Source organism: Acipenser ruthenus, chromosome 10, assembly GCF_902713425.1.
Source record: "Acipenser ruthenus chromosome 10, fAciRut3.2 maternal haplotype, whole genome shotgun sequence".
In the NCBI taxonomy this organism is placed as follows: domain Eukaryota; kingdom Metazoa; phylum Chordata; class Actinopteri; order Acipenseriformes; family Acipenseridae; genus Acipenser; species Acipenser ruthenus.
The window spans coordinates 39,632,391-39,704,479 of NC_081198.1; the positions used below are offsets into that span (position 1 = coordinate 39,632,391).

Below are 72,089 nucleotides of genomic sequence, written 5' to 3' on the forward strand. Positions count from 1 at the left end.
TGTACACAGCAGAGCAGGACAAAAAGGTTGTGATTACTTTTTTCTTTCTTGCAGTCCTAGTCATTGGAACTGGGGGACAGACAAAAGTTAAATATAACCACAAGAGAGCAATTTTAAGAATAGAGGTAAGTAGAAGAAAAATAAAGCCACATTTGCATGTAAAAACAGAAAACAGTGACAATGATATTAAAACAGCAATGTAAATTATCCCGTGGAAGATAATAATGTCTGCAAATTTATAATAATAAAAAAATAAAAAAATAGAGTGAAAACAAATTTAAGAAAACAAAATTACTACAGCAGGTTTATGAGTTAAAGTTGAATCCAGAAAACAGTTGTAAACATTACCTCTACCGTAAAATAAAGAGGTTTCAAACAGATGAATGCAATTAGGCATCCTCAATAGTGATGCAACAAATAATTATTATGATGACTTATTTCTTAGCAGACGCCCTTATCCAGGGCGACTTACAATTGTTCTAAGATATCACTTTTTTTGTTTTACATACAATTACATTATTTTTTACATACAATTACCCATTTATACAGTTGGGTTTTTACTCGAGCAATCTAGGTAAAGTACCTTGCTCAAGGGTACAGCAGCAGTGTCCACTACCTGGGATTGAACCCACAACCCTCCAGTCATGAGTCCAGAGCCCTAACCACTACACCACACTGCTGCCAATGATAATTTCTGGAGACTTCAAGGTCATATTCATCCCTGTACTGATATTAATTTCTACTATTGGAGAAATGTAGTTCAGTAAAGAAGATCTGCAACATTTGTAAAGCAAAACATTGGATCACTTGAGAAGTGTATACTCATTATGACTGACAATTGCCAGTTAAACTTGTTATGATGCTTTGTCGTTTGACCTGGGCAGTGTCATGTCAATAATCATGAAAGACCAGATTGGATACATTCACTTCCACTTCCTCTGCAGAGTGCAACTATTAACAAATTGAAAGAGAAACTTTAGCACAAGTGCATTTGTGGTGTGAAGAAATCCAATAAGTATATGGTCAATGTTTCAATTAGTAATGAACCTCCAACCACAGCTCAGACTGAAAGACGACAAATTCTCTTATAGTGTTACTTCTGCATCTCAACAATAAACAGATTTAAAATGCAAACAGTGTTGACAGATTTTCTTTTTCTAGCATTAGGTAATGCTCGACATTTGCCATAAATGTGTATTAAATCTGTGGTACTGTGTGCACAGGGTAGACTGACAGCAATTACTCAAAATGCTATGTGTTGAGCATTTCTTTCTTTAGGATTTTTTTTAAGGGCATAACATGTATTAAGAAATCATCTTGTTAAAAGCATGAAGAAAAAAGTAATGCAATTCAGTTTGAAGATATAAAACGAACAATGTTAGCATAGGTGATAACGCAAAAGCAAGTAATTATATGTCACTTGAATTAAAGTTGACACTGTTTGCATATTAAATTGTCGAAATGAAATAGTTAAATGGATTGGACCTGCATATATTAAATGATTATATTAGTCAGATACATTGCATAGAAAATACAATTTCAAAGTAAATAAAATTGGAACTGTCAAATCATGTTAATAACATGGAGGGGCTTTCTGGTATGTATTCAATGGAAACCCTTTGCTGTTTATGGATTGCATTTAGGGTTTAATTGCTGTTTTTTTATAGAATTTCTACAGAGGAGAACAAAAGAAGATGAAGAATGAGGGAGAGAAAAAAATGCAGAGACGGAACGAGTTAGCAGAAACAATGAACCATTAAGAAGCTGTCACAAGGGAAATTTGCTTTGAGCAGTCTGCAGGTTAAAGCTGCACTCTACCCATTGTGGGAAACATTACTCCAGCTAAATCAGCCTCGAAACTGGGACATTTAAAGCGTGGAATTATAAAGAATAAATAAGTAAGAACTACTAAAGGCTTTCAAATACAGAACATGATTAGTGATAATAAATTGCTATACAATAAAAGCTCATTTATAGGTCCCTGAAGGTTATGTCGATGTTTAAATAACAAGGGGAATCATTAATAATACATTGTTGAAATTTTGGCAAACCAGCAACATAACCGGCTAAAGAAATTATATATATATATATATATATATATATATATATATATATATATATATATATATATATATATGTACCACCTGGCCAGCGTAGTGAGTTATGGCCAACCCCCCCCCCATGATGAAAGCCCCGACAAAAACATGACCCTCTTGTGGGGATTGCTGGACCTATAAATTAATACTTTGTTGTTTCCTCAGATCTGCCCCTTTAGACCTGAACAACGAGCTAGCGGTCACGCTGCTCAGCAAGACCGTGGACGGATGGGAGAAAAGTCCCAAAAGAAACTTAAAGAGAAGAAACTAAAGAAATAGAGCGAAAGCCGGGAATGCTTGGGCTAACCCCGAAAGTGTCTAAAGATAGCTGAGGAACAGCAAAGAGTAGGATGGAGACCCAAATTGTTTTCATTACTGTGTTTTATTTTCCCTTTTTCTTTTTGCCTTTTTGTTTTCATTATTCTTTGAGCACCTGCGAGTGCACCTGCACCCTGTGTACCCTGCCGTGGTACTCCGGAGGTCCTGGATACCATAGTTGGTAGCCAGGCCACGGACAACAGCGCCCTCTGCAGGCTAAAAGAAATCAGTGAAATAAAAAAGTAACAACAGAAATACAAAATAAATCTGAGCACCTGTGTCTCAAACTCAACTTCTATCTCCTGTGTCAGTGGTTACCCACACCCCGTCACACCATGATTCCTATAAACGGAGTGCATTATATATAGATGTGTCCACATCTCTCTAGATCCTTTTAATATGATGATCTGATACATACAATACATTTTTAATCAAGTCTGAATTTTCAAATGGTACATTTTGTATGACTATTAGCAGATGGTAATTTATTAAAAATTATATCTATATTAAAAATGCAATTTTCAAGTTCTAAATTAGGCTTTAAAAAGCTATTGAAATTGGAATACGTGATTCTATAATGAGAAATGAAATTACTGAAGCACCCTTGTATATTTGATTATACAATACCTTCATATTAAAAAATATCTATCTATCTATCTATCTATATATATACACTACCGGTCAAAAGTTTTAGAACACCCCCATTTTTCTAGTTTTTATTGAAATTTAAGCAGTTCGTCCAGTGAATAACCTGAAATGATACAAAGGTAAGCGGTAAACTGCCAGAGGTTAAAAAAAAAGTTTAGGTTACCAAAAACTAAAAAATAATGTACATTTCAGAGTTATACAAAAAGGCCTTTTTCAGGGAACAAGTAATGGGTTAACAACTTACAGCTGTTCTGCAGCAATGGTAGTAAATTAAGCCTTGAAAGTTGATGCTAACAATTCCTACAGGTGTCCCAACTTTTGTTGATCTCTTACAAACCCTCTGTCTGTATAAAAGCAGTGTTGGAACAGACTGTGTTACTACACCCTCTTAAGCATTATTTGGACAGTATTGTACTGCAGGAAGTAGTCTATTGCTCTCATAATGGCGAGAAAAAGGCAATTAACAAAGGAAGACAGACAGACCATTATAACCCTTAAAAGTGTAGGTCTTTCCTTTAGAGAAATTGCAAAGAAAGACAAGGTGTCAGTGAGTACAGTTTCCTACACCATCAAAAGGCACTTGGAAACTGGAGGAAACTCTGACAGGAAGAGGTCTGGCAGACCCAAAGCCACAACAGAATCAGAAGACAAGTTTCTGAGAGTCAACAGCTTGTGTGATAGGCGGCTCACAGGACAACAGCTTCAAGCACAGCTTAACACTGGTCGAAGTAAGCAAGTATCAGTTTCAACTGTGAAGAGAAGACTTCGAGCTGCAGGTTTGACAGGTCGAGTGGCAGTAAGAAAGCCATTGCTAAGATGGCAAAATAAGAAAAAGAGGCTTGCCTGGGCCATGAAGCACCGCCAGTGGACTACTGAAGACTGGAAGAAGGTCTTATGGACCGATGAATCAAAATTTGAAATCTTCGGTTCATCGCGCAGGGTTTTTGTACGCCGTCGAGTAGGCGAAAGGATGGTTCCTCGGTGTGTGACACCAACTGTCAAACATGGAGGAGGAAGCGTGATGGTCTGGGGCTCTTTTGCTGGATCCAGAGTCGGTGACTTGCACAGAGTGAGTGGCACCCTGAACCAAAACTGCTACCACAGCATTTTGCAGCGCCATGCAATACCCTCTGGTATATGCCTAGTTGGTCAGGGGTTCATCTTACAGCAAGATAATGACCCAAAACATACCTCCAGGCTATGTCAGAACTACCTAAGAAGAAGGCTTCAAATCATGGAATGGCCAGCACAGTCTCCAGACTTAAACCCCATCAAGCTGGTTTGGGATGAACTGGACAGAAGGGTGAAAGCAAAGCAACCTACAAGTGCAACACATTTGTGGGAACTTCTGCAACAGTGTTGAGAAGAACTTTCCGAACAATATTTGATTTCCATTGTAGAAAGAATGCCACAAGTGTGTTTGGCTGTTATATCTGCAAAAGGTGGCTACTTTGATGAGTCAAAAATTTAGATTAAATTTTGTTAAACAAAACGATTCCATGATTTCTTTTTTATCTCCAATTGTTTATTTGTTCTATGCTTTAATTTCAGAGTATATTGAGACATTAAACTGTGTAAATTTCAATAAAAACTGGAAAAATTGAGGTGTTCTAAAACTTTTGACCAGTAGTGTGTGTATATATATATATATATATATATATATATATATATATATATATATATATATATATATATATATATATATATATATAATAAGCTACCTTACAACAAGGCATCTCGTAATCATCAATTGCTAAATACTTGGACCAATTAAGCCAATCATTGAATCAATTAGGACTTGGGTAAAACAAAGACAATATATATATATGAATTATGTTTATGAAATAGAAGGAAAAAGCATTCTGTGTTCTAGAAATAATTTGTTTGTGTTTGTATGCCATTTTTTATTGAAAAGTATAAGCCAACAATTATTATGCTTAAATTAGTCTTAAGAAACCAATAGACATTTACAAGAACTATGCAGAGGTAGCAGTGTGCTGTGTTTTGGCTGCAGTCTCCCATAGAGGTGTTGGTTTTAGTTCACTTGCTACAGCATTGCTTTTTCTATTTTAGTTGTTTCAACGGATTGTAAACTGATCTTTATCAAAAACATATTGTGACAAAGATGGGAAATTAGAGATAATGATGATTGGCTGCCTAAGCCAATCTACTATACAAATCAGGGATGGTAATGTTGATGACATACACATTTTAGAAAAAAAATATTCTTTTCAGGGTGTCAAAAGTCGTTGTAAACATAACCATTGTTGACAAAATGCTTTTCTATCCAATTTGCAAAATCTCCTATTTGTTCATATTATTTGAGAGCATTTAAGGGCTGTTGATCACTGTAAATATATGCAAAGTTTCAGGTAGTAAACTAGAAATAAACCTGCAAATGTGACCACGTCATTGTCATTGTCATTGTCATTGTCTCTCAAGAAGATTGGACTAGGCAGTTCATGTCACACTTTTATCAATGGCAGCAACCAATTCTATTGTATACAGGTGAGGACAAGCACCATAATAGGTAGTAGGTCTCTAGTGGCTCACCTAGTAAAGGATGGGGGTGTGTGGAATGAGTAATGCCATTGTGAGTCGCTGGTTCAAATCATAGTTGCCTATCTTGACTGGGAACCTATGGAATTGCTGCAAAGGCCTTTGCACTCCCATGGGATAGTGAGTATAATTGGCTGGGGTTGGTTTACCACACCACAACAACTCCTACTGGTCAGACACCAGTCCGTCTGAACCCTCAAGACCAGGATTCAATATATGCCAGTACTGTACGTTAGTTCAATCAGTGAGGTGACTTTGGCATAAACTACATATTAGGGCACTCTATTTTTTTAGATAAAGGCTTGTTCACTGCCAATAACTTCTCTTCCTACATTTTTTTTATTAAATGTTCTCAAGATTTCTATACATAGGAAAACAACTGTTTGTAGAAGACGTTTTTTTTTTAATATCTTAACTCATATCTTAAGTCATTTTCTGGCTTGCCTTACTCACATGGATGAGCCCTTATATACTATTAGTAACGACCATCACTCCCAGGTTTAATTATGTTTGATTAACAACAACAACACTCAACAAAATGTTTCCTGAATTTTATCCTATACTAGCAAATCATAGGCACGACTGGTTTAGATAATCTTGGACATTATACAGTGTACATAACTGTTCTAGACTTTTCTAATGTCTGCTAACAGTTAATACATTTAGTTTATGTTATTAATATTACATAACATTTTTTTTTTTTTTATAAAGAACAACCTCTGATAGATACGGATAGACCCATTGGTAACGTTTGCTCTTTAACAGAGCAAAACATGTTATTCACATGTTATTCATCTAGTGTGAGACTCACTTATGAAGATGACAAGAAACCATAAATTATTTATGAATCATTCCTGCCTCCTTCTGTGTCATTAATTGAGTAGTGAGAATCCGAATGCACTGGAATGTGGAATATGAATTGCTCAAATTAAATCTAATCCCTATACTTTACTATGCATTGAATTTCAATGAAATACCATCATATCGACAAAATCGGTCTGTAATTAGGCAAGCAATTGCATTTTGCCTGAGAACTACAGCAATTTTCATATGGATTAATTTTTCAAGTCTTACTATGTGTGATTGCATCTCACATCTCATAACCAATGTAAACAGTGATTTATTATTATTATTATTATTATTATTATTATTATTATTATTATTATTAGTAGTAGTAGTAGTAGTAGTAGTAGTAGTAGTAGTAGTACCAGTATACATTTTTTTAGTATACGGTAACACAATTTGTAAGACATTTAAGTCTTGAGAAAAGAAAAATATTCATAGAATGAATACATTTAGTGTTGTGTACATTTATATACACTGTATTACATGGATTTTTGAACGTTTCTTTGAATAATCCTGTAAACCTGGACTGTTGCATCTATCAGACAGTGGCTGGCTCCTTACCTGATCTGCTGTCTTCTAGTGGTTGATAGGGATGCTGCTGCAACTTGCAGTAGGCTGCTGCATCCTGGTTGGCTCGTGAGTTGGGCTGACTCAGTAGATCTGGAGAGGCAGCGTGTGATAGATGTACTTCTCCTCTAGCCCTCACTATCAGACTAGTGGCTCTCTGCCATTGGTTCAGTGCAATGGACCGGCAATAGTGTACTCTATAATACTATGCCTGCCTGAGCCACAGAGAGCATCAGAATTCCTTTAGCAGGAGATGCTTGCAACGGAACTACAGGACTTGAATGAAGCAGCTCTAGCCTGAGCTGAATCAGGGAGACTGGGTGTTTGCTCTGTTGCTGATTATAGCCGTGGACTGAAAAAGAAAATCTACACAAGCTATGTATGGCTAAGCAACTGCTGCCTATTGATGGCCAGTGTTGGAGGAAGTAAGCAGAGTTTTATATCTAATAATGAAGAAATACTTGATTCATGACTGTATGAGTAAATATTCCACTGGAAGAAGGGGAAAGATGCACTTCTTTTTCTAACTGGTTGTATGCTCTACCTCGCTTGGGACATTAGCTTGTTTTTTTTCTCAGTTTTTTCTGGTTGAACTGTGTGCACTCTGTGCATGGAAGCTGCCGGTCCCATATGGCTTGTTACTATATTGTCATCAGCTCCACGCACCTCAGCAATGGTCACTTTCGAAACATCAAGGGAGTTTTCAGAGGCCCTCTCAGCAAGAATGAAAACAAAAACCTGGTATTTAAACATTTTCATTATATATATATATATATATATATATATATATATATATATATATATATATATATATATATATATATATATATATATATACACACACACTTCATAGAAGTTGATTGTATAAACACTTTTAAATATATATAAGTAGACTATAGAATGCTTCAAATGTAGGTACATATTTGTAATGTGGTAATATACAACAGATGCAATGCATGATAAATGTCCAGCCCCCGCAATGCTGGTTAAACACAAAACAGATAGAAAAGGAAGATTTTTTCTATACATAAAAAAATCTATTTAGTTTAGTCTGGCACTGATTTTTCTCAAGTCAGTTTAAATAGCTCCTTTAGGGGGTTGGCTCAGCGATTATACACATTTTTTTTTCTCTTGGGACTGATGAGTAAGATAAATGTTGGCTTGATGCATGCCAAAAATGTTACACTACCCCATGTATAATTTACAACTTCATCTTCCTGAAGGTGCCAGTAAAGCACAGTGAATGGAATAATTAGGATATGCCATTGTATTTGACTTTAAATATATAAAATGTTAACAAATGTACAGTATATATATATATATATATATATATATATATATATAGAAGAGAGACAAACATAATTTCATAAATGTTTTTCATCTCTTGTTTCGACTAATTCCCTTCAATATGTTCCATAAATGTGTGGTCAATCTACTTTCCTTCCCTAATTATAGCACTTACTGTACATTCATTCTGAGTAGAAGAATCTCTTGAGAGCTGACTCACTACATATTTTCAAAGAATAAGGTATCATGTATATAAAATATTAATGCTCTACAGGGTAGAGGAGACACAAATTGCAATTTATAAACATGCAATCTGTGGTTAAGGATTAACATGATATAAGCTTTAGATGGCAAAGAAGTAAAACAGCAACAGAGTATTACTGGTGCACAGGACTGAATTTACTTAAAACCCAACACAGCAAATGGGCAGTTATCCAAATCGATCTGGATTGTACAATATATAGAAATCGTAGTGTGCACCAAATGCCATTAATTCTAAAATTAGCAACAGCTTTATTGCTGTATGTAACACAAGGAGCAAAGAACATAATATTGTGTCCATGTTATCGGACAGTGAAAACTTTTTAGGAAGCTACTCAAAATGATTCTGAGGAAACTATTACAGTTTAGTGGTGTGTTCTAACAGGGGAAGCCCTTGTACTGTAAGTCTTATTGTAAGTCTTATTATTGGTAAATCTGATTCACTGTATGATTGACAAACTGATACAGATCATTCAACTTGCTGCTAGTTAGAGATGTAATTTCCATACAAAACTAAAGAACATATTTAAAGTTGTTATACTGCATTGCCCTTGAGGTGTTTCAAAAACACACAATAGTGTGGAACAGGAACTATTATTTTGCTTTCTGATCTTTTGTAAAGCTTAACATTGTCATATATAACCTCCAACTGCTGCATGTAGCTTCAGAATGATATCTACAGAGTATCTGGATCACTGAGTAAGCATCAAACAGGTTTCAAGGGAGGATGTGTCCCTACATCAAAAACTACCTGGACTTTCTATTAAAGTAGACAGCACAAGGCTAAACTATGGAACAATACTGTAAATATAAAGGAATTATGTTTTAATGTTAACTTGCACTGCTAAAATATTTTTAAACGATAAACAATAAGAATTCCTGATGTCCCAGAGTGGCTCACCTGGTATAGGTTGGGTTATACAGTCAGGGGTGCACAGGTTCCACCTGAAGCTTAACAAAAGAGCTTGAATACAAATAATCCTTAAAACAAAGAATATGGGTCAAACAGTATTGGTTTCTATTCTTTAACAGTATGCTAGTTTGTCTTGGTTAGTATTATCGATAATGCAGTATAGTTGTATTAAATTCTGCAGTTACTATTATCTACAGTATTTAGAGGTTTTTTTAGCACTGTGTTTTTTTATGTATCATATCAGAAAGACAAAAAGAAACTACAAACACATTAAAGGGGAACTAAGCATTCACAGCTTAACAACACAGCATCACACGAAAGGTCTCAAACTGTTATCACAAAATATTTAATTCCATGCAGTGCAGCTACTGAGCTTGCAAGACTCCAAGCAGACCCCAAACAACCAGGAAGCATTTGTATTAAAACAGCTGATGATGCTTCCATGGTTGGAGCAATCAAAATCAAAATCTATTAAAATGTAATTTATTTGAAAACAAAAGAATCCCCTAAACAAGTATTCCAGTCATTCCATTCAATTAAAGAATATAAAGGTTAGAATATGCTTTTAGAATATGAGCTATTGAAATTGTTTGCTTTCATAGTGTACCGGTTTATACTGTATTAAAAGAAATGTTCTTAATATATAATCTCTGTTTTATAAAATACGGTTAGTGATTTAAGTTGTATTCATTGTACCAAAAAATCAGGAGTTTGGGTTTTTTTTCTGTCAGACATTTTGAACTCTTCTGAATGATGGCACATGATATTTGTTATTTGATCTTGAATGAGCTTATAGCCAGATGCTGTTTTTTGTGCTATTATAAATTATATTGTGCAACGACTTCACATTTATTGACGTGTTCCACAGAACCCTTTCTCTGCAGTTTTCAAGCAATTCCATTACCAAACACACACATATATTAAATACTGAACCACACAGCACCACTCCATTATTCCATGTACACACTGTTGCATACAGAGAATGTGCTGTAGACATACCTGTTGTTTATTTTACTGTAGAAATGTTTTTTTCCACATATTCTTTGATTTACACCCCTCACAACTGTATACAGTACCTCAGTTTACACATACACAGGCACATTGAAGTGTAAACTCCCGACAGCTCTCTAAAGTTCCTATGCTTACAGTCAGACAGAGTCTTTTATCATGGCTAAAAAACCTTTGCATAATTTAGCACTTGCTCTGTTCTCCGTTGGTCTGCCTGTCAGGAGTAGTAAAATAACCCACATTTACATCACCAACTTTTTTTCTGTTTAAACGGCTGCTGCTTGTGCTAAATTTATTTTCAACTAATTGCTAGCTGTGTGACGGGGTGATAGTACAGAGCACCTTACAATGTGTTAAGAAAGACTAATCAGAGGGAAATGTGATCAAGCCAGCCTTTTGCTTGCTGTGTATAACATACCTAATTTCTATGCTTGGTAGTCAATGGGCTTTTTATATTGTAATTGATTACCCTGTGATAATACCACAGTCATATTAGCACAATTTAAATACGTGGACATATCCACTGCTGAAAGTTCTTGCACTGAACCATATTAATTGGGCAATGATCAAGCCTTGTATAGATACTTTATATCATCTATATTTTATAATAATACTGTATATATTACAATTCTTACATGTTTAAACTGTATTTACCATGCTGACTAACTAGAATAACTGGAATAGTTGGTAATCCTGTGTGGCAGAACAAGAGCCCTGCCTGTAAATAGTGTGGGCGTTTTGTATGTGTTGTGGGGGTGGTTGGCAGGGATGGGGTTAATTCCTGTCCCTGCCAAAAACATGTGAGAATGTGGCTGCTCCCAAATGGAGTAATTGGTGATAACTGGGAGCAGCCACATCCTATAATAGGAGAGCCCAGAGCTCCATTAGGGAGAGACTACCAGGGAGCTAGACAAAACCAGACAAAAGGTATAGAGTGTGAAACATACGTGAACAAATGTTGGGTTTTTGTGGCCGGTAAACAGCTTAGTTGTCTGGTATGATTTAGAACTGGAATGTTTAGTTAGCACTCCTGGAAAGAGAATCTACTTGCTCTTGTGGAGTACTATTCCTTTCACAGATAAAGACAAGTGAAGACGGCCCTGCATGTGGCCAGCACACTCTGGTTTGTCACATCCTGATAATATATATATATATATATATATATATAAATTGTTTTTTGAGGTTTCCAGCATTTCTTAGAGATTTGACCCAGGGTCCTTTCACCATGACCCGAGCTGGTCAGAATGGCCCAGCGCTCTCATCCTATCCACATAACTTCTCAATGCCTGAACGGGGCAGAGAGAATTTAATCTCCGATCTTCCTCCAAAGAAAATGGAGGGGGATGGAAAGCCTTGTTCCACTGACTGGTTTAAGTGGAAAGCTGTGAACACCGTAGGGAGGAAAGTGGGGTTCATGCATAATGATTCCCTGTAGGAATGTATAGGCTCTTAGTGAGAGCCTCCAATACCACATCCAGACTCCACTCAGAGAGGGCGTCCTTTCTAGTAGGACGTAGCCGCCGATCACCCTTTAGGAAACGGGTCGCCAGAATGTAAGCACCCGGGGAAACTGAGTCAATGGGGACATGGCATGCAGATGTAGCTGCTAGGTACACTTTCAGCATAGAGGAAAACTGTAAAACTGTAAAATAGTTTCTACAGGACAATAGATGGGATCATGACCTTTGGTCATACACCACTTTTGAAAATACCTCCACTTATAGCCATGCAGTGGCCTTGTGGAGGAGGCCCTAGCATTCAGCAGTGTACTGACGGCTGTGTCTGAGAACCCTAAGGCAGACAGACGGTCCCGTTCAGGGGCCGGACCCACAGTTGGAATCTGCCCAGTTCTGAGTGCCAGAGGGTGTCCCACGTCTGACTGAGGAGATCCAGGCGCAGCGGGATCTCCCAGGGTTGGCCTTGCAGCCGCTGGCAAAGATTCGGAAAAACCAGATTCTCCTGGGCCATCTGAGGGCCACCAGGAGAACTGTTGCCTCTTCTCTCCGGACTTTCTCTAGGAAAGCCGGGAGCAACGGTATTGGCGGGAATGCATACAAGAGCATCCTGGGCCACTCATGGTCTAGGGCATCGACGCCTAGTGGACCGCCGCAGCGGTGGAGGGAAAACCATAAGGGGCAATGAGTTGTCTCTGCCGTGGCAAAGGTTCCTCTTTGCCCAGGTCAATAGCTGAAAGGCTATGCGGTGCAACCCCGGGGACCGAAGTCCTCCCTAGTGGTTGACATACGGTACTACAGGATATATTGTCCGTGCGGACAAGGACATGTCTCCTCTGGAGCACTGGAAGGAAATGCTGGAAAGCCAGGCAGTACAAGAAAAAAATATACATACACACAACAAGGAGCTGTGGGGGTAGAAAAGTCACCATGCTAAGTAGCGGGGAAATCAGATTTTTTGACCGGCTCACGGGGCGGTTGGGCTGAGACAATCTGGTGAAATCGACTCAACAGCGGGTACAGCAGAGCCAGGGCCCGGTGGAGGAATAGTAGAGGAAAAAACACAAAACAGCAAGCGCTGTAAAGTTAGAAAAGCAGATTACAATCGCAAGCGATGTAGCTGTTGAAAAAATAAGAAATAAAATGTGGAGCAGTTGCGCAGTGTTTAGCTCAGTCTTCAGAAGCCGAGTTTCTGATTCCGGCTAAGTGGCAATCTGACTTTCAGCAATAATTGTAGGCAATAAATTGCAGGGGAACTCCAGAAAAAACTTGAGTGAGAGCTTTTTTAACAGACTCAATCACAGCAACTGGACAGGTTAGTTATACCTACCTTCACTTACCTGATGTGAGAAGCAAAAAAGGAAGTGAGCTCCGCGGAGTGATTACTTATTCCCTCGGTAGGCGCGACTGAGGACGTCACTCCCCGGAGGGACCTATCAGCAGCTCTGACATAAAATGCACAGTAAATACCTGACCCGTGGCAGGCATATCCCAAAAGTATTGGTTGGTGGTTGTCTTCGAATTGAAAGGGAATAATGTGGTTCTTTTTCAGCAGACCACACTGTGGCACCATTAAATAATAGTGAGTAGCTAGTCCTGTTTTTCAGATATGCAGGCTGTGCATTTACTTTCCTAATTATTATTTTTTTTGCATGCAGTGCTAATGCATATTGAATTCTATCTCAATACAGCAGAACACACTCTCAAAGTTGCTTGGAGCGATTACTGTCTAAAGCTTAAGCGTGCTTCACTGATCTATAGATGGGATTGAGTAAAACCAGCTTTGCAGAGGAAATCAAAAGGTTTCCTGATGGATGTGGCAGCATATACAAGGCCCTGCATAAAATCCCTCTAAATGTAGATTGCATATGCTTTATTAATTCTTTAAATCTACTGCCCGTTACTAAACTAGCTGGAGACTTTTGCAATTAATAGTGTATTGTAATTAATAGTAATAAAAACATTTATAAACAATTTGTTTTTGTTCTGTAAAAAGTGTGTGATTAATCGTGTTATGGCAAGACAGGAATGTTGTTGTCAATTTAACTTAAACATTTTTTTAAAGGTATAGCAGCTTTGGACAGGTCTAACTGGCACCACTCATAAGCATCATTGACAAAGCTAAAAAAAAAAAAAATCTATTTCAACATGTCAATCACTCATCTATTAGCTCATATAAAGAGAACACAGTTCCTGGTAAAATCTTTAATTCCATTGTGTCTGACTTTAACTACAGAGGATGGAGCAGACAGGCTTCTTGACATTTTAAAAAGAAAAAGAAAAATCCAGCTGACTTTCTTCCCATGTCTAATTTGAATTTCTTTCATTTAGTCTCATGCATTTATTTCAACCTAATTTTCACAACTTTTAAATTATGTGAATGTTCTTGTACCCAATGACCAATCCCCCCATCTATCAGAATGTATAATTGTCATCCATGTAGACATCTTCTAGATTTGGCTGTGGGGTTCAGCCCAGACATCTTACCGACCAGCAGGTCTGGACCTTTATCTATAAGATATGTCATGTTGACAAAATGTCACAACTGGGTTCAGTTTCTTCTGTTTTAAATGAATGCATTCTGCTGCCTTTACTGATTTCATATTTTGCTGCTGCATTTTTCTACAATGATGTTCATGGATTTTCATTTTAACACAATTCACTGCAATACTATTTTATTCAAGTTATTCTGGACAGTTTCACAAATGTTTGCAAAACTTTATTTTTGGTAGAGTAAGAATTAAAAAATATATATTTATTTTGTTGTGTTAAAGTAATTTCACTGAATCATAATTATTATTTGCAATATTGTTTTAAGTCTGATTTGAGACTCCTGAGGGTCTGGAATGTTCTTTGAGTTACTGCAACTGAAGCTGTGGAATCAGTGTCCTGTTACATGATGTTATTATTATTATTATTTATTTCTTTGCTGACGCCCTTATCCAGGGCGACTTACAATTGTTACAAGATACCACATTATTTTTTACATACAATTACTCATTTATACTGTTGGGTTTTTTTTACTGGAGCAATCTAGGTAAAGTACCTTGCTCAAGGGTACAGCAGCAGTGTACCCACCGGGGATTGAACCCACGACCCTCCGGTCAAGAGTCCAGAGCCCTAACCACTACTCCACACTGCTGCCCTATGTTTAAAACTCTAATTAGATTCGGATTACTTCCTTTTTCACAAATGCTCTGCCAAACGTAAATGCTGGCATATTAGTATGCTTAACTACTTAATCAAAATAATTAGCGACTACTTCTAAGTGCTGAAAAATGAATTACATCTTTTAAAGTGCTTCTCAAATTAAGTGTGTTCAAGCCTTTACTGATAAGGTCAGGCATTGCCTTGTATGTCAATGCGCTCTTGTCCAAATGAATGCAAACCAACTGGACAAAGAGAATTGCAAAATCTCTCTGGGGCTACCGCAATATTAATAGCCTTTGAAGATAAATCATTTTCAGACACGGTTATTTAAACTAACCTGAAGTTTATGCTTTGGGGGAATGGGGGGAAAATGACTCAAGTTGATTTGTATTTTAATTTATGATTCAGTGTTGTCTTGGGGTTAATAATGTATGTGTTGTCCCTGTACCTGATGCATTTGAAGGAGTGAAGCATGATTTGATTTTCATTTTTGGAATGACCACAATCAGTATTAGAATGGCCAGGCAATCATAAAGTAACTCAGACAGATGGAAACTACCAAATGTCAAATGTTTCACTGTAAAACCTGGAATGCTGCCAGATATGTTTGCTATTGAATTAAATGAACACAGTATAGTGTATTGTAAGACTTGAAATAATAAAATTTATCTTTGCAGTACAGGCACAATGAGGAGCAACAGTGAGGTTATGAACTTGTATCTGACTTTAACAAACAGATAAAGAGAGGCATGATAATAAATAAGTAATTTAAAAAGAGCTAGTAGCATTTTATACAGCGCAGTGCTGAATACCAATAATCACCCTAGGATTAGATACACATTAGATTAATAAGATAGTATGATATGAAAGTAATTCTGATACAGCCATTGTCTAGGCAGCCTGCTCTCACCAATTCTAGAATGGTTTTATGGTGTGACGCAAGAATCTGTAAGGGCTGCTAGGGTTATAAATCATATTTAAGTGGCAGTGACTAGGATTGAACTAGGGGCCTTGCTGTCACCCAAAAGAGGCAAGAAGTGCTGACAGTTGCACTCAACTATATAGTATTGCATACAGCTTCTGTACTACCAGTAGATAGCACTTCTGTAGCAGCCGCTAGAGGGATATTTTCACATTGAACAAAGGACAACCACATACAGTACACACAAACACAAATGGCACATGTCGCATCACATCACCAGGTTTATTTGTTAATTTTAAAATACATGACTTTTCATTACAAATATCAAGGAATTAAACACTGTGGGTACCTCTGTGAGGTTTGCTGGAATTGTACACCTGCCCCTTGCATTGTATTTAAGAGGACTGAGATTGAATTGGGAGGTTGGTGGTCTGCCAGCAATTTGGATCACATGTTCTCCCAAGTGTTGCTATTTCTACCTGAAACAATATAGCAATTGTAGTTTTATAGGGGACTTAATTTGAAAACCATTGATTTATTTTATTTGATTTGTATTATTATATATTTTTGTTTTGTAAATTACAGTATAAGTACAGTTTGGGACCATACATTTATTTTTAACACAATATCTTTGTATAGCATTCATTTTTGTATAACTTGATATCATGTCATTACTATATTTTAAAGTCTTTATAGAATACACATATATTAAGTTTCTAAAAAAAGAGTATTTTGTAGAATGCACACCTGAGGAAACAGATGTGGACTCATTTGGATTTACTTTCCCTCTTAGAAAAGTATGATCATTATATCAAGACTAATGCAATATATTATTATTATTATTATTATTATTATTATTATTATTATTATTATTATTATTATTATAAAGGTTCAAACTCAATATTCAGGTGATGATACATTGTACTAGACATGACTTCTATGTTAATCATAAATTCAACCTATTAAGCTTGCACAGCAATAAAGTATATTACGTTTTGTTACCCTTGAAAATATGTAATAATTTCCCATTGTTTACATGTTTTTAATTGGAAACACAGTTAATCTGACTTAGATGTTAATGGAAAGTAACAAGGAATAATTGAACGTAAATTTAATATCAATTGCATATCTATTAAATATTAATTTAACATGAATTTAATATAAATTGCATATCTATTAAATATTAATTTAACATTAATTTAAAATGCAATTGCATATCTATTTAAAATTAAATTATGCCACGCAATATAAAGCATTACCAAAATCGCTCTGTGCTAAATTCCAGTCTACCTCTCACTCTCACTGAGACAGCCTCTATCACTCACTCGCACAACTGTGCTCAGGCATGCACTCCTATTTATCTCTTTGCATTAAAACCACGCCCTCCATCCACCTTCACCAATCCCAGGCATGCCATTCGGACCCCAATCTCCCGCAAGTATTTTATGGGTACAAATGCATGTCCAGGATTGGTGAACACATACAGACTGGCAACCAGCACTCCCACACACCACCCAACCCCACCCCACCCCTGCTAGCTAGTGGCGTAATACAGCAAAACATCATGTAATACAGAAACATAAAAAAACAGGACAGTCAATAAGTCATGCAACGATGGAAATCGGCGGGTCGGTACAATATTGTAACGTTGAGGGTGCTCTAGGTTCTACCAGGATACAATGCAGCTGGGCCTGCAGCAATGGTGCAACATTTAAATAACACCCCACTGCTCAATAAAGCCATTGCCATTGAAACACATACCCCAGTGATTTGAAATGATATCATTCATTTTGCCTTCAGCTTTTATTTTCATAATAATTTTTTTCAAAGACACTTTGTGAAACAGCTTACTAGCCTGAAAATATATTCAGAAACAGACTCTTTCCACATGTCACATTTCCATGTTTAGTACACAAAAGTGTTTTACCCTTTTACTTTCATCTATATAAAGTTCAACTCCCTGTGAATATCAAATTGAAAAGGTTGGGCCAGGGATGCATTCAACTGTATCTTGGCAATTTATCAACACAGAAAAAATTATAGCTTGACCATCTTATAATGGCATACAGTTTTGTAAGAGGCAGTATTATTATTATACATGTTTTTATCTTTCATATACTATATATATATTATGTAAATGTTTTTTTTGTTTTTTTTTTCCCGAGCTTTTGCTTTTTATATACAGTATGAAATTATTGTTTTCGGTTACTTTCCAAAATTCCTGGGTGTTTTTTTCTGTCACAATATGTATAGTAACTCAACAGTACTTGCTCACTTATATTATTATTATTTATTTCTTAGCAGACGTCCTTATCCAGGGCGACTTACAATTGTTGCAAGATATCACATGATTTTTTACATACAATTACCCATTTATACAGTTGGGTTTTTACTGGAGCAATCTAGGTAAAATATCTTGCTCAAGGGTACAGCAGCAGTGTCCCACACCTGGGATTGAACCCATTACTCTCCAGTCAAGAGTCCAAAGCCCTAACCACTACTCCACACTGCTGCCCGTACCTTGTACCTTTTTTCCTTTGCTGTCTTCCACAACAAAATCCTTAAAGTCATGGGCATATTCTGGGGTTTGTGTGTGTTTAGGCATTTTTTTACATTTTTTTACATTTTGCCACATTTTGCAAATCTGCTCTCCAATACACACTGTGTATATATTTAAAAAATTACAATTTATACAGTACAATACACATCTATTTAAAAAAAACATATTTACATTAACAGCAATCGTATAGTGAAGTAGTTATTTCCTGGATAGATAAATTATATACATTTGAAGCGGATTTTTAAAATACAGTACTGCCCCCTGAGTGTCACTCTCCTGTACAAATAATAAACACTTTGTTAAAAAAAAATTTCCTCAGAAATACAAAAAATAATTAAAAATATAATTGTGTTGAAGTACTGTTAGATTCTAACATAATAAATATCAAAATAAAATTGTTTTATAAGAACACTAACATACCCTACATTTAAAACAAAACAGTCTAAATTAAACAAAAAATGTATAGTAAAATACAACATTGAATAATACAAACATTTCCTCAACTAAACAAATTAATAAACGAGACAGAACACAACACTACTTGCTCTCAGTGCACAGCGTTTCTGAGGCTCCCAGGGACAGCGTGACTACAGTAAACCGTACGTTCTTTTTTTTTTTTTTTAAGTAAAGATTCCACCTGAACAATACATATAATACATTGGTACAGAAGAGGAAAGTTTGGTGAAAAATACATAAAAACAACACTGTTACATACACATTGTATTTGTTTTGCAAGACCTAAATGGTGAACATGCATCTGACATACTAGAACTGAAAGATGTCCTTGCAGATACACTTTACCTACAGGCTTTTAATTACAACACCATTTCACAAGCTATTGTAAAGTGCTTGAATAACTTTGACATTGATTTTGATGATGTCAGTGCATTTATCTTTATATTTTAATAATAATAATCTGTACATATAATTTATAAAATAGTTCTGTGCACATTCCGCGAAATACGATACTTTACCCGTGACACTGCTGTGAATTTTGAAAGAAAATTTCTGCAATTTCCATAGGGCCCAAAGAGCCAGCTGCCCATATATATACTGGACATATGTTCTCCCAAGTGTTGCTATTGTTATCATGAATAATTTATTTTTTTCTTATAGCATGAGTCACATGATAAAGAAATCAAGATCCCTCCATTATTTAGATTTTATAAAGCACCATTATGATATTGATCAGGGTCAATTGCTTATCAAAGCCTATTAAATTACCTCAAGACACAATGATGCTGTTTTTCTATTGGTTCTCAGTAAAGCAGGGATAACATTTCCATCTGGCTTAGCATAGACAATGTCTAGTATGGGGGACATTGTTGTACCTGACTGCATTTGATCAAAGCAGTTATTACTGTTGATTCTGTGACTTGTGACATTTATGACTGCAGTTCTTTTTCTCCACTGAAATCGGTGACATTTATCAGATTAATTGGCTATGTTCCACTAGCCTGTCTGTTATAAAAATTGCTTAAAAACAGCTTTAAAAAAGAAATAAACTATTCCATGCCAGCTGTACACATTCTCTAATTCTGTATCAGTATATTTATCTACTTAAATAAGAAAAATGCTGTACACATTCCATCATCTGTAAGCTAAAGTTGCATAACCTAAATACAATTTTGGAAGTTCTGAGCTACAGTAGCATATCTTTTGGGTATGTTTAATTACAGATTAAGCGATGGATTTTATTAAATATATTATACAATCAATTGAAAAAAAAAACAGGTTTTCATAATGCACTGGGTGAATGTTGTTGCAAATGGTAATATCCATTATTCTCTTTCTGATGAATGTATCGAGTTATTACATTATAATAAATCAATATGTTATGGTCTCATTTTAGTTTATAGTGTGTCATAAAGTCTTGCTATGTTTTATAACACTGCGTTTCTATAGAATGTTAGAAGAAGAAGAAGAAGAAGAAGAAGAAGAAGAAGAAGAAGAGGAAAATTGTTTTTAACACCGTTTAACACATTTTCAAATTGATTATTATTAATTTAAACCAATACTTAAACTAAAGTGTTACCAATTTGGGTGAGGCAGTAATATAACTTTAAGGGAAGCAATTTAATCTAAATGCCTATTTTGGTACATCTCCAAGGTCTGAATATCCATAAAGTAATATTTAATTATTTAACATAACAACTTGAATTCCCTGTCTTCTATCTCCAATTACAGGCCTGAGGCTCAGATCCACTCTCAGTATGTACTGAATGATGGGTTTGTTACATTGGCTACTTATTGTAGTCACTTATTGCTATTCTGGGTTTGTACAGTATATCATAAGAATGCATTTTCCATTTTCCATCAGAATGGAGGCTTACAAACAATTCTATTTTACTTAGAGATTATATTGTATTTTACTCTGTTGACAGTTTTAACTTCATTTTTTAAATATAACCAGAAGCAACATTACACTTGAACAGTAATCACTGGAGCCAAGAACAAAGTGTTTTCTGAGCCGGACAAGAACTGACAGTATTCTGTTTAAAAGACAAATTGCTGTGTAACAGGAAGGAGGCTACAATGAGTATTGATTTCTTTTGTGAAGGGGATTCATTTTGCTACACTGGTAACAGATTGGGGATTGTCTCCATGAGGACTTTCCATTAAGAATCACCTTGCATGCCCTTTGGTTTGTTGTTTATCCTTTTAGTGGCTTATAGATTGCTAGCACTAACCCACACTTGAAAATCTATACAAATTAAAAAAGGCAAACTAAGTTACTTTCTATTGTTATGCTGCAATATATCACATATGAATTACACAAACATACAGTTATGTTCTTCACATTGGTCTTCTGTGATAGATTTAGAAATAGAAAAGACGCTCATACACGTTTAAGCTCTTAAAGAGACCATTGTACTGTCTTTGGATGAGCTATAACATGGGTGGAATGAGAGGACTGATCTAATTCCTATGCAGATTCTGCTCAGAGCTTATCAAACACTTTAAGCTGTGTTACTTTCTATTAACTATATTATGAAAGCGTAACAAGATACAGATGGCAGTATCCAGAGAAGTTATACATTGAATCTGTCAAACAAATGTAGTTTTCCATTAATGTTGTAGGGGATTATTTATTACATTTAAGAATGGCTTTATGATCTGTTGTCATTTGTATCCTAGTACTGCAAGTGCTGAAAAGCTAAGCAGCCCGCACTAAGCTCTAATGTATCTAGTAGCCCAGTTAATTGGTAGTATCAGGGAAGAGGAGTTAAAGCAGTTCTAACCAAGGTTTTAAAATCCACTTCCTTACTGGCCATCCTTCTCTTTCATTGAATATATATTGGTTCTTTCCTTCTATTATGTACTTCAATTTGGAATATGAAGACACAAGCTCTAGATGAATATGTTGTAACTTTCTGGTACATCATGGGCTGCAGTTGAAACACACTTCGATAGTCTTGCTGCAATCAGACCATGTGCATTATGCCAAAAGGTACATCAGCAGTTTATACATAGCAATATATTTTAAATATGTGCTTATTCTAAGCTAACATACAAGCGAAGAGCCAAACAAATCTCAGCTCAATAAAAGGAGCAGTACTAATGGTGATAAAGCTAACGGATTGTTAAAACATTGGTTAGCATGCAGGGAGCGATGGATAAGTTGAAGAGAGGGGAGGCAACAAGAGTGTAGGGTATAGTGCTGGCAATGGTGACAGCTGCTCTGGATCATTAGAGCTTTGTGGACACAGAGAAGATCTAAAAAGACTTGGGGAAATTGAAGTGCAGATCTATGTCACAACGTGATCGACAGAAAGGAATGCAAGGATGCATGGTAGAACAGTAATCACACACACGTTACACAAGGGGACTTAAATAGATTGAAGTAAATGCAGTGTGGCAGAGAAAACCTGTCAGGTTTCTGGAGAGCATGAAAACACAGTGGATAGATATTACTAGGAGATTGCATTGGGTTGTTGTGAAAAGCTGAATTATGTAGGCTCATAGAGGCAACTAGGGTTAAAATCACAAAATGAGACCTGACAACCAGTTTGCTGTTTTTATTCCCCTCTGTATCCAACTTAATAGATGCAGGGGTTTTCATTCAGTATGTTTTAATGCTGAGACCTAGAAGAAGACAGTTGTATCACGCTAAAATATGTATTCTTAATAAATGAAAATGATAACATTCATGTTAATGGATCAAGAGATTGAGGACGGTGTATGTAAAATATCGATATTCCATTTTCTTTCTCTCCAGATAAATACATTTTGCATTTCTATTTCAAACCCCTAGATTCTTTACAATTGTGCAGCTGGACGATGTTGTTTGGTTGCATTCTGCTCATGCAGAGTATTTACATCTGTTGATATTAATCTGTAGAATTCTTGCTGTGGACATATGTTTCCAAAAATACTATCCTGACACTGTGCTTTAACTGTGCACGATATTTTACGCACTATTGAACACATACTTGAATCCATGAATTATATTAAAAATCACAGTTCCCAAGAGTCAGTGTTAACAATCACAGATATTTAAACATAATCCACAACACTGCAGGATCAGATACGCTGCAATAGGCTATTTGTTGTAACTAACAACCTATTCTGGGATTTCTTTTGAAATTAGAGTTTTAGTCTAGTTATTCATATCTTGGTAAACCTGGTAAAACAATAAAATACATAAATACATCCCAGGTGTTTATGTACAGTTATCTTAGATAAAAGCCTAACACGGTTGGTTTACTTTGATAAAACATAGCCAACCAACCATGATCTAGTCAATATAGGGGTAAATTGACCTTTGCAATATTGACATTACATTATGATTGCCAATCCATTTCCCTTCCATTGCTGTAATTATCCTGCATATTGGACTCTAACTTAAACACAAGTCTAAGACTGGCAGTGTTCTGTAGAAACCTACTTTGCAAAAGTGTATGCAAATTTGTTCTATCACGTTCACCGTGAGAATAAACAGGACCCTAATCACAAAGCTTTAACTCACAGGTTATTTAATTCAGTATGGAGAATCTACAATGTGGATGATTTAAATTGCAATTGAACAGATGAATTAATGAGGATAATGAATTTGGGCAGAGACCTTGTCCGTAGGTGCTGACAGCTATCCGCAATGTTGGCCGACTAGCAAAAACACGATGACATCATGTAGTCTAGTGCCGCAGATAGGAAGTGGCTCGTAGGGCCACCTCCACCCACAGACAAAGCACGCTGCAAGGTGGTGGCAGGACAGGAGGAAGTGACATGAATGAAAGCCACACTGAGTTTTTATGGTGCTTGGATATGATGTGTTGATTAGTGGATGGATTCTCCTTCCAGAAACACAACCACGTTTTCCAAGAATGCTTTTCAAAAGGCCATTTGAAATGTTCAAATATCCTGAACTGTTGTGTGCCTTTTTAACAACAGCCACGCACAGTGTCATGAATATCACAGTTTATATTATACATAAAAACAGATCTTTAAAAAAACCTTCAGGATTTACTGCTTTGTGAATAACCCAATGGTTATAAAAATGGCTTCTCTCAATACTGCTAGCATTTTCAATTAGGGAAACCATCACCCCATTTATTATTATCTTTAGCACTGTTGTCTTAAGCTGTCTTAAAATATGGTGTGAATGCTGTCTAAAACAAATTAGATTCTCCCAAACTGCTTTGATCTCCAAAACTCCTCTAAACAACTTTAAGTGCCTGTTTGCTGATGGCTTAACTGGTTTAAGTATGTGCTCTTTAACTTGCCTGTGTACTGACCTTAATTAGCTTACCAGTAATTAACTGCATACACAGCATATAAAGTACTGTATTGCATGTTGATTATAGCAGTACTAAAAGAAATTAGACACTGATAAAGACTTCTGCACGAAACTTTGATAAATTCCTGTAACTTGCTGATAATACTGTCTTCTTTTAAAATTTCAGCATACTTTAATTTTGAGTGCTTTATAATTATTGATGAAGTATGTGTAGGATGCAGCATAAATGTTAGGTTACTTACCGTAACCCTGGTTACCTGAAAGAGAAGACGACCACCAAAACATTACGTATGGAATATGCCTGCCTATTGGTAGGTATTCACTGAGCTCTCTATACCAGAGCTGCCGATAGGTCCCTTAATGGACGACATCCTCGGTCCCGCCTACCGAGGGGTTAAAACCGTCATTCCACGGAAGCCATTTCTCTTTTGGTCGTTGTAACAGGGTTACATGTTGCATGTGTGGGTAGTCACTGGAAAATACTGACAGACACAGAGCATTGATGTTGATACGCCGCTCAGGCAAGCAGATTTAATTACACACACACAGAGCTGACACTAGGGTACCAGCAATGGTAGACCTAGTGTCATATTTAATAAAGAAATAAAAACAAAAACAAAAGCTAAAAATAAAAGTTTGCCACACAAAATGACGAGCGCTAGTCCCACTAAAAGGAACGTCCCGCTCCAGGAACCTTACTACTCTAAGGTAAACCCTCTCTATACTGTTTTGGGATCCACATCCCCTAAGCTGACCTACTTCTGTTCTGCTGCTTCTGAAGTCCTGGCTGGGCAATCTCCTTCACAGGCCCCATCTTGCAGTTAAAGGGCTCCGTGGTAGTAGTTCCTGCAGAGCGGACGCTTCCCTCCTGGATGTAAACAAACTCTCTCAATCATCGCTCGCCTGTACAGCAATGGCCTTGCAGCAGCCCCGAGCTGTAGCGCAGCCACTTTTTGAGCTCTGCGCACCAACCCCAGCAAATCCGGACCTCTCGATCATCTTAGCTCAGGGTGAGCCTCCCACTCAGCTGGTTGCTTAGCAACGGGTCTCCAGCTGCGTGTCGCAGCTGATTTCTCACAGGCACACACACTTGCGCAGGAACCAGCGACCCAGCTCCCTGTCACAGTCGTCTTCTCTTTCAGGGAACCAGGTTTATGGTAAGTAGCCTAATGTTCCCTTTCAATTCGAAGATGACCACCAAAACATTATGTATGGGAAATGTATACCAGAGCCGTTGCGAGGAAGAAGGAACGGCAGCATAGGGGGAAGTGTCAGAACCGCCTAACCCAATGTTAGCGGTGCGAATGTGCAACCTCAAGGGCCCTTGTGCATAATGAAGGCAGGGAAGGATCTATCACGTTAAGGCGATAGAACCTGGAGAACGTATGCGCTTAGCCCAGCTAGTAATGTTTGCTGCGTAATGTTTTGGTGGTCGTCTTCGAATTGAAAGGGAACCCTTTTTAAACTACCTAAATAATTCACAATGAACATGTGACATTTCTGTTGATTGTGCATTGTTTAGGTAGGAAAATGTAATTAAATAGTAAACACAGCATGCCACTCAAAGTCAGTTTAAAGTTACAAAGCAGTATCACTGTCCATTCCAAATTGAATTTGCTTCAGGCAGAGAAGAGATTGTGTGTCTGGGAGATGTGACAGAACAGAGAAAACAAAGCCTTTTTTAACATAAGATATGTTTTGAACAGTAAAATCCTTCAAGCTTGTTTAAAAAAGGTTGAATTGAATTTCTGTCAAAACTATACTCATAAAAAAAGTGACTTGGTGAAATATGTACAGTATTTATAATTCTACTCACTGGTATTTTTTCTTCATATATTTATAAAACTAAAACAAAGACGAACTTATTTTTAGAAATATATAGTACTGAACATTGAATAAATATCGATTTCATTTTAGTATTAAAAATGTAAACTTCAGTTTATAACACATGCTCTCAATATTTCCAGCTCCAGGGGTGCCCGAGTTGTTCACCTGTTAAAAGCACAGCCTCATGATTTGAGCTGGCTTGGTTGTGGGATCAGTTTTTCTGAGATGTGTGTGGAATTGCTGCGGTGAGGGAAAAAAAATGATTGGACATTCCAAATTTGTGAGAACATCGCTGAGAAAATTATATATATATATATATATATATATATATATATATATATATATATATATATATATATATATATTCCGCACTTTAAGTTTATTTCAGTTTAACTTCAGTAAGCAAAGCAACTCATTCAATTTTACTGGCATTTATTGAGTTGTTCACTGGTGTACTCTTCCTGATGTCTACATGTTTTTAAACACTTAAAGTACCTCTAGCACTTTGAAATATTTCCATGTTAGGCACTTTGAAGGGATTTAAGTTAAAAAGGGGTGTAGTTCCACTCAAGCTTAAAGAATATAACAACAAAAATCAATTGGATTGCTTTCATCTTCCATTAAGATTACATTTATGGCACCAACTGTGAATTGTTCCCTTTCAATTCGAAGATGGCCACCAACATACTTATGGTATATGCCTGCCATAGGTAGGTATTCACTAAGCATTTTATATCGGAGCTGCCGATAGGCCCCTCCGTTGGGTGACATCCTCGGTCCCGCCTACCGAGGGATTAAACAGTCAACCCGCGGAGACCATTTTCTCTTTTGCCTCTCACCTACGGTGAGGTAAGATTCTTGCCGCTTTGCCGCTTGCTGCTTTCATGGAATCAGTGGCTCTAACTCTTAGCTTCTTTCTGCTCCTTTCTTCACAGCCTGCCTTGCTTGCGTTGCAGGCTGTCTGTATATACTGTCTGTTGTGTGTGAGCGACTGCATGTGCGTGTGTGTTGTCCTTTCAGCCTACACAGTTCTCTTAGGTAGAACACCAGCTAGGCTTTGCTGTATCCCTGCCTGATTCCTCCGGCTGCCGTTTGCGCAGTTTTGGCGAAAATAAAAATAAAAACAAATATTATTGTGGAAACTGTTGTTGTTGCGTGTCCATCTGTGTGTTGAACCTGTCGCACAACCTCGCTTTGCCTGTGTTTGTGCTATAGATTTTGTCTGTGTGCAGTTAAAAAATAACAAAAAAACACAACAACAGCCAGTCAGCCGTGTAATTCCTCCACCAGGGCTGTGTGGCCGAGGCAGGAGAGGGACATAATGGACCTCAAGGCACAGATGGCCCAGGTCCTGGAGTTTGATGAGGTAGCAGCTCCGGCTCCACCATTGCCTGTCCCAGTACCAGCTCCTGTCTCCCCCAGGGGAGCTCAGGGTGAGCGGGAACCGCCTACACTGATGGCAGAGGAGGACGCGCTTTCGATAGGGTGATGGCTATTTCCCCACTGAGATGGATGAAGGAGAGAAGCTTGCTCTCTCTGCTGAGGCAGAGCCTAGTTCCGAGGTTGCCTTGGAAGCTAGTGTGCCCCTGCTTTCGAGCTCCATGTCGGCACTGATGGGACGACAGCAGCTGAGCCACGCCGACCTGAGGCACCGCCTGCAGTCCACAGCAGCTGCAGTCCATAGCGGAAGCAGGCCACCGGGCCCTCCCACAAGGCAGGGGGAACGCAGGGCGTGGTGCACCCACGCAACAGCGTTCCATAAGGCAGTTCTAGAGGGGCCTCACTGTACGGTATTTGTACTGAGGCTAGCTGGGCTACGCCGCATACTTTTTTCAGGTTCTACCGATTTAATGTGGTAGATCCTTCCCTGCCTTCATGAGGCACGAGGGTCTCTGAGGTTGCAAGCTTGCACCGCTAACCCTTGGGTTATGCGGTTCTGATCTGTCCCTCATATGCTGCCGTTCCTTCTCCCTCGCGACTGCTCTGGTATACTTTCCCATAAGTACTGTATGTTGGTGGTCGTCTTTGAATCTTTCAGGGAACCAGGGTTATGGTAAGTAACCTAACATTCTCAACACAGAAGACTTAGCTAAGCAAACCCCAAGCTAAACTGTAATTGTAACTGAATGTTATGTTTACCTTTTATCTCTGAATCCCTTGCTAAATTAAAGAGTGAGCAATGAACATGAGCAGAACTCTTTTATAAAAAAAACCTCTATAGAGAACTCATTCAATATGCTTCCAACTAGTTTACTACATACTTTGCAGCTTAAGTTCAAAGAAAGTGCAAAACATAAAAACAAAACAAAACAAATATTCCTAGATAGAATATCCAGCGTGCAATTTCACCATATGAAAAGCACTTTGGAGCATACAGTATTTTCTGTATAAATAATGTAGTTGTTGGATACACAGTCATTTAAGTAATAAGAGATTAGGAGATCATGTTGTTCCAAAATAAAATTTGTCTGAATGTCAAATGCATCATTTTATGTCAGACATTTTTCTTGAGGCTGCAAACAGAAAAGAATGTGGCTGTCAAAGTCAAGGTAAATCTCTTGTAATAGAACATGTGGCAAATAAACACAAATAATGTTCGATCAATGCATGACATATATATATATATATAAAGGGCTGGGAGAACACTGTCACCATATGAAAGTGTGAAAGATGGCATCATTGTGGAATCCGCATCATTGCATGATATACTGTATATGAGCACTACTGGATACAATGAACCTGGTGTACTTGAATATACAGTATACATTACTTTATATAAAAAGGACAGTGATAAAGCCAATTTCATAATATCTGAATAATAAAGAAAGAACATGTTTAAATATTTTAATTTTCTTGTTTTATGTAGAGTTATCTAGAGTGTAATATTATTATTCATTTCATCCATATATTATCCTGTGCAGTATCTATCTTAGACCGGTTGAGCACTGAAGTGTAAATATTACATTTTCAACAAAAAAATTGACAGAAAAGCTGATGAGTTGTTGCTGCTTTTACTTTTTTTTTAAATGTATGCAAGCTTGCTTCAACCCATTGCAGTGTTTTGCCCCACAGCATCAGCACCATGTGTTTTACATTATTTTAGACTTGCAAATCTACCAGGAGACTTCTTTCCCAGATGTGCACTCTTTATATACCTTTTAGAAACTGTTGTGCAGAATGTGCTTCAATAGAATAGAGTCCACGTTGCTGTTAATAATTCATGACAGCATCCCAAACAACACACTTTATTCTTTGAGTTGCAACTGTATAGCTTTTGACACCATGCTTATCTGTGTTGCTGTTCCAATGCTTCCATGTAGAATGTAATATTCCCCAAATATATTCTTTGATGCTACTGTACTGTATAAAAGTCTGTCACCTTAATTCAATTTCCCATAATAGCATTTAATCACAATTAAACAACCTGTTTTATTGTAGTCAAATGGCTGTTGTAAATACTAATGAACATCATTTTGATTGTGATTTTACAGAGCCTTTCAAGAGTATTCCAGATTGTCTTAGTGCTTTTTGCCAGAGGAAAAAGAAAACAAGGAATTCGCAAATAATGTACTTGTTTATATCTGTTTTGAAGCTGATATTCTTTTGCAAACCAACAGTAAATAAAACGGTGATATGTATAGTAGATTGCTATTAATAGGTATACATTCTTTAAGTAAAAGCTTACACTTCCTAAAACAATACCACACTGGTAGACATAATGGTAGTGGGTTTCTGAGTTGAAAAAATGTATATTGAAATGAAAGCTGTTATCACTGTGGTAAGTGATAAATTGAGGGATATTGTGGAAAAAAATATGATAATCCACAATTTGCTTTTTTAATTAGAAGCAAGGATATGTTAACTAAACCTTTTTTTCTGGACACCCCTCAATTGCTAGCATTGAGTAATCAATTGACATAACGTTTCAGGTTTCACTAATGATACTGTATGCTATAGTTATTTTTACAGACTAAATATTTGTGGTCCAAGTCTTAGGGTTAACATATGGCTCCAGATTAACCGGACGCTTTGAGACAGACCGGGATTTCAAAATTCCCCATAAATTGAAAGTAATTCACGTATAAATGAGCTCCACCTCTGCTGAGATTAATCCTGCTGTGGTGGAATTGCTTGGGCGCAGCAAACAATTCACACTGATCAGCTGCTTCTGATCAGATCTAATTTATCGATAGAGCAACGAGATGATAATGCGATTGTATTTGCAGAATAATATGGCCGATTGAATTTTAACAAACAGAAAAAAATAGCGACTGGCTGCAATTCATTCTTAGTTTAATACAATTATTTGCCGCGCATGCGGGTATTTAAGCACCATTCTTAATTGTAGCTAAGGGTGGTTCATTTACACCTTCATTTATTTCAATTTAGGGGCAAGTTTGAAATCCAGTTCTGTCTCACAGCGTCCAGTTAATCTGGAGCCACATGGTAACCCTACCAAGTCTGCTCCCAGACTGAAATACTAAATTGAATGTTTTTTTGGGGGGATTTCTAAAGCTATAGCATCAATTGTTTCAAATAATGTCATTGTAATCAGTGGCACAAATTACAGACAAATGCCTCAAATATAGTTGCCAATTATCCAATTAAACAACTGGATTGGCTAGGCAACCCTGGGCACAGGGTCATAACAGAGAGAACATGGGAAGGCCAGGAGATTTCTAATATAACAGAGCCACAGCAATTAGAAAACTTGTTTGCTTGCTCATCTGCCTTGCAGTAACTTTTTGTTTGCATCTTTTATGAGAAGACTACTGTGCAGGTTACACTGTATTATCTGTCAATGTCGGTTAAACTTTCTAGCTGATACAGAAGATATAGTTGACTGGATTAGATAAACAAAGAGGTTAACTAGATTTTAGAGGCCAAAAAAGACCCCACAGCCCCCTTATAAAGTACTTTAGTGCCTCATTACTCTGTTAAAATGTCTGAAATGGTCTGCTTGGATTACTTAAAATCCAATAAAGAAATTATTATGCTATATTGCAATCAATTTAAATATGCTGCCTAATTAGAGCTTTCTTTTGGTAGGTTGTGATGGTCATGGAGACACAGGTCACATGGGATACTGGTAATAAAATCATTTCTGGTACCGGAATGTGTAATGATCCAATTTAACTCAATATCTAGACCAGAGGTGCCCAATCCTGGTCCTGGAGGGCCGATGTCCCTCCTGGCTTTTGTTGCAACTGTGCCCTAAATTACTTAATTGGACCAACCAAGCCCTTATTAGAAGCTTAACTGGTCCAATTAATCAATTTAGTGTACAGTTTGAACAAAAACCAGGAGGGCATCGGCCATCCAGGATCAGGATTGGGCACCCCTGATCTAGACAAAAGGGATTCCAATTCTGGAATGTCTGGGTATAGCGTAATCTGACCAATACACATGTACAAAAACAAGTTAAAAAAGGGGATTAGCCATATAAAATATGTTATGATATAAAAATGACCAAGTTAACTTTGTAATATGTGCTCACAAATTTAAATCCCAGTGCATGGTATACATACATATCCAATGAATACTCAAAAGGGACCCAAGTCTCTTTATTTGATATTTTAACACTGTCAGCAGTTGTAAAAGTAGAGGTTAAAAATGAAGATAAGATATTTTCTGTGAACTAGATTTTTTTTTTATATTACTTTAGTACGTATTTTCATTATTTTGAGTGTAACTGATTATTTTAACTCCATATTCCAATGAGGTGCAAAGGTTTATAAAGCTAGAAATAAAATCTGACTCTAAAGGGAGAATTATGTAGTCATATCTTCATAGAGTTGTGGCAGGCATATTTAATTGAATAGTGTAGCTGTACAGAGGCAACTCGTCCAGTTGAATCATCAAAAAATGGAAATATATTTTTCTGCTTGGAAGTCAATAGAATTTCTTCTGTTTCTGCTATGCCAGCAGAAATTGAAGTAAACTTTCATGTACCCATTAAAGGGAAGATTAATCAACAATAAGGTACTGTGTTCCATTTCCAATTTATAATCCTGATCTTTTTGTGCAAATACTAATACTACCATTGTGTTTTGTTTTAAATGTTTATTTTTAAATGTAGAATGGCTGTTATTGATAAATGATAGAAACATTTAAAAAGAGACAATTAGAGCCTTGATTATAATTAACTGTAATGAAAGATACAGTCTATAGAGTGGCATCAATTACAACACAAAATTATCAAATCTTTAACAATTTACATCAAACTGTGCATTCTGAAAGGCAGTCACTTGTACAATTACTGTTGCCCTTGAACAAAAGCAGATTTTATAAAGAAAGACACAGGGAGAACTGATATAATTGCCTGTGCAACAGGACAATCATGTAGGCACTATGGAAGTGTTTAAAACTGGCAAAAATAGATCTATTACATAGCATTAAAGAAAAAAGCGAAGGGGGATACAGATGTGTTCTAACTGCTTAGAGATGACCCTCTTTTAACAGTACATGTATTCTCTGGTGGGAAATGATATACTGTATACATGGACTGAGAGACTGGGTGTGCTTGGTACCTTGCAGTTGTATACATTTTATCTGTTATCCTATGACATGTATTTTAAAGTAACCAGGTATAACTTTTGTAATAAGGCGAGATTATGACTGTTATCAACAGCAACAGAATGTCCGGAGGATTAGTGCTGGATCAGTTATGAACAGACTGTGGGATAATGGAGTCTAAACTGAAATCCACCCCCGAAAAAATCCTTGTATTTGAATGTTTAGTTTATTTACGTCATACTATTAATAATCAGTTATATAATTTATAAATACATTTAATATTTTTGGTGTCAGTTTTGTCGGTTAAAGTTGAAACTGATAATTTAATAGCTGCATTGGTGGTTGTAGTCGTGTTTATGCATAGTTATATTGTTCATCTAAGGGAATGGTCTGGAGCTTGTCAGGGCAGTGAAACGAGGATGCAGACAGGCTGAAGCTGGCAAACGATTGACTGCTGGAGAATGTATTGCTGTCTTCCCATAATTACAATACGGATCATACGTTGGTGTTTTAAGTTCAACCAATTACAGCACATCAGAAGTTGTAAATCAAGGTTTTAGTAAATACATCTTGTGAAATGTCTTGCAGTGTAATTTAGCATATCTCTGAGAATAAAGATATTGATTCATGGATAACATCTTTTTTTACTTCCGTACCTGTAAGACCATGCATTCTACTGCATTACAGCAAGAGAACATACTTAAAAAGCAATGCATATAAACAAAAAGTATTATATAATCTTCTGAACAATCACATCTAATCCACTGAAGAAGACTATATGTATATGCACTTACAGCATACAAAAGAGGTTTGTTTTACATCTCTGTATTAGACAGAAAATTACAGACAACACTCCCCCCCCCCCAATATCAAGCTTCAAGAAACAGCTAAAAAGCTAATATGGTCTATCTGAAGATGTTCAGTGAAAATGATAAACACATGCATAGTGCAACTGGATAATGTTTGCAGGGTATTCTCAGGTAATATATTTGAAACGATTATTACCTGTAATTGACATGTAACTTTGAACTTAATGTATTCTACAGTTTCCTTCAGAAGCCATTTCAGACGTATTCATTAAACACAGTTTGTAAACACCATTACAGTTTATGACCTGACACAGCTAAATGAATGTCGAAATTCTATAATAACATGTAATGCAAGATTAATAAAAAGTTAATTATTTTCTCTCTGGAACACAAGGTCATGTAGTCTTCTTCCCATATCACATCTGAAACTTCATTTCCTATGGAATATTAGAGGAATAATAATAGGACAACTGAATGACATTTGTTATTAGGCAGAAAACTTTCTTTAATGAAGTAGATTATAAAGCCAAAACATGTCTACACAGTTCGAGTTATTTAACAGCTGCATTTTCAGATACAATAAGCTGGTGGCTTTCAAAATGTATTTTCTTGTAAACCAGTTTATTCTTTCACCTGATAATTGTCTGCCAAGGAAAGTGGGGGATGCTGTCTAAATTGCAGATCATTAAAATATCTCAATTTGAAATTATTGGCCAAGAATCTCTATGCTATGCACTTCCAAATCCTGTTGTACTGCGATCACAGAACACTGTACAGTTTGGATAAACAAATGTCTCAAAAGTTCCATTCACAGCAGTCACTGAATGACTGATTAAATTCAAGTTAAATTTGGTATGGAAGAAACACGTGATTCATTTTAAAGTCAAATAAGGACCTTAAAAAGGTTAAGTGCTATAAATTAACCAGAGGGCACATCACTTGGAGACAAGCCTCTTCCTTTGGCAGTATAAAAATCTCAACTAGTCTTAGATTTTATCCACTAGGAAGACTATTTCTTTGTTTTGCAGTTTGTAATATTCTTTAATCATTTTTATACTGTAACATACTATGTCAACATTATTATGGAAAATACTTTACAGCAGTAATTCTTTGACAATTTAAGATGGATGTAGTTCGACTAGCATGTATCATGCAAGCTTTATCATTAACTTTGCACATTCACATATAACAATAGCCTATGCTTTCTGTAAAGTTTAAACTGCAAATTCCTGAGAACTGTTTGTTTCACGATAAAGGAACAATCACCAATCTATTGCTTCACTAAGATATGTTGCAGTAAGTGTAAAGTATTTCAAGACAAAGTAAAAAACAGCAATATCTTAGAACCGATAAAAATTTGATTTGTATATTTTTCTATAGTACTATTTACACTAATGAAAATGTAATCATATTGCCATGCAGCATATTAGGCAATTAAAATAATCTGAGCTGTCATTCTGTTTTTAAGGAAGTACATTTCTGAATTTTGCATCTGTTTTTTATTACCCAAGCTCACTAGCTAAGTTGCAAATAAATAAATAAAAAACCACATATCCATATGTATCATATAAAACGTTTCATTCTCACACTTCAGAAGTTTAGTGTTCCATTTAATACACATTCTACAAGAAGGAGAGCAGAAGTAGGCCATTGCAATTTATTGTTTGAAGGTTTCTTGCTTTATAAATGGGCAATATTCCAGCTGACACAAATCAAGGCAATACCGACAAGACAGTGTCACACCTATTCCATCAAAGAAAACTAGATGCAGTCTAAAAGTGCATTTAAATTAAATATAAGTGGAGCTTTATACCTCTATTGGAATATAAAAGAACAGGTGTAACTTTAAATGTCAGTGAACGTCAATGTTAAGAGTATACTTGTATAGGAATCTTGGAAAATAGAACAGATGACCTTTGTTCAAACTGAAGGTTAAGCCTTTCTGGTCTTACAGTAATTTTCTATGTTTGGGAGTAGTCATTTTCTCCAATCTCCAATCAACAGAATGGGTTGGGCATGATTCATCAGTACATTATTATAATCATAACCAATATGTTTTTTTTAGCACTTATCTGCTGTGTTTATCTATATAACTGTTGGTTTAAAGACCTGGCATTCATTCACCACTGTCATATCTGCTAAAGTGAAATTGAATTTAACCCACAATGGCAATTTTCCCTCAAGCCCTCTGATCATCCTAGCCTAGAGAAAGCAACTAATATTAGACAAGGAAATTGCCCATTACTACAGTCATCTGTGCTTTCTGCCCCTTTATTTCTGCAAAGGAATGATACCTGTGTCCATCCTAATTGTCAGCTAAAGGGAAAAGGGAAATAGGTAGAATTTCAGCCATGAATTTCAAGTAAATATCCTCAGCTTTTTTCTTCATTAATTACAATCTGTTCTGTTTTGTGGGGACTTATGTTATTTTTAGTTTTTAAACCATAGAGGAATACATTAAGGCAACACTCTCTTCCATGTATGTATGTGGTCTTTATTACTACTGAGGATTTGTTTCTGTTCTCCTTTTCTATTTGTTAAAAGTAACATGGACTTCTGATAAACCAAGTCAATCTCAGTTTTTTGTGTTTGATTTTCAGCCATGCATGTGCATTGTAAATTGAACTGTATATTACAGTAGAGTAATATCTTTTAATTTGAGATACTTTTATCTGTGCCTTTTTAGGTTGAGTTAATTATATACAATACACTATGTGTTCAGTTCTGCTTTATAACAGCATGATGATAAAATGTTTGGCTGTGGTCACTTACCAGTTTCAAAATTGTTATGAGAGTTGGGTTTTTTTTTGTGAGCTGTCAAGATTACATTTTCAGTGCAAATATATATATATATATATATATATATATATATATATATATATATATATATATATATATTTTTTTTTTTTTTTTTTTATATTTATATTTATATATTTTTGCAGCAACCCAGTAATAATCCTGATGGTCTAATACTCACTTTAAACTATTTTTGTGCTTCATAAAATGTACTATTTTGTCTGGCTTGGACCTAAATGCTTCTACTAAGCACTTATTTATTGACTGAACTCAACTCTGAGATATATGCCACTATATTAGCATGTTATCCTGTTCTCTTATCGAAGTCACAAACATTTTCCTCTCCTTCTGATCCCCAAGGTTCTTACTCCATGCAGCCCTTGCTTCTGTCCTGTGAAACTTTTTTGTTGCCTGAGAAAATCATTTAATAAGACAATAATCAAGCAGGCAACCTAAATAATTTATGATCAGCACGTGTGTGTTTTTTTTTTTTTTTTTTTACAATCATGTTTTCAAAATGTAATTATTATCCATTATATATATATATATATATATATATATATATATATATATATATATATATATATATATATATATATATATATTGTAACGCATCAGGGAGGGGGTTAGTATCCTCCCTGAAGAAAACATGTGCGTATGCATATTTTGTTTAATTGTTTTATTATTTAATTAATCCCCGGACCTGATATTTATTGTAAATTAATGCCAGGCGCGGGGTATTTGAGACGTGCAGCTTGTCTGCACATGGCTGCTGAGTAGAAGGAAGCAGAAGAGAGGTGCTCTGCTTCCGAGCAGTCAAACTGCTGAATTGAACTTGTGTGGTTTCAGTGTTTTTATGACAGGTAAACGGCTTAGCCGTCCTGCGAGCTAGTCAGGGACCTGCATAAAATGTTTAGTTAGTGCTCAAAATGGAGCTAGGTGTTTTGTTTCGTTTTGTTTATTTATTTTTTGTGTGTATTAAAATTAGCACGTAAGCGCTTAAAAATCAATTTCTTGTGTCCTGGGTCCTGCTTTTAAAGGGGCAACGAACGACTGTGAGTGCCGGCCGGCTACTATATATATATATATATATATATATATATAATTAATAAGCTATAATGGTAAATGGCACTCTTTAGTTTAATGAGGTTAATATACCCGTGTACAGATATTTGCAAATGTGGAAACACTCACTTTTAATTCCAGATGCAATCCGCTGAATCTATTGTGCGCAAACCTGTACTTATGTTAATTGCCTGAGTAGATATACAACCAGGAAATTAAAATGAATTAACCTGAACTTTATTCTACAGTAATTAAAGTGATGATACATGATGTTGCATTGATTAAATAATACAGTATGTGTACTTCGTCATAAGCACAATTATTTCTTATTTCATAGATTAGTGTACAATATGATAAATGTTTAACTATTTCTTAATTTGTATGATATTACCAGTAGTAGATCTAAATTACGTATATCCACCCCATCATTATGTCGAATAATATGAGTTATTTAAGAACCAAGCTTTGTTTTCTCATTCTACTCCTCATTGCTGAACCTGTGTAGCACTGTGCCAATTTATGATCTTAAACTCATTTTTAACTTTTTCTAAAACTTCAACTCATTAATGAATATATTTGCCTCCATTTTGCCGAAAACCAACTGCTTTGTTGAAGACATATTACTCATTCTAGGTCATTTTAATTAGACCGACCTTAGCCTCAAACCCAATTCATTAGGACTGTGCAAGTGAATTGAAATGCCATAATTAGGTCTAGTTGGAAGTTGCTTTTTCAACATTCCAATTGCATATCATAAAGACTGCAGTTGCCATTGTTGCTGACTTCAGCATGGCGTTAAACATGCATTTACCAAAGCATGAATAAATAATAACACCCATTCAAGGAAGTTCCCTGCACACTGAAAGTCAAACAGGATAATTAATCAGCTGCAGTGTTATATTGTTGTGGGATGGGGTTAATTCCATCCCTGCCAAATCCACGTGTGGAATGTGGCTGAGTCTTGACTCAATAATTGATCATCAATGACATCCCAGCCACATGGTATAAAAAGGAGCCGAATCCTTTGTTTAGTCAAGCAGTTTGGGAAAAGGGTTTTGGAGAACCCTTAGTGAAGGCCACTGCACAGCAGGAAGGTGCAGCTTGTTTGGTGTACGACTTTGTTTAAACCTTTAAGTTGGTTCCTGTACCTTGTTTATTTTGTTCCTGTGTTTTGGTGTTAATAAACATGTGTTAATAAACAGAGCTTTAACTGTAGCTTCAGGGCCTGAGTCTCATTCCTGATACTATCCTGTCACAATGGTCAAAGAATGTTCTTCTAAACTGTTAAACAATGCTGAGCTATTGCATTGACAGTAACACACAAATAAATTGGCCATCTTCAAAAAAATGCATATGTATCGATGATAGTGAAAAGGAAGCATTATCTATAAACAATAGCCATCAGAACCAGGTTAACTTTGTTGTAATGTACATTTGTGCTTCATGTACATACTATTTAAGGTATATGATGATTGTGATGTATCACTTGTCTACAGTGTTTGTAGTCTGTGTTGAAAGATGAATATGTCTTTACAGGGTTAAATTATCTATTTTTGTTTTTTTTCTACACATCTATTTAGTGCAGGGTTGACCTATTTCAGTTACATCCCAGTAGGTAAAATCTGTTAATTCACCTGAATTGATATTTTAATTTGTTCAATGGGACATTTTAGAACATGCTTGATTTGCCCTGTTGTTGTCGTTTACATATGGGCATGTTTTGGAGTTCATCCAGAAATACCACAATTGCATCAGGTACAATAGATTTTTATGTAATTTACAATATTACAATAGGGAAAGAATACTGTTTTGTATTTACGATACAAAAACAAACATCCTCTAAGCAATTATGATCATCATAATTATTAAGCATTATGTATAACAGAATGTTCCAGCATTTTAAATGCATAAGTATGACAACAAAATTAAAAACAAAACTCACAGAACTAAAAAAAATATATATAATTATTAAGTAAAACCAAAAAGAATGGATCCGTAGTATTGGACAAATTACTCTCCCTGTGATAGAAACTGAAAGATTAAGTTACACTGTTATGGTTTTATGGTAGATAAATCCGTTTGCTGTTTCTGTTTTCATTTGAATAATTTTGTTTTTATTGTGTATAATAATTGGATTAAGAACCTTTATGGCAGGGTTTCTCAAACTCGGTCCTGGGGACGCCCTGTGTCTGCCGGTTTCCATTCCAAAGGAGCTCTTAATTACTTAACTAGACCCTTAATTGAACTGATAATTTGCTTAATTTTCAGCTCTTAAACAGTTGCAGATTTCAAGTTAGCTATAACATTTTATAAGTAACTTGAACTCTGCAACTGTTTAAGAGCTGAAAATAATTAAAAAGGTGTTAATTAATTTAGCACATTTTTAGTTCATTTAAGGGTTTAGTTAAGTGATTGAGAGCTCAGTTGGAATGAAAACCAGATTTGGGTTTGAGAACCCCTGCTTTAAGGGGAACTCAACTTTTTAAGCATGATAAAGACAATGAAAAGTGTACCTGTATCATCACCCATTTGCTTAAAACCATATTGCTGTAGTCATGCTGGATAACTTAATTAGCTTTATTATTAATGAGTGTTGTGGTATTTGGTACTAGACATATTTGTGGTTTATGATGAATTCACATGATAATATAATACAATTCTGAAATGTAAATTATAACCTAAAGTAATTAATAGCAGCTCCATTTGTTAATTTGTTACCAAGCTACTGCATATTGAACTCTGGAGGCAAGGGCAAACTATCGGAGTTTCTTCATTAACACTGCTGAAACTTTCAATCGTGCCAACATTAACAGCTTGCCGTGAACAGGATTCGAACCTTGCTCACCTTAATCATCTAGCATTGCAAACGGCAGTGTTTATACTGGGTGAGTCCCTGGGGACCCACTCGTTTAATATGAGACATTTGTAAAAATTATTAATTTTAAAAACATCAGTAAAGCCTAAAAATTCCTCCTTTAAATTATTTTGTTTATTTTTAGTTTTGCCTTTGCTTTTGCCAATAGAGATTAGAATATGAAAGGAGTGGGGTAAAGTGATGAGATCCATTCATTAAAGCTGCAGCTAAGGAGCAGTGCTGACAATGTGTGTTGCCTAAAGCGGTACTGTAAATGAACAAAGTGTTTAAAAACCTACAGTGGCTTTAGTGAATAGAGCCCATTGTACATAAGGACATTGTAAAAAAGCCCATTATAAAGCAATGTAATTTCCTTCTCGCTTCGTATTGATGATAGAAATGTAACAAATAGAAATAAATCATGGGTTATATGCTGCCAAAAAGAGGCAGGAGGTAGAAATTGCACTGCTGTAGCCAACATTTTTTTCCAAGAATATTGACTAAATGATGTCTCCAATGAATAAACTTGACACCACAGGGGCATGTCTTCCATCCAAACATATTTACAAAATCACACACTGTGGCCAATAATAGTGATTCTGTAACCAGCTCTGGATTTTTTTAAATGTTGACCCACTCAAGAAAACTAGAGACACAAGGAAAATATTGAATTACAGAAAGCGTGATTTATATCATTATTTATTTGACCTCACTAAAATAAATAAGCCCTGCCTTAACATTACAGAACTGTATAAAACAGGACCCACTGTTAGTGATTTTCATGAAAATCAGATGAGGGAAACAATTTTTGTATATGAGGCATGAGTGCAAAGAAAAATATAAATGAGAATGTCATCAACATAAGCTTCATGAATCATCTAACAATAACTGATTGTACAAATGTAACATTAGATATTGAAACTGCATGAAGAAGATTCTTGCACTAACACGACACATTTAACACTTGAACTTCACAAGCATTTTAGGCATAGACTGTCATTTAATCTGGCTGTCAGTGTCTTCTTTTTTTCTTCTTTTAAATGATGTTCTCTTTTGAACAGTCTGTTTTTTTTCTAACTGTGACCCCTGTTAAAGTGACTTGGGACTACAATTGATAGGGGTATTTTATTCTATTGGGACTACATTTGATAGGGGTATTTTATTCCACTGGTATGTTTGAAATGTACAGGATCTGTTTGACCGAGCAGGTATAAAAACAGTGATGTTTTGGTCTGCTTGTAAACCGGTTGTTTCATGACTCCCCTAACCCTTCCTGCGGCCCCCTCCAATAGAGAGTATAACTTCATTTGACAGAAACCATGACACAGAGTCTTCTTCTTGTCCATTGCGTGTGATTTTTCGTGTTTAATATATTGTAGCGGTTCATTGGTACTCCTGCCCTGTCTTTTTGGAGTGGACTAAACAATCTGGATAAGTGCATGTACAGCTATGGCCAAAAGTTTTGAATCACCCTATAGAATTAATTAATTTGGCTTCAATAAAGTCAAATGAAACCTGCTGAATAATGTTAAGTTAACATATTGAATAACATACCATGTTGTATTTTTCCATATGCTTAACGAAAAACTGAGAAATTGAAAAATGTGACATTTCAAAATCTAACATGAAAAACTATACTACTATTATGGCTTCCGTTAGATTTTAGCAATATCATTTTGTAGTTTCTTTGATTACATGATGATAAATAAAATATCTAAATTATGTCCATATATTATAATTTTTTTATTATGTCTCAATCCTAAAATTTTAGGTGATGCAAAACTTTTGGCAATAGTTGTATATCCCTATCACTAACATATAGCAAGAATTAGCACAATGTGTTCACCAATGCAAATCAAAAGCTTGCTAAAGAACTCAGGAAACAGAACAAGAACATATATTTTTCTTATTTATAAATGCCTTGTGTAATTGAAGAACTTCAATGTATTTCACATCAGTAACACTGTGGAATGTCTCCCAAGCCTTACCTACCACTCTTCCTTGTCATTTATCCTTTTCTCTATTATACAGTGACAGTGAAGCAGTTGTACTGAGCCAATTGCTCCTATCCCCTCTGGTCAAAAGCAGCCACAGGGCAGCCAATTAGATACAACGTAGAACTTTTTTTGTGGCACTATATTTAAAACCCCTTACTGGGATTTAGAAAAATGTCTCTATGATTCACTTGTGATTTTGAGCTATGCAGAGAATATAAACAAGAACCTAAAGATCAACTGTGAAATCTTTAAGTGACATGCTGTGGCAAAGTGGTTAAATGGATACAGGTGTAGGAGTGATGCAGTGCATGATTAAACAGACAAGAGAGTTATAATCCGGTTAGAAAAGGGGTTTTATTATATCCAGGTCTGGTGACCAAATAATAGGACCCCGGCAATACACAGCAATGTAAATAACAATGGGTTGCAGTCCCAAACAATAAACACAATATATCCGCCCCACAATAATATTAACATGGTCACCAGTCCTGGGTGCGTGCAGTAGTGCTCATGGTTGGTGATACAGTTTATTTAGTGACAGTAGTGCAGTGCTGTTCCGGCTTTGTGCTGGCCCTTGGCAACAGCTCCGGAATCGTGTTAGCCGTCTAGTAATTTACAAACAAGACAAATTACAAACAAACAAACAAAACACTCACGATACTGTTATATCTCACTGTGTCTCTCACAGTCCTTCCAGGTTCAAACACAAACCAAAGCGAAGGAACAGATTGCGTTTCTCCGTCCCCATTTATGCCGTCACACATGACCCCTTGGTAAACGACTGCAACTGCCCCTCCAATCTGCAGCTGCCACGTCGTTTCCCTTCCGGGTCAATGCGTTAATGCAACGGAATCCCGCCCCCTTTCTAGCTGTCCGACTTCCCTTGAACCCTGGGAAAGAACTGTCCGACCAGCCCGTCCAAGGAACTGTGTTCTCACTGCTTAATCAGAATGAACAGATGGCAATACGAGAAAATAAGTTATCTTTAGAAATTGATATTGCCTCTATAATGTTCAAAGGAATGATAAACATCTGTCTGAGCTTTGTAAGCTTAAGTTACGAATTCCTCTTAATTATCAGCAGACAGACTGTCCTTGTATCTTCTTGAGCCAGTAGCAATCAGTGCTTTGTTATCAGCTCCAAATTACAGCTGTGGCCAAAAGTTTTGCATCACCCTGTAGAATTAACGAATTTTGCATCAGAAATTTGAAATGAAACCTGCTGAATAATTTTACGTTAACATATCGAATTACATGCCGCTTTGTACTTTTCCATATACTTAACGAACAACTGAAAGTTATTTATTTATAGCCTACAATGGTACATACTAAAAAAGTAGATGTCAACATAAGAAAATAAATTCCAACCAAGTCTACATAGATGGCTTACCCCCCGCCCCATCCAAAAAATAAATACATAAAAATAAGTCTGATTAAAAATACTATTTTTTTCCTCTACCTGCATGTCAGCCAGTGTGACTCAGAGGGACAGACACAGCCTGGAAAATGGGAGGTGTCTATTGTCCCTGTACACTTCCAGCATGTGATTGCTGCTGAGAACTAAGAATTTGCAGAATACGAACCAAGCTAGCTATAAACTCCCTAAGACAAGTGCCTATCTCTGACCTGCTGCAGAGCCTGGTGATTTTCAACCATACGACTCTGGTGGTAGGTTAGGTTTTGCACAACTACCAACTGATGCCTTTGTTGGTTCTTCATGGCCCACTATTTACCTCCCTCTGTGCATTTAGCAACTGAAATGAAACATCTGCTGCTCGCTGGTGGGACAGCCACATCCCTGTACGCTAGTAGTTTCCATAACAGCGAATTATGCTTCCATTCTTTTCTCTTGATATCGTTAGCATGCATTTTGATTAACGAGTTCCCCTTATCTAGTAGTTGAGACAGGAAGTGATGTTAGTGACCTGCGACAATTAAGCTTTTTAATGAGAAATTTGTTAATTAACGACCTCATTGTTACTATAGCGCGAGTTCGGTACAATAACGCTGATGTTTGAAAACCACCCCCACTGTATATAAATGTAGCAGCCGTATACATTCATAGACAAGATCTGTTTGATGAATTTGGTAGCAGGAATTGTCATGGTCCAATGTATTATGCTTTTTTTTTTCTTTAGCTATGTGAAAGATTGATAAGTTTATCTTTTTGTCAGTATAGTTTAAATTGCCTCCTTGACTTCTGCACAGAATGATTTGTCATAACGCTTGAAGCGTAAAGAAGAGAAACCAGTCAAGTGTTATGTTGGTGAAGCAGGTATGATAAATGCACAGATATGTGAAAAATGAATGGTGGTAACCCCCTAAAACTGCTAACCTGAAATAAAATGTGAAATGGTGCATCCAAAATCATATAGGTTCAGAATACCAATGTTGTTTCTTAAATATTTTTATTTTCTACTTTTGTGGCATTGTAAACAAGTAAATTCAGTGGGTTTGCTTTAAGAGCTAACTTTGACAAAAAGGGAAGTCTATTACAACTACGTATTCTCTGGCTGATTGATAGTTCCACTGGCCAATCAAATTTACTTAAAGCTGCAACCTCTAGCCTAGAGGTGTCCAGACTTTAGGTGCATATGATGTACTTTTCCAACCCTCATCCTAATGTGGTCTACCAGCAATGAACTGTCAAATTATTACATACAGTACTTGTACTTGATGACCTTCATGTTTGAGAACGCTGACTCGCAGAGGTAGGTGGAGCCAAAAAATGCTGTCAAATACATGGCACTTCTCAGATATTTTTCCTCCACTATAAAGTTCCAAAAATTATCCTCTGATTCCCTTGATTTGATATGGACGTCGCTTTGCAGTGTCAAAATATTACTCGCAATGCTAGATTTATCCATGTGAAACAATTATGCCATTTTAAGCCACCTGACATCTTGCTGCTTGGTCCAGCACTCAAATTTAGGCCCACCGCAACTTTATAGAAAAAAAATATCACGGTAAACATAATAAAAATAAATAAATAAATAAATAAATAATTGCTACATGTCTCACTAATCTATGCAAGCGGTATTTGGAAAATGTACACGCCATAGCAAACTCTGTTGGACGGCTAGGATCAGGCAGGTGGTTGAAGACAATTGACTGCACCTCTTGTCCTCACAATACACTTTGTGTATGTTACATAAACAACTCAGTCTTCTTCATTGACCCATTTCGTTTTCTTCACCTTGTTCTTTTTGGAGATGGTGAAAGCCAAAATGGCCTAGAGTGAACTAATCTATCACTAGACCTTTGAACTACTGTATAGTGAATCTGTATCCATTCTAGTATTGTTTTTAATTGTGGGCAACATTCTGTGATTGTTCTGGGGTTTTACTATGTCCTCTTAGAGCACAATGCATTGAGAAATGATGAATGATATATGAAGCAAAGCAATTTTGTTCAGCTTGTCAACCCAGAGGGGAAGTAAATTGTTTCTAATGCCTTCAGTTCATCTCAGACAACCCATATGTAACCGACTTGTATACTGCACATTGCCTAAAAGCATGTAAGCAATTCACCTTTTACGTTAACTTGTATGTCAAGCAGAAAAAAATATATATTCTGTGCTCTTCATGTTAGTTTTTCCCTAGAGGAACCCTTCTGAATAGTGTTAGAGATGAAAAGAGTTACAAACATCTGTCAGAAACCTGAAAAGTACCTAAGTGGGCAATTAACTTTTAAAGCTTCCATGACCTTATTGCACAGCATCATTATTGAAGTTAAACAGACTGTTAACTTCAAGTTTACTGGACTACACTAACATGACAAACATATCTCTTGTACAGTATATTATTATAAATGTATATATATATATATATATATATAGTGTCCCCCACCTGGGATTGAACCCACAACCCTCCGGTCAAGAGCCCTAAACACTACTCCACACTGCTGCCCCTGATAGTGTTAAATAACCAAACAAAAAACTGCGTTAGAGATTAATTAAATTCACACGTATAATTATTTAGCCTCTTTAATAGCAACACCCTATTAATTTAATTCTAGTATAAGTTTTAGGGTTTGGATACATGTTTTAAAAAAAATAATATGTAAATGTTGAAATAGCAATAAAGGTCTTGTTTACCAGTTTCTATATGGGACCAGACAGCAATGCACTTTAACCAGGGCTCTGATGCATATACTTAATCACCTTAGTGAGGTTTACTCTGATTCAAAATAAATAATCTTGAATTGCTTCCAACATTTATACTGTACACAGGGTGTTATAGCACCTAATATTTAGCTCTCATTTTGTTTTTTAATAGCACATTCTTCTGGTGTGCAAAAAGTGCCCTTTTTATAAATTAGCTATCCAAGTAATGCACCATTAACACTTATCTTTAACAAGATAAACATTTTATCAATTTAGATTGCTGTTACATAATAGTGCAATATCAGCATTGTTTATGACACCCACAACAAACCTATTCAGAAACAAGATTCTATCACATAACCACAACAGGGGAGACCGCAAATCCCCTATCTTGTGTGTGTGTTACAACCAATTATTGTAACTCCCGCAGAGATATTTTAAGACACCAAGCTACCTTATTTTTACCCAATTTAGAATGCCTTAAACGCTACAAAAATCTCTGAAGAAGTGGGTGTCAGTGACAAAAGCACTATAAGCCACATTCTGAATAGTTCTGGTTAAAATAAATAAATAAATAAATAAAAGTAGTGCTGGATATTTTAAGTGCCGTGAGACTTTATTTGCTCGCTCGTGATTCTCGGCCGCTATCTTTAAGGATTATAGAAACACAGTACACTGTAGTAAGTAAACAGTTTTGAAAAAAAGAAAAAAGTCTATCTAGATGTTGTTTTGCAAGTGGTGATTTTTGCTTTAGCTCTTAAAACTCAGCCCCATTCATTTTGGGGCACCAGCACACCGAAGGTTACGTAGATATTACTCAGACACTGTAAAAGCCAAAAGTACAGACTCTGGGCTTTCCAAAAACGTATTCAGTGTGTGTATGCAGTATGCTGTCCTTACAAAGGTACCACCAATTGTTCCTGTCAGGACACTGCACTCTGATTGGTTATCATATTATTGTTATAAAACAATGAATAATCCTCTCCCAACACCAAAACCCTAAACCTAAGGTCAGTATCCTATACTGCAGCCATTACACATCTAAAGTATTTAATGTTTGGCAGTGAATAAGCGTTTTTGTTACTTAAAAAAAGTGACCGGAGGTGCTGACTTCCTCAGTTGTCCTGACAGGAACATTTGGTGGTACCTTTGTAAGCACGGCGCATGGGGCACTCCTAGCCGGAACTATGATTGCCTGTCATGTGACAGAGTTCACAGCTTAGGTTTCGTTTTGAGTCTATTACTACGTCACTGTAGCAGCTAGACTGAAAGGGGCGGTATCGTTGGAAAGCTTAGAAGCTCAGCTCCTCCCCCCATCAACCACCATGTTCATTTCATATTGAGGTTCAATGGTGCAGTGAAAAACAGGCGGAAATAGGGATGAGTGTAAAGAGTTAAAAAAAAAGAAATTCAGTGCTGGTTAAAAAGAAAAGCACCATTTTATTTTGCTGCATGCAAAAACTTCATGTCAAACAATGACAAAAGCAATGGAAAGTGCTCTGTCTCACAGTGAGGTCTCCAGAAAGCAGCTTATTTTAAAGCAACATCAGTGTGAATGATGATGCAGTAATATATATATATATATATATATATATATATATATATATATATATATATATATATATATATATATATGCAAAAGTGCCTTTTTTATATGCCATTCCCCCTAGAATTTTGGAATCCCCCCATAATTCAAGCCCCGATATATATATATATATATATATATATATATATATATATATATATATATACATATATATATATATATATACATATATATATATATATATACATATATATATATATATATATATATATATATATATTCAAATTCAACGTCATGGAATGAGGAGTAAAGTGGTGTGGTTCCGAAACATGATAGAAATTATACTTGATCTATGATCTGCCCCTGGCAGAGAAACTCTCATAGCCATTGCTGTAAATCAATATTTAATAAAAGAGAGAATGAGAGTCCCAATAGAAGAGATGAAGGGTGCATCCTGTCAAGATTCACATTCGCCACTAGAAGATCTTAAAAGTTTTCCCTCTACAGATTATAAATATAAATCAAATTGACACTAATAACATGTGTCTCTTATTAAATCTGAAATAAATAAATAATGTCAAATCATAGTAAAGCATGGCAAAGTTATTGATTTTTGGTTTTTATTATTTGTGTTACCTTTTATGAAATATCAGTAATCTTTTTCACATAGTAGCTTATAACAGCCCCTCCCACACATAGACATCATAGTACAGATCAGCAACTAGGTCTTCTCAATTTGACGCTGCTTGCTGATCTATTACAGAAAGCTATTGCTTGTCATTTCTTTACGCCTCACTAAACATATAGTATAAGTAAGACTTGAAGATAGACAAACCATTCAACATAATACTCTTATGGCTACCTTTCTTTTTTTTATTTACACATTGTAATTATAAATAACGCTGGTTAATCAGTAGGGACTAATATCAGACAGGATTGGGAAAGAAAACAGTTAAAACAAAAAAAAAACATTAAAAAACTAAACATGTAATTGTATTCTTTCACCAGTTACACGCTTGTCCATAGACGAGAATTATTTTTTTGGTGATACCTTTTAATAGATCAGTAAAACCCTTTATTGCAATTTCTTAATTGACACAATTTAAAAACAAGAAACATTTGATTGACAATGATTGATTGATTTGCTTTCATTTAAGGGGTAAACATGTTCTTGATTTCTGCAGGATTATGCAGACAAGGAAAAGACAATCGCAAAAGCTCTTGAAGACCTGAGAGCCAACTTCTACTGTGAACTCTGTGACAAGCAATATTACAAGCACCAGGAGTTTGATAACCACATCAACTCATATGATCATGCACACAAGCAGGTAAAATACTGGGGTTTCCAAACATTGCATTTGAAGACTATTACATTTCTTTCATTTTCAGAAATGCATTAATATCAGTTGCCCACAATGTGAGTTTCAGTAATAAGGGTGTCATTGCTATGGATATTCTGTTATTTTAACATAAGTTATAACCAAAACTTGGGTTATACATCATTAAATACTAACTCTGTATTATAATTTAATGAATTGAATGTCCTTTACAATGTGGAACACATTTAGTTTCATAATTAGATTTTAAATATGCTAATTAGATCTTTTCCATTATTATAAATCTGAAGGGCAGGACATGTCTGTTTAATAAAATGTATTATAAATATAAATCATTAACTTTTACTACTATTATGTATTACAGTCATTCATTTACATAGGTGCAGAGTTTTCTAAAAAAAAAAAAAAAAGACCTTCAGCCAGAAGAAGAATGCAAATGTATTAATTTACTGCTTTATAAACTGTTACATCACAGCTAGCATGCATGATGAATACTCTGGAGTCTATTTTAAAGACTTAAATATTAACAGATCTTAAAACCACCACTCTAAAATGTATAAACCTCATATGCTTTTCCCCCTTTCCCCCTAAAGATTATCAACATTTTATCTACCTGCAATGTATATTGCTGATGGACGTTATAACAGATTCATACTGTGTAAATACATTAGTAATACATATGTAATGCTTTACCTTTTTCTTTAAAAAGGTAACTTCAAAGACATGTTTCCTAACCTTAAAATACTGTATGCATTAGAAAACCACAACCAAACAGGACTTAAACAGACGTGTTGCTAATTTATAAATCAATGTCATTAAAAACCCATGTATTATCTTAGACCTGTTTTTTCCCCTGTGTTACAAATGTTCACTTGTGAAACAAAGATACAATCCTCCCATATTTTAGCCTCATCAACAAAGGCATTGAACAGAAGCCTGAAGCCTCAAGTTCTTTGCCAGGAAAGCTAAAATAGAAAAACGCATTAGGCTGTCATCTATTAATCCCACACAAACTCAGCACTGTGAAACAGTTATTCTGCATGATCAGATCAATGTAACCCCTATGAGCCTATACTGAGAGGGGAAGCCATTTAACATGACAAAACTATATCTGATGTGGATCCCTTGGCTATGAAAGAAAATGACAAAAAAAAATGCAATCACTGAAGCTACTTCAAATAAAAAAAAGGTTACAGCACCACACTCTATATACAATGTCATATTGGTTGAGCAGAATATGTAATGCTAAACCTCTCTTGACTGTCTATAAATGTAGACTTTTTAAAATGTAATCCATAGGCAGGAGGTACTTTAATTAGTCTGTAGGACTCTAGGGTGGCACAGTGCTGTTGGGGGTATCATATATTAGTACAGCTTTAAGTAGCCATATGTGTCTCAGTGAGTATAGATAATGGAGCATCTGCCGTAAAGCAGTGTTAAAGAGTAATGCAATACCAGACAGAGCAGAAGGTTAGAATCATGAGAAAGTGGCTAGAAGTAAAAACATTGGGAAGGACCCCATTTATGCCTGGGCTCAATGGCTTAAATAAAATAGGAACTCCAACCATAGCTTCAAATCAGGGATGATCAGGTTGTATGCGACTGCTGTGAAAATGATCCTTTCCCCAAGAATAAGAAAATAATCCTTTCCAAATTTGCTATCTAGCATCTCAACCAAGTCTTGTGGATTACCCAAGCACATTTACAATAGTAATGTAAAATGCACATGAACAGTAAAAAGGGGAACATTAATTAGTAATGCATTGATTGCTGACTGATATTGTTATAATGTATACCTACATTCAAAAATAGATTTAATAGTTAGCTCCAAATGTAAGTAGAACTGTGTAAGCAAGTATAAATGCCTGTCTAGTGGTATTATTTTAAATAAATGGGACAGTTTCATGCAATTGAACAATCTCATTTGAAACTACTTTTCAGTTAAGTGGAAAATGGAAAATGAAGCATAACATTAGCATGTAAACACCTTTATTAAAACGTGAAAAACTGAAGAGGTTTTTTTTCCATCTGTGACAAGCAGCCTAGAGTGGTGACGTCAGACGCAGGGAAATAACACAGACTGGACGGAGGGGTATGGTGATTGCGCTGCTGCGCAGTTTAATGACAGACAGTAAATAAAAAGGTTGAAACAGACACAAAAACAGGACACGGCACTGATGCCAAAATAAACAGATAAACAAAACAAGACACAAGACTAAACACTAACAAGTATCGTGGTGGCCCTCCAGCACGATAGCAATTGCTTATTTTTAAATTCAATATATATCTCTACTCCACCTCTCTCTCCAGTACCTCCTCGCTGTACACCTAACCCAGTGTGTGATAAGGTGCGCTTTTTATACATCTGTACCGAGACTCAATTGCTAATCAATCATTCAGTTGGAGTCTCGGTACATCTGCACGTGAATTAATTATGTGTACTCCCGTGACCACACATTACATTTTAACCAGCACTTGAAGTGATTTGTGCCATCCTCATGCCTAAATACAAATCTACATTTTTAAACACACGTGAAACACAGACCCGTTTATATCCCGTGTACCAATGCCTATACACCAACATTAACACAGCACACGTAACATATAACAGACACGGGGACGGGCAAACTGCCACACCATCCCTAATCTTAATAAGGCAAGCTTGTTCAGAAAAAAGCATATTTTTAATAATATTTTAGCTGAACAGTAAACCTCGCTAAACCTCCACCTTTTTGTAACTTCTTCAAGTTAGTGTGCAGATATTAATAATACAGATATTGCTCTCTGAGCTGCACAGAGTGCCACTCTGAGACAGAATGTTTAACATGTGTGTCATTCAACAGTAAAGTACTGGGATAGGTGTCATACACCAACATGGAGGTACATTGTGTAGTGTTGTAGCATCAGAGACAAGTGCAAAAAGGAGATAAACCCTGTAATGCCCAAACATTTTTTAAATGAGAAAAGCTGCTTTATTTATGTAACTAGATTCCGTTTCTTGCACATTTTTTTCCACCTGTCTGGCAACACATAATGTACTACATATGAAAAATTCCAGCTTGTGAGAAATGGTCATTACAGGGTTAAAAGTGAAAGGTTGCGCTGCACATTTAGTGTAGCAATGACAATGGTAGTAAAGCTTATAAAATGTAAGAAAAAAAAGATTTAAAAACACAAGGGGCTACACTACACCTTAAAGTGACTCTACTGAGAGTTATTCAAACAGTACTACAGCTGGTGGTTTAAAGTGAATCTTCTCCTTTTACAGAGATTAAAGGAGCTGAAGCACAGAGAGTTTGCTCGGAATGTAGCCTCAAAATCAAGAAAAGATGAAAGGAAACAGGAAAAAGCTTTAAAACGTTTACATGAACTGGCAGAACAACGCAAAGAAGTCCGATGGTGAGTAAAACCTTTTTGTTCTTTGTATTCCTCAAATGATTGATGTGCTTAACGTTTTTTGTTTTGTTTTACATTATACATTATTTAATTGAAGAATGGCTGGACCCTCAATCTGAGAAGATGTATTTGTGTGGCAAACTCACACTACGTGTATTGGCTTCGGCCTCAAAAAGATTTGACTCATGAGTTGTTGAAGAATGTTTTTTTCAAAGTATTTTTAGGAATACAATATTATTTGATATTTATGAAACTGTTCTTTACTGCTTTTAAAAAAATAAGTAAAATTACATGATGTGATATGCAGTAAGTTTTGGATAATGCTTTCTGCCTGTCTTCATTTTTCTGCAGTGCTTCTGGAAGTGGTCCAATGTTTAGGTCAACAACTGTTGCCATTGACGATGCCTCCAAGGAAGCACCAACACATGTTGATAATAAAAGAGAAGGAATCGAACCTACTGTGACATATGCGACACACACGGTAAAGGACTTGCAGGTAGTGCTCCCTGGCCACCATGGACAGATTGAGAGACCTTTTGACAGCAAAGTAAAAAAACAAATCTATGGACAAAAAATTGGGTTTTCCTTTTCATTTCCAAAGAAAGCATCTGTCAAACTAGAGTCTTCAGCAGCAGTGTTCTGTGAGAACACAGAGGAACGATCAACGGCACTGAGATTTAGACAGAAACACAGAGCCATCCCAGGTGACTGTAGTCATCCAGGTACTCCTCTAACAGAAAGGGAACTCAATTCTGAAGATAGACATTGCAACACTGGCACCCAGCAGGAAAGCGTTATCAACAAATGTATAGCTCCAAATGCGCAGCTACAAGGATCATGTTATGTGCCTGTAAAAGAAAACAACACAGGTGCAGATACAAGTTTGTTCGCAGTGCTGGCTTACTCTGAGGATCCAAGCCAGTCTTTTTCTGACTTGCCTACATCAGCAAAAGAGACTGTGATAGACATAGAAAACTCTGAACTTCATGACAGTGAAGCAAGAGAAATCCAAACTGAAACAAATGTCCATGTTAGAGAAGAGTCCAAAATGGATGTAATCATTCCAGAAGAAGATATATCTCCTGCAGGAAATAGCCCACAACCTGCTGATGATGGAAGGATTTTTCTGGAGGTAGATTCCTCCAAAATCATTGAAAAATATACTGATGCAACAAATAAGAATCTATGCACATTCACAAAGCCAAGTAAGCCTTTTGTTCCAGTCTTGGGCAAAGATGGATCAACAGTACTTCAGTGGCCTTCAGAGCTGCTGATGTTTACAAAAACAGAGAAATCTCTATCCTACAGCTGTAATCCCCTCTATTTTGACTTTAAATCATCAAGGAATAAAATAAAATGTAATGCAAATGAAGTGCATGTTCTTCAGGCTGCAGCTGAAGAACCTCAGAGAACCGGTAATGCTTATTTCAGCACATATGTTGTTCATGAAGAAGAAGCATCCTACTGTGATATTGAGTCTACAAATGGCCTCAGTCACAGTCCTATACAAAAAAATACTGCTTTTACCAGAGACAATCTGAACCTTCAGGAGCTAACTGAGCAGTCATTGCTTACATTAAAAGATAATGATGAGGCAAACGACAGACTCATAAATGCAGCTGACAGGTCTGCAAAACTAAAAAAGCACAAAAAATTGAGAAAACATTCAAAAGGTTGGACTAATGTAGGTAGAAAAGAGCAGGAGAAAAACAGAGACTGTGGTCACAGACATGACTGCAGAAGCAGAAAACAAAGAAGGAAAAGAAAGGCATCCAAAAATCATGATGATGAAACTCAGAAAGAAGCCATTGAAAATGGGACAGATTCTAAGGACTTTCTGAAACAGACAAAATATATAGATGGGTGTGTTGACAAATTTGGAGTGGACACAGCTGAACAAACTCAATCATCAGAAGAGTCAAAGCAATCAAATCAAGAACAAAATGACAGCAACAACAGCAAAGCAAAGAACATAGCAAGAAGGCAGCCAAGAACAGCAGGTATCTTAAACAGCACAGCGGAGGCTGCAACATTTCTTAATAAAAATAGCTCTGATTATGAAGTGGTACTCAGGAGCAGTGAAAGAAATCTATATAATCAATCAACAGAACAAATGAACACAACAGGACACTGCTCCTTGTACTGTGACATGCCTTACTCTCAGAACACATGCATTACAGATAGAAGGTCAATCTCAGATCATAAGATATCAGAATGTTTTAGTGATGAGAAATACTTGTACCAAAGTCAGTTATTAAAAAGAAAGCATGGATCTCAAAATGAACAAGAGGTATCCTTTCCTAAACGCAGTGCAAACTGTCCTTCATCAGGAAATGATTCCTGTGGGCTCAAAAGATCAATAAAGTGGTGGAAACGTGAGAGCTCTCCACATTCAGGCTGTAAGCCAAGTAAAAAGAGGAAAAGAAGGAGAAAGACTTACATAGGAAATCAGGGGTTTGTCATCAACTGGAAAATGAATAATAAAGATGCATTTAAGCCTAGTCTCGGTGTAGATTTATCTGCAGAGACTCCCAAACATGACAACAGATTAGCAAATGGGGGGTCCGAACATCCTGGTGAAGTCGTTGACATAATGAATAGTCTAGAAAATGAAAATCATTTGGTACATCAAGCACCCACTCAGAGCTTTCTGTTACGAGCACAGGAGCATCCAGTTACAGGGTTTTTAGATTGGACAAGTAACACAAAACCAGATAAGGGTTTTTTACATCCACGGTTTAGTCTGACTGAAAGTGCCACCGTTTCAACTGAAGATGTGCCTCAGAGAAAGATTCATCAAACTGAAAGCTGGAATTTTGCAGAAGTTAATAAAACAACTCAGGTGCATCAGACTGCAAAGGCAAACTTACAAACCGGGAAAGACACTGCAACATCCCAAATTACAACTCATTGTTGTCGATTTGAAGTCAAACAAGCAGAAGAACATGATACTGTAAACATAGGACCCAGCAATTTATCTCAGTACAACCCAAACGCTGAGTATCACAGAAATCTAGATCACTTCACGGTTCAAGACACAAAAGTAAGAAGCCAAGAAGGTTTGAGGTCAGGGCATTTTATTGGGTCTTTCTCTGCATCTCAAGGAGCCTTGTTAGCCCCAGATGAGATTGATAAATGTAAAACACATAAGCACATGTTGCATCAGCAGGCATTTTCAAGCAAGCTTAAACCAGCCTTGTCTGCACCACCCCTTTCTGTGCCATCCCCTGCCACTCTGCATCCTCTACAAATGCAACAGCCGATGTCATCAACCTCCATCACAATCCAGCACACCATCCTTCAACACCATGCTGCTGCAATTGCGGCTACATGTTCCTTCCTTCAGCCACACCCTCAGCTCTATCCACAGGCCTTCCCATTTTCCCGACCACCCCTGCCTCAAATGACTCTAGCTCCAGGAATGTGTCCAGAAAACTACTCCAGCTTTATTCCCACTTCTCAACTACCAATGGTGGGACCCACAACTCTTCATCCAGGACCTTTCACCTTTCATGCATTACCACATACAACAATGTTTCCACCATTGTTTCCATCACATCCAACTGTCTTTCCAATGCAATCTTTGTTTTAAATATTGCTTTATATGATTTTAACAGACCATTGATTCAATGTAAACACGTATTTATTTATTTATTTATTTATTTGATTGTTTATTTGTTGTTGTGTTTAATCTTTTCTGTCTAAATGTATATAGTTTTTGTGTTTCTTTAATAAAACCCAGCTATATTTTCTGTGTGATTCTTAAAACATCAATTTTAAAATGTCTGCAATTTGATTTTAGTCCAGTATTTGATAACTTGTCAAGCAGTTCTAGTGAGAAACAATTTCTCCTTTAATTTATATGTTCTGCAAACCTTTGTTCAATAGATATTTACACTTATGTAACACTATTGGATGGACTGGGTAAACCTTTTTAATTCAGCAGTGAGCGCTATTTACAAAACTTTAACTAGTTCTTTATTTAAAGAAGGATTTTTGATTAATTAAATAAAATTGAGTATTCATTACATGTTTCTTGATGTAGTTTGTTATACATCTAAACCTTAAGTAAAGATTTGTTCTGTGTGGGTTCTTTGGATGTTAAAACGAGGCAGATGGATGTAATGTTCTGTACAATGATTGTATAGAATGATTGTAATGATGTAATACGAAGACATGTACATGTTGTACATTTAATGTGTTTCTATACTACCTGTAATATTTACTGTAAAATATGTTCCTTTGTTTTTATTGTGTATGTTACCTTGTATGTATGGAATATTTAGATAAAATAAGTACATTATGTTTTTTATACATGTATAATAATAAAAAACAATATTGTAAATACCTTTTGTCTCCTGCAATAAAAAAAAAAAACATATAAACATATAAAAAGAGAAAATGTTCTGAAAAATCGTGGTGCCTATTAGTAAACGATATCCAAAAGTCCTAAATTAAGTCGAAATTGTTCTGCTCACTGTATTTCTGCATTTTTTATGAGAGAAAATCATTATTTGGTTATGGGCAAAACTCTGGCTGTTGTGATATTTTACTTTAATAAGATTGATTAGCTCTCGAATAAAATAACAGGAAAGTTTTTTTTTTAACAGAATACTTAAGTGACTTAAAACAGTTGGTGTAAAATACTGCTAGTTATTTTCCTTGAAAATGACAAACTATCCACAGGAATTGTGAGAAACTGCTCAGAATTCTGGAATAATACAGGTTTAAGAAGAATCTGTGCAACTTAATACACATTTTAATTAGTGATTTGTTTTCAGAAAGACAAAAAAACCCAGAGATAACCAACAGACATTTAATTATAGATTTGCTACCACTCTCAGGCTGTTGTTGTTTTTCTTAAGGTTTGTTTTATTTTATTGTTGTTTTAGAATTGTAATTGATGTTTTTCCTTTCAGAAAAAAAGTGCTAATGACGATTTGGATTAAATATATTTGAGAATCTAGCCATTAGTATTCAAATTAAACAATGTTAAAGTTTAGGCATAAGAAGACACAGTTTTTTTGGTTTTTTTAATAGCTGGCAATGAGATCCAGAATATTTGTAGAAGTGGTCAGTTAGTTCAACTCACGACAGTACTTATTTTCCTTTTTTAAAAGTTTACTGAAAAGGCAACAGATTTACAGTTGCTATTAAAAACTGTTAAACACGTAGGGAATTAAATATATTCCTCATTAAAATGAAATAAATTTAAAAAATCGATATATTTTTTAGCTTAAGCCAACTAACTACACAGAGACAGATACAGAAAGTAATTAAGAAGCACTGCTGGTAATTACTTTTTGTCACAATGACCATTTGATTACACAAACAATATACATATTCAGTCCTAAATTATCCAATGTAATAGTCAACCAAGCGTTGTTACTTTACATGTCATTTTCTTTCATTCTAAATACTTTTAAACCTAAAACAGATAGGGAGGAGAAGCAATCATAGTATTTTTTCATACCGTATAGTTAATGGGTTGTTAAATCGTCCTGGAGTAATGCGGATTAACCGTAAAAAAAAAAAACTTGGTATATAAATAAAAATAATAAACCATTTAAATAACTGGGACAGCTTTGTAAAAAAAAAAATGTATTAATTAAATACAGTACTCCTTATGTGTGACTCAGTCCCATGAGATGCTATAGACATCTTTCTAATCTGTATTGTGATTAAATTGTGTAATGTTAATAGTTTCTGCATAATATAAAAAAGTTACCTTGAAAAAGCCTTATAAATCATGCAAATCTCAAAGATAATTTGCTTTTTCAACATGAGAGCCAAGAGACAGAAGACCTTTGTATCTTATTTTTTCCATTGATGTGTTTTGCTCACTATTCCTGAGCAGTACTGTTGAACAGGGTACACGAAGGACCTCATTTTGAAAGTATCAGGAACTTATTTTTTTGGCTTGGCAAGCATTTGAAAAAAAATCTATTCTCACACAACAAGCAAGTTCTGCTAGAAGGTACAACAGTACGATAACCTCAGAGAAGCTGTGGGAAAACAAAAGATCCATTAACTGACACCTTTTCTTAGACCCATCATTGTTGTTTCAAACCACTTCAGTTTGACTGACAGGATGATTTCTAGGGGGAAAATAAGATTTCAATAACATTAAACCTGAGGAATAATTCTACACCAAGTGAATTGAAGTAAGACATGAAACAGATGAAGAATAATGAGTGGTCTCAAATTCCATATCATCAATAGAATCTTCTGGAAGGGTTTTACAAACAACAGGTATAATGTACCGTAACACAATTTATGTATTTAGTTTCGGGGGGAGACAGGATATTTACTCTACTATAAGTCTGTGATGACATCTTTCAGGCTACAATGGATTTACACAAGAAGCTCTACATTTGTGTTGGATATTGCCCTGAAGGTAAAGGGGTTTGTATTTCCTGCTGCATGCTCTGGTGTATTTTTACTATTGAATTTGACCTGCACTATACAATATCTAGATTCAGTGGATTTTACACCATAAGCACATAAAATTAAAGGGGTTTTAGCTAATGATATAATTTCATAAATCTTACCTGTTGTGCAAGTACATCCCTTGTGCAGTCTTGAAAGAAGCATGTGATAGCAAACATGTATTTTCATTTGGATTTCTGGTACCATAGTAGGTTCTAGTTTTCAGTTTGCTTGTTTTACATTCAGGTAGTTTGTTTCACCTCTTAAAAGCAATTTCATGTCCACTGGCTGCTGGTTTGTCAATGTGTGTCATTTCGTATCCCTGCCTATACAGCATATAGGCAAGATAATCTCAAAATTTTAAACTTTTTGACACTGTACACTTTATAGTCATTTATATATTCAACACATAATCTTATGTCCACAGTCATGTACCCTGGACCCAGGGTTATTCAATGCAGGATGGTGGATGTAAATATTATTGTATTTAAATGATTTTTTTTTAAAAAAGGCCACGTTATGTTGATATGTTTTTGTGATGTTTTTATTTATGTTACCTTCTGGTCATTGTACATAATATTTAAGTTTTTGCTTATGAAAAGTCACTGTCAGGGGCGTGCGCAGGAATAAAAAATTGGCCGCTATTAGGTGTGGGGGGGGGGGGGGGTGCGTGTGTTGATATGGTTATATAAATAAATAGCATTACACTCACTCGCCGTTTTAATGAAAGTCCATACGCTGTGGAGCTTTTTAACAATGAACCATCTTTCTGCAGTTGCAGCTGTAACAGGTAGCATGGCCAAAAGCACCAATAGGTCGACTATATCAAGATACAGAAGCCCCAGGTCGTGTTCTTTACAGACCTTCATGAGTGCTGGCAAAGACATTGCATTGTCCGATTCTCGAGCATTAAAATAGACTCAATGTGTTGTACAAATAAATCACATTGCATTTCAGGAAAAATGCATCTCTGCATTGAAATTCTCGATTCAGCTTCACAAGTGCTTTCCTTTTAGTATATTGACAGTTTTCAGGTTTTCAGTTTAGCATAAAATAGCATAATTTGAAAAATGTGTGTTTTTTCCACTAATTATGCTACTGCAGCTGGACTCAAACATTCAGGGGACACGCGCCAGTCCTTAACAGCACGTTATGGGGGACCGTGTGCAAACCGAGTTCACGTGCGTCCATAACTGCACCTTATGAGGAAGTACGTTCATTTTGTGAGTGTCAGTGACAGACAGGGCAAATGCAATACATATTTTGGAGATGATTATTGGAAGTGCCCCTGCTTGCCCCCCCCCCCCCCCTTGTGCACACCCCTGGTCTCTGTACATCTTTTTTATAATTATAAGTATAACCATAAATGAGGATAATATGTAATTGTGTTACCTAAAAGGTGTACAAGCCTTTATTACTTATAGAATATTGACCGCTTTCCAGATGACTCTCGCTTACTCCATCAAAAAAGAAAGGGTCAGAGACTCTTAACATTCTTTTATTCGTCTCAATAACTTGTGATATAGTTGAATTGCCAAGCCACATCTGTTCCAAAGATTGCTTTTACATTTAGTTTTGAGTTGTGCTCATAGTCCCTTCTGATTCTCTTATTGATTTGCCTGTCTTTGAATTGCAGGCTATACCACTGGTCTTTTGATGGCTCCTATGTTGTGGGCCTAGAGCGTTTCCAGGCACAAGTCAAATAAGACCAAACTACTTTTTATTTAAAATTGACAGAAACTTTAAATCTGTCTTGAGGGTCGGAGTGAGTCAACATTTCACTGCAATATATCCATTAAAACACACATATGTGCTTCAGATTTATAGTTCAGTGTCCGTTTACCCTTCAGAATTACAGATTTCAATTTGTGGATACATTTTGAATGTTGTGTACAAGCATATTCATCAAACACATTTAACACATATACATACTGATATATATATATATATATATATATATATATATATATATATATATATATATATATATATATATATATTGATTTTGAGAGGTTTTAGGTACCTGGACATATTCTAAATCCTGAGGAAATCAGTATATAAATACTTGCTTACTTGTAGCATTAAAAATTTGACATACACGTGTCTCCAGGTAGTTTTCTGGAGATATTATCGCTAGGTTAGAAAATTGAAAACAATACTTTTTTTAAAAAAAGATATCCTCTCTGTTTTTTTTTTTCTCTATTTAGATTATGTTTGTAGTTTTTACATACCTTTATCCAACATTGGCCATCTTGTAACTGGCATTAGCATGGGTGCAAATTTGGTGCTATGGCGCCTGAATCAAGCGCCAGGGTACCTCATATAGTGCCAGCAACATTAAATTCTTCAAAAAAAAAAAAAAAATCCTTAGCAGCCATAGATGGTGATAGTTTCTCATTGAGTCTGGACTACTCATGTGACCCATTCACACGCATCCACACACACAGGAGAGAAGGTTTGTGTTTAACTGGTCACAATCATGTCTCGTGGTCCACTTTTACCCAATTCTAACATTAAAAACTCATTGAAGAATTTTTCAAAACGATGTGCACCCCTGATTAGATTACAGCAGTGCTGCTCTGCATATTATGGCTTTCAAATAAACATGAACTGTTTTTTTTTTTAAATAAAGCTCACACTTCAGACTTTCAGTTTCTCATGCCCAGGAAGATACTGTGCATATTCTATTATGTTAAAAGATTTTACTAATAACAGTAATACATCTATTTTACTAATAGTTTTAAATACTGTATTTGCTGATCTTTATGAGTCTGTATGAATCTGTATCAGGATTTGCCAGATGGAACTTGTGCTGAGGTAATACAGAGATGAAAGCCGCCCCCCTCCCCCCCCCCCCTCCCCCGATCAGTTCTCATTGTTGAGAGGTTTCCAATATTTCTTGCGTGCAGGTGCATGAAATATGAAAATGTTGCAAAAGTGCACTCTACTGAGTTAGCAGCAGAAATAGAGCAAGATAAATCATTACTGAATAAAATCTGTTATATAGGAAACATAATGAATTCCTTGGTTAATACCTGCCAGCTCTGCAGAACTGATTTGAAGACTCTAGACTTGGCTGTAGATCAAGATTTTGTATAAAATATGAAATGACTTGTGAGTGCTGTCTTGTAAGGCTTGCCATCCCTAGTCTGTGTATGCTGCATATACTGTAAATAGTTTCTTACAATTCTGGTATAATAGGCCTAAAAGAAAAATCCTCAGAGTTCATTTTGCATAATAAAGAAATACATACATAAATACTGGATAAAAAGTTTACTTTGCAGTCGCCCTTTGAGGCTGTGTCCCTGTAGTGTTAAAAATACTGTAAAAGTAAAGAGACAGCCAGAGTCTAGGATATTTAAAACAGTCAAAACATCTCTGGGTATTAACCAGACTCTTAATTTCTGGCTTCCTCAAAGTGAAGTCAATATTATTGTGTTCATTTTGGAGGCTTTGCATGTACTCTCTTTTACAAAGCTAAGGGCTTGTATCTGCCTGGAGCTTTGAGATGAAAGATCATTTTCCTACTACAATACAGACCTGTATCATTGACAAAAGAGTGAATACAAAGAAGGTTGTTCACAAGCCCATTACCATGTAATTACAGTATATATATATATATATATATATATATATATATATATATATATATATATATATATACACACACACACACACACACACACACACACATATATACTACACACACACACATTTTGTCAAAAGAAGGGGTTACAGGATTACAAAATAGGTACTTCTGTTGAATTCTCCATTCATTGTTAAAGATGGACCTGGGTTTTATGAGGTACAGATTGACTGTACTGCTATTGACAATATACATACAATACATGTATTAATATTACATTGTAATGTAACTTTACTCAGTGTAAGTTGATTTAATCAAACTGTTTACAAGTATAGTTTTCAGTGTGGTTTCTTTTAACAGCTGTTTCAATGTTCCAATGATCAAACAGAATTAATTTGGTAACATCATGAGGCTAATTAATGCAGCTTTGTTCTACCACATCAATGCTAGGTGTAGAGAATTAATAATGACAGCAGCAACTGGGGTTTTAAAACCCATAACCAAACAATGGCCTGTGTCGGAAACTGACCGAATAATGCTCTGGATCCTACAGGATCAATACTTGCTTCTACGATCAATTATTATTATTATTAATTTCTTAGCAGACGCCCTTATCCAGGGCGACTTATAATTGTTACAAGATATCACATTCTTTTTTACATACAATTACATTATTTTTTACACATTATTTTTACATACAATTACCCATTTATACAGTTGGGTTTTTGGAGCAATCTAGGTAAAGTACCTTGCTCAAGGGTACAGCAGCAGTGTCCCCCAACTGGGATTGAACCCACGACCCTCTGGTCAAGAGTCCAGAGCCCTAACCACTACTCCACACTGCTGCTCCAACAAAAAACAAAATTATCTTTATGACTTGATTTTTCAGCTACATTTAAAAATTCAGTCAAATTAAATATTTCTCAAGGTTTAAAAAGATTTCATTTACAAATATTGTTAGACAAGTACAATTTTGTGGTGCATAATTTAAAACGATGTTTGCCGATTGACTTTAAATACTATACCAACACCATTAACAACATACAGTTATATAAAATTAAATCAAATAAAGACACAGTATTTTGTTTAATTGTGAATGCTCCACGCTAAATTAGGATTTATACCTGGTCAGATATCTAATCCCATCTTGATGAGGAGCAAAGAGCTCCAGTGAGCCTCCAGAGCAGGGGTGTCCAATACTGATTCTTAATTAGAACAATATTTAGGGCACAGTTGGAACAAAAACCAGGAAGGACACCGGCCCTCCAGGACCAGGATTGGACACCCCTGCTCTGGAGTAATCGTGCCAAGATACAGGGCCTGGTAACCAAAACTTTGATTACACCGTGTAACATTTTTTTTTTTTTTTGGTTCCTGGGTAGTAAGTGTTATTTCCTAATTGCTTATGCCTCAAAAGTATAGAAAATGGCTATTATTCCCCACAAACTTTGCTTTTGTGACCAGGACAGTGATATTTTGAAATGTACCTATTTTCCAGAACATTCCAGATAGATTCAGTGCTGAGTAAACTTGGAGTAAACTAGGCTGCAAGCATCCGGCAGATGCATTTTGCTATGTCTGCGGCCAATTTACCAAGACAAGAGCGAAAAAGTACTCCGTGGAAGCATCTGCTAAGATGTGTGAGGCCTACAAGGCATATTTCGGCATGCCTGTCAGGGATCAAGACAAACCCTGGGCACCTCATTTCACCTGCGAGCACTGCAAAAAAACTCTGGAAGGTAAGATGGACAATTGTTGCTCGGAATTTTATGTTATAAAATTTGTTAAAATTTTTAAAATTGTAAAAGTTTTTAATTTTAAAATGTTTTACAATTTTCAATGTTATTGAAAAAATACATCATATATGAAAAATGTTGCGAGAATCTCTTACACATTAGTCATGGGTGAAATAAATGTATTTTTGTAGGATGGTACAGAGGGGAAAAGAGAGCCATGAAGTTCGCTAACCCAAGAATTTGGCGGGAACCCACTGACCACTCAAGCAACTGCTACTTCTGCATGGTGGACCCTTCCAAGCGGACCGAGTTCTCTGTGGGGAGGAACAACGTCAAGTGGGAGCCACTGGTGGACCCCCGGAAGGTGCTGATGCCACCACTGCACATCAAATTGGGCCTTATGAAACAATATATATACACACACACACACACACACACACACACACATATATACTACACACACACACATTTTGTCAAAAGAAGGGGTTACAGGATTACAAAATAGGTACTTCTGTTGAATTCTCCATTCATTGTTAAAGATGGACCTGGGTTTTATGAGGTACAGATTGACTGTACTGCTATTGACAATATACATACAATACATGTATTAATATTACATTGTAATGTAACTTTACTCAGTGTAAGTTGATTTAATCAAACTGTTTACAAGTATAGTTTTCAGTGTGGTTTCCTTTAACAGCTGTTTCAATGTTCCAATGATCAAACAGAATTAATTTGGTAACATCATGAGGCTAATTAATGCAGCTTTGTTCTACCACATCAATGCTAGGTGTAGAGAATTAATAATGACAGCAGCAACTGGGGTTTTAAAACCCATAACCAAACAATGGCCTGTGTCGGAAACTGACCGAATAATGCTCTGGATCCTACAGGATCAATACTTGCTTCTACGATCAATTATTATTATTATTAATTTCTTAGCAGACGCCCTTATCCAGGGCGACTTATAATTGTTACAAGATATCACATTCTTTTTTACATACAATTACATTATTTTTTACACATTATTTTTACATACAATTACCCATTTATACAGTTGGGTTTTTGGAGCAATCTAGGTAAAGTACCTTGCTCAAGGGTACAGCAGCAGTGTCCCCCAACTGGGATTGAACCCACGACCCTCTGGTCAAGAGTCCAGAGCCCTAACCACTACTCCACACTGCTGCTCCAACAAAAAACAAAATTATCTTTATGACTTGATTTTTCAGCTACATTTAAAAATTCAGTCAAATTAAATATTTCTCAAGGTTTAAAAAGATTTCATTTACAAATATTGTTAGACAAGTACAATTTTGTGGTGCATAATTTAAAACGATGTTTGCCGATTGACTTTAAATACTATACCAACACCATTAACAACATACAGTTATATAAAATTAAATCAAATAAAGACACAGTATTTTGTTTAATTGTGAATGCTCCACGCTAAATTAGGATTTATACCTGGTCAGATATCTAATCCCATCTTGATGAGGAGCAAAGAGCTCCAGTGAGCCTCCAGAGCAGGGGTGTCCAATACTGATTCTTAATTAGAACAATATTTAGGGCACAGTTGGAACAAAAACCAGGAAGGACACCGGCCCTCCAGGACCAGGATTGGACACCCCTGCTCTGGAGTAATCGTGCCAAGATACAGGGCCTGGTAACCAAAACTTTGATTACACCGTGTAACATTTTTTTTTTTTTTTGGTTCCTGGGTAGTAAGTGTTATTTCCTAATTGCTTATGCCTCAAAAGTATAGAAAATGGCTATTATTCCCCACAAACTTTGCTTTTGTGACCAGGACAGTGATATTTTGAAATGTACCTATTTTCCAGAACATTCCAGATAGATTCAGTGCTGAGTAAACTTGGAGTAAACTAGGCTGCAAGCATCCGGCAGATGCATTTTGCTATGTCTGCGGCCAATTTACCAAGACAAGAGCGAAAAAGTACTCCGTGGAAGCATCTGCTAAGATGTGTGAGGCCTACAAGGCATATTTCGGCATGCCTGTCAGGGATCAAGACAAACCCTGGGCACCTCATTTCACCTGCGAGCACTGCAAAAAAACTCTGGAAGGTAAGATGGACAATTGTTGCTCGGAATTTTATGTTATAAAATTTGTTAAAATTTTTAAAATTGTAAAAGTTTTTAATTTTAAAATGTTTTACAATTTTCAATGTTATTGAAAAAATACATCATATATGAAAAATGTTGCGAGAATCTCTTACACATTAGTCATGGGTGAAATAAATGTATTTTTGTAGGATGGTACAGAGGGGAAAAGAGAGCCATGAAGTTCGCTAACCCAAGAATTTGGCGGGAACCCACTGACCACTCAAGCAACTGCTACTTCTGCATGGTGGACCCTTCCAAGCGGACCGAGTTCTCTGTGGGGAGGAACAACGTCAAGTGGGAGCCACTGGTGGACCCCCGGAAGGTGCTGATGCCACCACTGCACATCAAATTGGGCCTTATGAAACAATTTGTCAGAGATCTAGATAAGGAGTCGGCAGACTTCAAGTACCTTCAAGACTTCTTCCCTAAGCTGTCTGAGGCAAAGGTCAAAGCCGGTGTCTTCATCGGACCACAGATAAAGAAGATCCTGGAGTGCAATGAATTCCCCAAGAAGCTCACTAGTAAGGAGAAAGCGGCTTGGAACAGCTTTGTCCAAGTGGTTCGGGGCTTCCTGGGCAATCACAAGGCCGAAAACTATGTGGAGCTGGTTGAGACTCTGGTGAAGAACTATGGCACAATGGGCTGTAGGATGTCCCTCAAAGTCCATATCCTTGATGCTCATCTTGATAAATTCAAGGATAACATGGGAGTGTACTCGGAGGAGCAAGGCAAGCGCTTCGACCAGGATATACTGGACTTTGAACGCCGCTACCAAGGACAGTATAACGAGAACATGATGGGAGACTACATTTGGGGGCTGATTCGTGAAAGTGATTTACAGTATAATCGTAAATCTCGAAAAACTACTCACTTCTAAATCTTTTGTAGTCATTTTTGTATTACTTTAGTATAAATACATGTTAATTTGGATTCATATGTTGTTTTTTTCTGACTTTATGTGAATGAAAAGACACAAATTCGCCCGTTTTCTCATTGGAAATAGGTAAATTTCAAAATATCACTGTCCTGGTCACAAAAGCAAAGTCTGTGGGGAATAACAGCCATTTTCTATACTTTTGAGGCATAAGCAATTAGGAAATAACACTTACTACCCAGGAACAAAAATTGTGTTACATAGTGTTATACTACCAAATTTACTAGCCTCAAAATGTTCTTCAAACGTTCACTATAGACTCCTAACCTGTTTAAACCTTGGAATGCATTTGGATATAATCAGGTAATAGGTTGATTAAAGTATATGTAAGTTTTCCTTAGGGAGCACTGTTGAAGCCCATACATTATGTACATATCAGATGCTTATTTAACTATGGACAGTTTTAATGCTATGTTTTTAAAGCCTCAGCTAATTCATTCAGCATTATATATAACTGGGATATTAAAACTCATAGTTAAATAGCCATTGGATATGTGATCCAACAGCAACCCCTTTGACATTTGTATTTCATTATTGTGCTATTTATGCTAGTTCTGTACATAATCTTGATAACAATTTCAAAGAAACACATTTTAATTACATCAAAAAGTGAACAACAACAAAAAAAATCACCATGCCAAGATTCACCACAATTGCTAAGGATATAGATAGCATGTACAGTACATAATGTGACTCAACTTCATCCCCATTGTCCAGGCCATCCACACGCTCCACATTCTGAATGTCTAGTTGTACAACGGTGCCACTAACAGTCATTGAGAGGAAGGTTAACGATTACCTCGTTAGCATAATGTTTTCATCGGTCCTGAGCGTCAACCTGCTATTCATAAGAGTGAACGACAGCAAAATTCTATTGAGTTATTGAATGCTTTCTACAGTCAAGTCTAAAATAACAATAGCCTCGGCAGACTGTGATAGAGTGATAGAGGCATCGGAATCAGGTTTTGCAAACTGCCCGTGGCTGGCAGCTGCAGACTAGGGTTTCGGTAGTACTGTCGGTGGATTCCATTTTTCTTTTTGCAACAGCTAATGACACCATCCAGGGAACATTAATAATGCTGATGATGTCATCAAAAAGAGGCAGATTTTCGTTCTTGAACGACTGTATACCCATTCATAAAAGTGCTTTGCGACAGTCGCCCGTATTCTCAGATCATTTTATGCATAGCAATATGGACGACTTTCGTTAGTTTTAAATTAAATTAATTTTATTATGACAGTCGGCAAGTACTTTTATGAATAGAGCCCATAATCACTCACAATGTACTACTTAAAAAAATAACAATAATAACAGTACTTGTTTTAAGTAGTACTGGTATTTACAAGTGCTAACAATTTGTGATGATGCCTATTATTTTTCAAATAAATAACGATACGCTGTAACATAATAAAAGAGTAATTCTATCCACCTTATTGCTCTTATTATGGTAAAAGAGCGCTCTTTTAGCTTCATGGCCCTGATTCTCTGGAACTCTTTCCCAGCTTTAGTGCGTGCAGATTCCACAATCGCTCTCTTCAAATCAACTCTCAAGACCCACTTGTTCTCTCTTGCTTTTAATGCTCTCTGCGGTCTAAATTGCTATTTCAGGTTTTTTTGCTCCATCTTATCTGTATGATTCTGCTTGACACACGCATCCACAATGTTTAGGATTCACATCCTAGCCTTTTATTTAATGTATTATGCCTATATTGAATGTGTTTGCATTGTTTTTTAATGTTGTATTTACTGTACTATGCCCTGTATTTCACTGTATTTACTGTATTATGCATTGTTCCTCACTATATTGTAAAGCGCTTTGTGATGGTGGTCCACTATGAAAGGCGCTATATAAAATAAATATTGATTGATTGATTGATTGATTATTCAATATTCAAATGAAGAGATTTTGGCAGTGGATATTTAATTAAATTGAAATGCACCAGTGATCGCATTCAGCAGAAAAAAAAATAAAAATACTTCTATGAATGTGCAGTCACTAGAGATTGAGGGAGTATTAAAATGAAACAGATATGTGATTTCAGCAACTCTGGAGGCAAGATGTAAAGCACAGTGAAATAGTTGAGTTAGCTGACCTTAAAAACATTTCCCAAAGTAAGCTTCCCCTGAAAAGCGTAATCAAGAAATACTATTCTTCACAATCTTTTAAAATATAGATATAACTGAATGTTCTCTTTTCCTAAACCATTGCCTTTTCAAAAAGCTATAATAGATCAATAAATAAGATACATTTTATCATACACAGCAACCAAAATACAGTCCCACTGACTTAACTCTGTTAGATGACTGCAAATGTATGCTTTTATTGCCTATTCAATTACCACCTGCTGATTGAATGATAGTACGAATCTACAATTGGTTTTAAAGGAATTCATTATTCTATTAACCTTTGAGCCCCACAACTGTGAAAGGGACATTTCTCCATACTAGTGACACCATCACTTATAAGTATAATAAGGGAACTCTATGTGATGAACTATTAAATAGCCCATATAGAACATTCAAACCATTTGCTGTAGATCCCAAGACTTGTGCAGAAGCTAATGCAGTCAGCCGGAAGGCAGTAATCACAGAAAAAACAATAAAGGATAGTGTTTATGCTCTCTTGTTCACTTTCATTTTACAAATAAAATATGCCTCCTTTCAAAAGAAACCATGAACAGAACTAAGCCTATGTTGACAGCACCCAAACTGTTAGCTAGCTATGTTCAAATTACAAACCTGGCTCAGCTCAGGGTGCACTGCAGAACCCAAAGTTGTGCGCAAGCAATTACAAAGCCTTGGTAGTAAATGTTCACAATTATTGACAAGACGTTATGCTCTATTCATCAAACTTTGATAGAAATAGAGTTTGTTAGTTTTGCTATTCTTTCTTACAGTAGCTTTTCCTTAGAAATCTGTTCTGTCACAATCGCTTTGCTTTTTGCGCTTTCTGTATCAAAATCTGCATTGATTTCATATGATTCTTCAGAAGTCATCATTATTACATGTAATGCAAATGTACTGTTTTGCAACATTCGACAACTCATCAGGAAAGTAATCAAATAAAAAAGGGTTTTACACAACCATACAGTATGGATATAAGTCTATTTATAAAAATTAATCATTTTCTAGCACCCCAGGATGTAAAACACCTCAATAAAGATAAAAGCTATGGTGCAATATGTAATGCCATTTTTATTTGTTCTTAGAAAATTATTCTTGGGAGGTGGTAAATAAGATCAAGGATTGGTATGACCCACATCATATTCAAGGTTTCATGTTAGTTTTTCCAAGTACAGGAAAAACAAAATCTGTGATTAGAAAATTGAGAAAATGTCAATACAAATAAAAAGTTGACACTTCACTCTTACCATCATTATTATGATTTTAATGTGCACACATTAATTCTGTATTGCCAGTTTAGTTATAAAGGAATAGTGATCAATAATGCTGCCTTTTATTGTCCTACCCCACAGGACCGTGACAAACTAATAATAGTTTAAGGTTAACATTAATTACTGAAGTGAAATGGCTAGTTCGATTAAGGAAAAGTTTATATTGGTCTTAGCGTTACTTAAACATTTCCCAAGCCAGAGGCCTGGTGCTGTCATTTCCCCAGAAGGAACTGGATTGCCATCAGCAGCTTTGGGATTTAATTGAGTTTAATTAGTTGTGGAAAAGGCCAAACACTTCCCTCCTCAGGGGTCTCTTCTGCTGTATATAGAAAGAGGGTAATAACCAGGATTTGTTAGATAAAAGTAATTATGTCGAATTATACAAAAATCAATTATTGCAAGTACTTGACATCAGGTACATGTGAAAACTAGTGTTAAAGTCACAGGACTCCTAAGCTGAATTTAGCTGCTGAAAACATTGTTTGTAAATTTATTCAACATGTTTTTTGTTTTTATATGTTATGTTATTTTTAATGGCTTGTTGTGGCAAAGTGGGTAAGGGCATGCAGGTGAATGTAATGCAGCAGTTCAGAAAAAAACAACGATATTCAGATATGAAAGGCTGTTTATCGAAGTTTTCAATGTCCAGAGCCTTATGGCAAACACCTGTAAATAATAATGTTGTAAAAGTGATACAGCAGCATGTATCACTTTGTTTTTGTAATCCTCGGGTTTGACCTGTAACCAAAAGTCCAGTTCTATTACACCCACATGAAACACAAAACACAAACACAGTTAACATTGAGTGATATTAGTGCTCGTGGTACAAAGACAGTTCTCCGTGAACAAAGGGAAGTGCTGGTGTCCGGCTTTGATTTCATTCGATCTCTATCACACTTGTATATACCATTATGTTGGTAACTAGCTATTATACTGTATTTTAGAAAGCTATATTGCAGTTGTAAGATTTGTGTTCCAGTTAGTCTTCAACGATCTTTGAAGCCATTGGATATGGGGCACATTAAGCTAACTAAATGATCAATAATAAATGACATTCTAAAACCATGCTTTATTATTTCCCTCTTGCAATAATGGTAATATGTGGACAAGGCAGAGCAGTCAATTAAACTTATTTTGTAAATAAGAATTGCGATTGAATAGATGTCTTGTCACATGACGTTTGCATACTGTTACACAGACTAAAATGTATAAAACTGTATTAAGCATTCTAATAAATTATGATAAGCTATAATAAAAAATGTCCATATTTTTTGATGTGTAGTACTACAGGCACACTTGTTTAATTGTGGTGCCGAT

General features: G+C 36.0%; 1 protein-coding gene across 1 annotated transcript; it reads left to right on the plus strand.

The window, feature by feature from the left end:
• The first annotated feature begins 7,134 nt into the window (after positions 1–7,134).
• Positions 7,135–56,886, plus strand: LOC117406059 (zinc finger protein 804A-like). The gene is made up of 4 exons (XM_034009777.3): positions 7,135–7,775; positions 49,025–49,168; positions 52,446–52,576; positions 52,925–56,886. The coding sequence occupies exons 1-4, from the start codon at positions 7,665–7,667 to the stop codon at positions 56,163–56,165; spliced, it is 3,627 nt and encodes a 1,208-aa protein (XP_033865668.3). The 5' UTR covers positions 7,135–7,664; the 3' UTR covers positions 56,166–56,886.
• The last annotated feature ends 15,203 nt before the right edge of the window (positions 56,887–72,089 follow it).

Excerpts from the sequence above, each read along its gene's own strand:
- LOC117406059 (XM_034009777.3), top strand. The coding sequence starts at position 7,665 with ATGGCTTGTTACTATATTGTCATCAGCTCCACGCACCTCAGCAATGGT. Across the intron at positions 49,169-52,445 it reads ATGATCATGCACACAAGCAG|AGATTAAAGGAGCTGAAGCA; the intron begins GTAAAATACTGG and ends CTCCTTTTACAG. Across the intron at positions 52,577-52,924 it reads CAACGCAAAGAAGTCCGATG|TGCTTCTGGAAGTGGTCCAA; the intron begins GTGAGTAAAACC and ends ATTTTTCTGCAG.